We start from the raw sequence: 72,089 nt of genomic DNA, 5'->3' as shown, positions 1-72,089 counted from the left end.
TTCTCTCCCTCAGCCCCAACCAGTCCCAGCAGAAGACTGCCCCTCCCTGAGCCTGGTTCTGCTGGAGGTTTCTTCCTGTTAAAAGGGAGTTTTTCCTTCCCACTGTCGCCAAGTGCTTGCTCACAGGGGGTCGTTTTAACAGTTGGGGTTTTTCTGTAATTATTGTATGCTTTGCCTTGCAATAGGAAGCGCCTTGGGGCAACTGTTTGTTGTGATTTGGCGCTATATAAATGAAATTGATTTGATTTTGATTTGAAACTTACTTTTTTAGCTGAAAAGTTAACTCTGCAGACTTTCGATCCACCGTCGGCCATCTTTGTACTCCTCATAGAAGCTGTGTGATGATGTGCGGAATGTGAGTGTCCAATCGGAATTGGTTCACCGTCACATGGCTTTCCAAAATCCAATCGTAGGGCAGATTTACCTCACGTGAAAAGCCAAAGATCGTTTTCAGGAGTGATATCTTACTAGTTGCCCGTTTGAATAGCCCCCTAACTCCTCCAATGCACCCTGCGCCATTACGCACAACGAAAGTGAAAGCAGACGGAGAGCCTCGCATGACATGCTCAAACAAAGAGTGTGTAACTATCAGGATTGCTCCACTAATTTGCATTTGAATGTTACTGGATTATTCTGTGGCTCTCTCCCTCTGGCGTGAAGTACTGTTTACAATACCAGTGAGGTGAGGGAGAGGGGCCACTCCTCACGCTGGAGCATAAACGCATAGACCATTTTGTATATATTGTTCAAAATGTGCATTTGTGTTTATTGTTTGAACGTTTTTGTTGTACAGTCTTTCACAGAAGACCTCAAATTACCTTTATAAAGTGTCAAAACAGTTGTTTATTACAGTTTGCTGTGTGTATTGAATAAATGTGTGTAAAATTATTTTTTGCTTTACTTTTTCCTGTGTTATTTTTGATTGTAAACCTTTATTACACTTATAAAACACAACAAAAGCAAATATATTATGGAAGAACAAGTTGTCCTGAAAAAAGAGACATAAAACTTGATTGTGGGATGCAGGGAGAGCTGTTAACAGCAATAATAAAACATTTATGCCAGGTAAGTGAACTGTCCAAAAAATGCCCTTGGACCCCAGAAGATTAATTAACTACAGACAGTAGTTATTAATTACATTTTTAAATAAATGGTGGTGAACTAGCTGCTTTGAATTCTGGTCTCTCTGCATAGCAAAGAGACAAGATACATTCATGGACTCAGTAAGTGCTCAGATGGAGCAACTGCTAATTGCTGTAAAACATCAGGCCACAACCCGAACAGCTCCTGTAGCGACAGCTGTTCCACTGGCTCCCGTTTCTGTACCAGAGGTCTGCAATCAACTGTCACGACCAGAACATTTTTCGGGTGAGTCAGGGGATGTAAAACCCTTTATCACACAATGCGAGTTACACTTTAAGTTGATGGCACCAATGTTTCCGACCGATTGGTTGAAGATAGCATTCGTCATCACTCACCTCACCGGTCGGGCGGCAGTGTGGGCTACGGCTGAATGGAGCCGGGACTCGCCATCCTGCTCCTCCTTGGAAGCCTTTATCAAATCCCTGCAGCAGGTTTTTCAGCGCTCCTCTCCTGGACATGAGGCAGCACGGGAACTGTTGAAGTTGAAGCAAGGCCATTGCCGTGCAGCTGACTATGCGATCGACTTCCGCATTCTGGCCGCACAGAGTGAGTGGAACCCCGCCACTCTCCAAGACGTGTTTTTCCAGGGGTTAAATGATAACATCAGGATCCAGCTCATCACGACAGATCTGCCGAAGGACTTGGACGACCTAATTGCCTTGGCCATCCGCACCGATTGCCGTCTGTCGAAACACCATCGCCGGGACCACCATCATCTCGGGACCACGACGGACCGGCCGTCCAATTCCGGTCTCTCGAGTGCTCTCCCTTCCACTTCTGCCGAGGAACCCATGCAGGTGGGGAGGGCACGACTCACCAGCGAAGAGAAGGAGCGCCACCACACGGAGGGACTGTGCTATTACTGTGGTCAACCCGGTCAGGTACTCGTTCATTGCCCAGTCAGGGGTGCCCCGATGCGGCCAAGATCGGTAGTGCGGATGAGTCAGAGTTCAGTTCTCCCCTCATCTCAGAACACGTTAAATGCTGAGTATAAGTCCGATTCGTCCTCCTTAATCTGCCCTGTATTTATCGATTCTGGTGCTGATTCTAACCTCATGCAATCTTCTCTTGCCAGGTCCCTCGGTCTTAAGTGGTACCGACTCTCATGGCCTTTGACGGTCCATGCTGTGGATGGCAGCTCGCTAGGCCAAATAATTTTCCGAACACAGTCGGTTCATATGACCATACGAAATAACCATTCCGAAAGCATTAGTTTCCATATCTTCGACAAAATGACTCACCCGGTTATCCTGGGGCATCCCTGGCTGCAGCGCCACAAACCCCGCCTGGACTGGTTGCTCGGGAGGATAGAGTCCTGGGGACCAGCTTGTACTAATGTCTGTTTATCCAAACCTATTAAAACATCTGTAGTACATAACTCTGATTTGGAGGGAGTACCTACATGTTACCATGATCTCGCTGAGGTATTCAGCAAGTCAAAAGCTAAATCACTACCTCCTCATCATACGTATGATTGTGCGATAGATCTTCTCCCAGGGGCTGTACCCCCCCGGGGAAAGTTATTTTCACTCTCGGCTCCCGAACGTGAGGCCATGAACACTTATATCCAAGAATCACTAGCTGCAGGCTTAATACGTCCGTCGTCTTCGCCCGCTGGGGCTGGATTCTTCTTTGTAGAAAAAAAGGACAAAACACTCCGTCCGTGTATTGACTATCAAGACCTTAATGATGTCACTGTCAAGAATCCATACCCCTTACCGCTGATCTCAACAGCCTTTGAGCTTCTGGAGGGAGCCAAAATTTTCACTAAGTTGGACTTGCGGAATGCATATCATTTGGTTCGCATACGTGCTGGGGATGAATGGAAAACTGCCTTTAACACTCCCACGGGTCACTATGAGTATCTTGTCATGCCCTTTGGTCTCACTAATGCTCCTGCAGTATTTCAAAGTTTGGTGAATGATGTATTGCGTGAATTCCTCAATAGGTGTGTCTTTGTTTATCTTGATGATATATTAATTTTTTCCCCAGATCTAGAAACGCATGTCTGACAGGTAAGGTCCGTCCTAACGACCTTGTTACAGAATAACCTCTACGTCAAGGCAGAAAAATGTGAATTCCATTGCACCACTGTGGCATTCCTCGGTTTTGTGATTTCAGAAGGGCTCATACAGATGGACCCAGCGAAGGTTGCCGCAGTTCGCGATTGGGCGGTCCCAACAGATCGAAAGGCTGTTCAATGGTTTTTAGGCTTTGCTAACTTTTATCATAAGTTTATTTGTAATTTCAGTACAGTCGCAGCTCCGCTACATAATGTCACCTCCTCGCTTCGTCCGTTTGTATGGACTCCGGAGTGCGACGAGGCATTCCGGACCCTTAAGAATTGTTTCACAACGGCCCCCGTGTTACTCCTCCCTGACCCCGCCCGGCAGTTCGTGGTTGAGGTCGATGCTTCAGATGCCGGCATTGGAGCAGTTCTCTCTCAAGCCGGGCCCCGAGATAATAAGCTACACCCATGCGCCTTCTTATCAAAGAAACTCACTGCCGCTGAGCGCAATTACAGCATCGGCGATCCCAAACTGCTCGCTGTAAAAGTGGCCTTGGAGGAGTGGCGCCACTGGTTGGAGGGGGCACAGTTGCCTTTTTTAGTCTGGACAGATCATAAGAATCTTGCATATCTCCGCTCCACAAAACGTCTAAATGCATGCCAGGCTAGGTGGGCCATCTTTTTTAGCTGTTTCAATTTTCTTTTATCGTACCGTCCTGGATCTAAAAACAGCAAACCTGACGCACTCTCTCGGTTGGATGATTCCATCACCTCTATTGCAACTCCCGAGCCGATTCTGCCAGGCAAATGTTTTGTGTCAGCACTGACTTGGAGCATTGAAGCTAAGGTTAGGTCTGCCCTTGGTAATACTCCTGTCCCCCCGGAATGTCCTACCGGCAAGTTGTTCGTTCTGGCCACGCTACGGGGAGAGGTCATTCAGTCGGGGCATGATAGCCGTTTTTTGTGTCATCCTAGTGCTATAAGAACAAAGTATTTTCTTTCACAGCGGTTCTGGTGGCCTAAGATGTTAGCTGACATCAAGGAGTATGTAAACGCCTGTTCTGTTTGTGCCATGCACAAGACCTCAACATGTCCACCTGCAAGCGCTCTGTTGCCTTTGTCAATTCCGGTTAAGCCTTGGACTCATATTTCTGTGGACTTTGTAACTGGGTTACCTCCTTCTAAGGGCCATACCGTAATCATGACGGTTGTTGCTCGGTTGTCTAAAATGGTTCACTTTGTGCCACTGCCCAAACTTCTGTCTGCCAAGGAAACGGCTGAAGCCTTGTTACAGTATGTGTTCAAATTGCATGGGTTGCCTCATGATATAGTCTCAGACCGGGCCCTCAGTTTGTATCTCATTTCTGGATGGAATTCTGTCGGCTCCTCTGGGTCACATCGAGTCTCACTTCTGGTTACCACCCCCAGGCCAATGGTCAGGCAGAATGCCTTAATCAGGAATTGGAAAAGGGCCTGCGGATCTTGTCGTCTCAATTTCCTGCCTCCTGGTCCACCCAGCTGCCCTGGACTGAACTTGCTCACAACTGTCTGCCGTCGGCCTCCTCCGGCTTCTCTCCATTTCATGTTGTCTATGGTCATCAACCTTCTCTTTTTCCTTCCACGGATCTCCGTTCTCCTGTTCCTTCTGCACTCAGTCTGGTGATGCGGTGCCAGCGAACCTGGAGCCGTTGGAGCTGTTGCGGTCCTCTGTCCGCTATAAAGCAGCAGCAGACCGCAAACAGTCCGTTGCACCTCCTTACTCTTCTGGTCAACGGGTTTGGTTGTCCACGCATCATCTGCCCATATGGGGTGTTCCTCGTAAGTTGGCTCCCAAGTTCGTTGGCCCCTTTTCGATTGCTAAGGTCGTCAATCCTGTCTCTGTTTGTCTGTCTCTTCCCCGGTCTATGAGGGTCCATCCCACATTTCACGTCAGCCAGCTCAAGCCGGTCTGGTCCAGTCCGCTGTGCTCACCGGCCGTTCCCCCGCTGTCTGCCCGGTTCGTGGGCGGGGGTCCCGTCTTCTCTGTGCGTCGCCTTCTGGGTTCCCGGCGGCAGGGTCGTGGTCTGCAGTATTTGGTGGACTGGGAGGGTTATGGCCCCGAGGAGCAGTCTTGGGTTCCCTCCCGCTTTATTTTGGATCCCGGTCTTGTTCGCACCTTTCATGCTTCTCACCCTTCTGCTCCGGGGCCGTCGGGGGTTGGCCCTTGAGGAGGGGGTACTGTCAGGGTTGTGGGGTTGGTTTTGGGGCTTGGTCTGTCTTCTTTCTGCTTGGGTTTACTCTGTCCTGTTATCTCTTGTCTTTTTCTCTCTGTTCTTGGTGGTGGGTGTCTCCGTCTGTCTGGCCACGCCCCAGTTCTGGGTGTCACCCTACACACCTGTTCTGTGTTTCACTTAATCGCTTGGGTGCTTTATTAACGGCTCGGTTTGAATCTGTCCTTTGCCAGTTTGATGCGCCTTGTGCCTTCTTACCAGCTCTGTTCTCGTTTCCTTGCCTTGCTTTTTGTGCCTCTTCAGTTTATGACTACCTGCTTGACCTCCGACCACATATTTTGCCTGATGTTCTGGATCCTGTTGTTTTGTTTGGACTGCCTATTTGTGTAGGGACCCAAGCCTGCTTACTCAGTAAACGTTTCTCCTCTACAGAGCTGTGTACCTGCGTCGTGCATTTGTGTCCAGCCTGTCCTGCCTTTTCAGGCTGATACAGGCAGCAAATAGACGGTCACTTTGAGAATCACGACCCCCGCAGCATGTGGAGAGGAATTAAAACCCTGACTGACGATAAAAACAACACCACGCACATCAGTCAGGACAGAGATCTCCACAACACCCTGAACCTCTCTTCTTTGCTTACTTTGATAAGCAGCAGGGAAGAGCCCAGCATGCCGAAAGAATCCAACCTGAGGAGGAGCCGATACTCATCCTCCAACAGCACCAGGTGAAGTTCACCTTGAAACGGATCAACACCACCAACGCAGCTGGACCAGATGGGGTGACAGGCCGCCTACTGAAGACCTGCACTGACCAGCTGACTGGAGTGTTCATAGACATCTTTAACCTCTCCCTACAACAAGTTGCTGTACCCACCTGCCTCAAATGAACTACTATTGTTCCTGTGCCCAAAAAGCCTGTTGTCACAACCCTCAAAGACTATCACCCAGTTGCCCTCGCCCCAGTCAATATGAAGTGCTTTGAGAGTCTGGTGTTAGCACACATCAAGAACAGCATCTCTGCAGACCTGGACAGACATCAGTTCGCATACCGGGTGAACAGATCTGCAGATGTTGTCTCTATGGCACTTCATGGCTGCTCCCCACCTGGAGCAGCCAAACACATATGTCAGGAGGATGCTCTTTGCAGATTTTAGCAGTGCATTTAATACTGTCATTCCTCATAAACTGGTCCATAAACTCACCAACCTCTGACTCTCCACCTCACTCTGTTCATGGATTATGTATTTCCTGACCAACAGAGCTCAGAATATCAGGATGAGGAACCTGACATCTGGCACCTTAACCATGAACACAGGCACACCACAGGGGTGTGTGCTCAGTCCAGCACTCTTCACTCTTTTCACCCAGGACTGTGTCCCCACTCACTCCTCCAAAACCCTAATAAAGTTTGCTGACAACACTACGCTGGTAGGTCTTATCAGGGACAACAACGAGACCCGGTACAGGAAGGAGGTCAAACACCTGACAGAGTGGTGTGCAAACAACAACCTAGTCCTCAGTACCACAAAACCAAGGAGGTCATCATAGACTTCAGGAGGACCAGGAGCTTCTCACAGCCACATATCCACAACCTGGTGAAAAAAGCTCAGCAGGGGGTGTTCTTCCTGAGGAAGCTGAAGCAGGCTGGTTTGGCTCCACGGCTGCTCAAGAACTTCTACAGAAGCACCATCTAAAGTAACTGTGCCAGGACTGCACACTGTAGTACAGCAGCTGCCCTGCAGAGGACAGAAAAGATATATCCTGGGTGGCGAAGACAGCACATAGGAGCTGAGCTCCCAGAGTGAGACTCTGTGTATGTTGAACCCTTGGAGAACCATCTGGGCCATGTGCAAGGACAACAGCCACCTGGGACATTCCCTGTTTGCTCCTCAGTCATCAGGGAAGAGGTACTGGACTATAAGAAAATGAACTAATAGGCTAAGGAACAGCTTTTTCCCCAGAGCTGGAGCCTCCATCACCCCACCCCGTCCCCCTCCTACAGACACAAACACAGACATTCAGTAACAGAGACATGAGTCAACATGTACAATAAATAATAGTCTGTTACATATATAAATTTATCCTACTTTACTGATCATTAAGCACCTTAATAATTTATTAAGCACTTTTTTTGTATTTAAGGACGTCATGTCATCCTTGAAGCTGTTTGTTGTTTTTTTTTTTTAAGCTGCTGTTGTGTTGTTGTTTTTTTGTGTGTGTGCGTGTGTGCATGTGTGTGCATGTGTGTGTGTGTGTGTGTGTGTGTGTGTGTGTGTGTGTGTGTGTGTGTGTGTGTGTGTGTGTGTGTGTGTGTGTGTGTGTGTGTGTGTGTGTGTGTGTGTGTAGCTGTTTGGAAACTGCCACCAGAATTTCATTGCAGAAATGCAATGACAATAAACATCTATTCTATTCTATTATATTCTCCTGCATAAGTTCTGCCAGTAAGCCATACCCAACACCATCTCAGGGCAGCTCAGAAGTACCTATGCCAGAAGTAGTAACGTTATTCCTCCTGAGAAAAGGCTTTGAAAAATCACCTTTCTGGGGCAGTCCCTGCCGTGGAGACAAACGCATAGGTAACTCCATAAAATGACCCACAAGTTCCTGCAGTGAAAATACTCTGATACATTGCTTTTCACAAGAAAAGGCAATGGAGCACAAATCCCTGTCCCCATAAAAGCAAAAACATGAAAGGAAACAAAATCATGACCAACAATGGCATAATGTAGTCTGCATCCTCACACCGAGATGATGCTAAATCCTACACATTATTGCTTTAATTTAGGTGTTTGGTAACATTATAATAAATGAATGAAGCATGTTTGTTTTACCCCAAACGTGCATGATTAAAACCAAGTTAATAGCAGTAGATCATGAGTCAGGCTTCAATTCTGTATAATTTGAAGTTAGGCACTGCAAAAAATAAATTAATTAATCAATTAAAATCCATTGCAGCACTAATTGATGCAGCATCTCTCTTGCAGTGTGCTCTGCAATTTATTTATTTATATTTCAGTATAAGTACTGGAGGTTATAAATCACAATATGTTGACATGCGTGCGTGCATGTATGCGTGCATGCGAGTGCGCGTATGTGCGTGCATGATTTTATTTAGTAAGTTCAATGTAAGCACATAATATAATTGCAAATGTGTTAAAAATACATGGATGACACAACAAAGTGAAAACACTTATTTCCATTGTGGTCCATTTTAAAAATCAAATGGCAAAATAGAAGTAATATAATAAGAAGAAGAAGAAGAAGAAAAAGAAGAATATATAACAAGAACCTAAAAAAATTATAAATACATTAAGACAGTAAATTAACATGAAAAAATTATATAATTAATAGAAAAAAAGGCTTGAGTTCTTCCTCTAAAAACTGTTAAGGTCTAAGGTTTAGCGTTCTAAAAACATTCTGGACTCACATGCTAATTCCAAATCATTATAGAAATTTTGCATAATTTATTACCACCTTTGAAAAATGTCAGCTACCTATTTTATAAACACTACCCAATCTAGAGCCTGTGGATCCCCACAGGCAACACACTAATACAAATAATTATTTGTCGTTTTCTGCAGTTGTATTTCCTGTTCAGCCAGTTTTTAATCATGGCAGACACAGTGTTGCCAGCCTTGCAATACATTTTAAAATGTTAACTTGCAAACATTGTTTTCAATTAAGGACTCTCAGATTGGAATCTGGTGTGACAAATGCAACAAAAAATAAGAAATGCAACCAAAGTGCAGTTGACCAGAGGGAACAGTAATAATCAGAACATGTTAACCTTCACTAGCCTTTTTTTATGCACTGTCAGTGCACAAAAAATCCCTGGAAGAGATGTCATTTTGAATGCATTATCAGTTGCTCTAAAATCTCAGAGTACATTTTTGCATTAACGCTGCCATCACAGAAGTGTAAATTACCTTCACCATGGACACTGACACATCGTTATACCTTGACACACCCTGTCTTGTGGACACGTTACTGATAACAGTCTGTAACTCATAACATTTTTGTTCTGGAGCACAAGCTGTCCCATTTCTTTAAAAATTAAAAAGATCTGGAATACTGATTCCTCTGACAACAATACACATTTCCACTGCATGATGGTCCAATTCAGAGGCCTCCAAGCCTGGAGAAGTTGATGTTGTTGTTATGTGTCAGACGCAGGACGGAGAACCGACCAGCGTTTGAAGGACCCAGTATGAAATAAGCAGAGCACGGTACAAAGGATAACAAAATTTAATGACATAACAGTGTGTGATAAATACAACAAATGAGTGCGCGGTCTGGTGAGGTGATAATACGGTGTGCTCCCAGCTGCACAAACGGTCCGGAGCCAGAAACAGTTCAGACCCAAGGACCCCCCCCCCCAGGTGGCCGCGACAAACCGAGTCTGTGAAAGAAGAAATCATCACGTGAGCCCACACTCCACACACAGAGAGACCGCTCAAAGGTGAATATAAACAGCAAACACTTCCTGGCTTAATTACTAATCAGCTTCCCACCCTGCAGGCATGGAACACCCTGTTCACCTACTCAACTGCAGTGGAAGCTGATTAAACGACTAACATAACAGCTCAATATAATAAGGTGTGAGGGACACCACATTTACTGACTGTACTAATGTTAGTCACAAAACCTAACGTACCTCAGGAAGTGTGCTGACGAGCGTGAGACCTCACCCCCTCCTCTTTCACAGACCATGGCATCAAACCTGGACGTTCTCTGCATCCATAATGATGAGATGGCTCTCAAGACGACAATCTCACCCGTCTGGTCACAAGGTCGAGTCTCTGGCAAATACACACTGTGTACTCCAGACTTAAATGCCACCATGCTCCAATCCGTGTAGATGCACCACAGCTGTGAGTCCTGATGAGCTGCACATGATCAGCCTCAGGTGATCAGGATGAGGTCCTGATAACTCAGCCACACAGCCACTCAGTCCTAAACGCATACCACCTGGAAGGAAAAACAAAAGACAGAAACAGAAGACAGCCAGGCACCCCCAGCCTCACAACAGTTGTTTCTGGACAAGGTTAACATAAGGCTTACTTTTTACCCAGTACAGTTTTAAGTGGCATTTGTGAAGGTAAGTCTGTATTGTAGTGTTTCATAAAGGTTTCCCAAAGTAACCCTCAAATGGCACTGCCCATGTAGCTATATCAGCTATTGATGAATTACTGTTCTTAATACAGTGCCATTTGAGGGTTCTGCATGCACAGATGTTCAATGTAGGCTTGCAACATTGCCCTTTACTCACTGAAATTCCTTGAATCATTTAATGATATTGTGCTCTGTAGAGGGACAAATATACAGATCCCCTCCAATCATTTTCTCAGCAACATGATTTTTAAACATTTAATAATTTTGTCATGCATTTGTTGACAAACTGGAGATCCTCTGCCCATCTTGCCATAAAGGCTCATCCCCCAAATCATCAATACAACATCTGTTTGAAATAACATCATTATTTATTTACTTTACCTCATTACTAGCCCCAAATTAACCCCGTTCCAACTTTTTTGGAATGTGTTGCAGGCCAGAAATGCTTGAATGGATGTATATTAACCAATGAAATTAATTTGACCATGCAAAATATGAAATATCTTGGGTTCAATGAAGTAGAAGTCAAAGTAAAAGCAAGGATCACTGTGTTGCTGTTTGCTTTTGTTGTTTTTGTTTTGATGTTTTTGTGTTTTTTTGTTTTGTTTTGTTTTTTGTATTTTCAATATCGTCCGAACTTTTGCTGATTCATCGCTGGACAATAGTTTGTGTGGCTTTCAAGAGAATATGTGATATTTTTTACAAAGCAAATCAGCCATGGTGCTGTGGATTTAAATCAAAAATATGTTTATCTCCTTGTTGATTTTAGGCATTTTACGCTTCTGTTATAAGACAGTGATTGTAGTGCAGTGGTAAAGTTCCCATCTAGTAATCTGAGCTTTTGTAAATTGCAGGTTCGAATCCTGCAAGTGGCATTTATTTTTTTTATTTAACCAGGGTTATTTAACCGCAGGGTTCTGTATTGCGTCCCCTTTTATTTATTACTGATATCAACCCAGTGATTTTCACTAATTATACAGCTGGTTTTTATTTCATTTTTCTCCACATCAGCGGCAGGATGTGATGCAACACATTCCAGCTGCTCGCACTATGTGCATGCATGAGCACAAGCATGCACAAACTGCCGCCGATGTGTCGTGCACACCTGTGCGACCGTGTATCCCTCATGACAGCAGGTGGATGGTTCGCAGTTCCCCATTTCATGTTTGGTTCACGGATTTTCTTCCGGTTTCTGCATCTTTCGTGTTATGTGTGAAGGCGCCTTTAGCTCATTCAAATTTCACAGCAAATGTCCTTAATATAGTTTTGTTTTTAATCATGCTATAAATTTCACATCCCTGATCATGGCCCTGGTGTTTCTTTGTTCTGTTTTATCTTGTGTCTGAACTAGTTTCCTTATTGATTCCTTTATTCTCAGTGTCAGGTTCTTGGTTTAATAAATGTTTATTCCTTTGTGTTAATTTCTAGGTTTTATGATTCTGTTATATTTGTGTCACAGTTTGGTTTAATAATTCTGGTGAAGTTTTAGTGCTAATTTTGTTAATTTCAAGTGTGGTGTTTTTGGTTTGTTCTGTTATTTCTCATGTCTGGGTTTATGGTTTGATAATAAAGGATTATTAACCGACTGTGAGGTCTGTACGGGGAAATATCAGACTGACGTGTTGTCAGTACAGACCGAGTGACACAAGGTCCGTGAGAAAAACACGTTGGTCTGATATCCCCGTACAGACCGAGCAAGTGAGGTTAATAATTTGTTTATTATATGGCTATTATACGTATAAACACGCAAACTTACAGTATTGCCTGAATATGAAAGCTGCCGACGGCTCGGTATCCGACTTGTTCGCCTCACCTCCATGAAGAACTTGCTAACAGATGGTCCCGTCGTTAGCTGGTAAACTTTCAATCTGTGTGTTTTTTCAGATGCTGTTTAGATAATTATGGAGTACGTTGATGTCCGACTTGCTTTTTCTGATCGTGTTTTTAGCTTTCTGGTTTGTAAAGCAAATACATGTTTTGGACTGATTGTCATGGAAACCAGTCCAATATGGGAAAATATCCAACCAGTAATCAGCCAATCAGAGCGCATGTAGCGTCGCAGCCATATAATAATTCTGCTTTGGTTTTTTTTGTGTGTGTGTCACCATTTCAGTTTAACGTTTATTTTTTGGGTATTTTTGGTTCATTTCTTTGTGATATTTCTTATTAGTTATCTGTGATTAGTTCTGGTTCCCCCCCGACAGATTCTGGTTTTGCTTGACTTTTAGCAGGATAGCTCCAAAACTAATGAACAAATTTACATGAAATTTGGCAAAAATAATAATTCAGTTTTCGAGGTGATCCAGCGTATCTTCTGGAACTGAGATCCAGAAGAATGTTTGGCACATACAGTACTGTTCAGAATAATAGTAGTGCTATGTGACTAAAAAGATTAATCCAGGTTTTGAGTATATTCCTTATTGTTACATGGGAAACAAGGTACCAGTAGATTCAGTAGATTCTCACAAATCCAACAAGACCAAGCATTCAGACTTCAGACTTCAGACAACTTTATAGATCCCAAAAAAGGGTAATTATGTTTATATTCACAATTATTACTTGTTTACCGTAATAATGGCACACATCAAAATTAAAGACAACACATATACATTTGACATTGTTTATGTGCACTAAACTTGAAGCAGTCCGTCATCCGAAATGAGGTAAAGTGGGTGAAGGCTGCTGCAACTGGAGTCGCGCTGCCGCTAGCTTGGGGGGAACGGGGACCTGCCGCAGCTTAAAAACCATGCAGCCGCCGGAGGGGGAAGGGGTAGCATGAGCGGTGGCCGGGATGGGGTAAGTGATGGGGGAGCAGGAAGGGAGGTAAAGGGAAACATGGAGCATGCTTCAGTCTTGTCCATGTGTAAGTCTGTCAGTTTATTGTCTTTGTGGGTTGAGATAAGAAGGAGCCGAATAATCTCACCAGAACCTGAAGACATTCCTCTGGAGGAAAACATTAGGCAATTTGTCCTTGAGGCTAGATAAGCCTGGAGTGTTGTGGTTGAGCAGTGAAAAACACTTTTAACAGTTCCACTTGAACAACCAAATCCCAATTATGAATTAAGAATATTCCCAATTATGAAATAAGAATATTCACCGGCCTCCGAAACCTTCAACTTCAACTGCAAGGCACGCATCAGCTCCAAGATGTCATCCAATTTGCGTCTGAGTTCAAGAGTCAACGCAGTCTGAGAATGCACTGCCTTGCCAACCTTGTTAATCATGAAGGACATGCGAGGGGCTCTGGTTCTTGATGCCGCTGTCTTGCCAATTTTCCGGTAGATCAGGGCAGCATATAAACCAAAAAGTACCAGCCCTGCTACCATGAGACCAAAAATGAATAAATCCTCAACGCCAAGCATGCAAAATGCCAAGACCCCCAGGAGTCGAGGACATAACCCGCAGGTTATGTTCCATCTGGGCAGGTAGGATCCCCCGGTCCTGACCTTCTTGTAGAAAAAATGGTGTCAATAGCGTTCAGAGACCAGCTGATCAATTCCATGGTTAATCCAATAGTAGCCCAATAGATCCAGAATCCAATATAATTTGAGGAATTCACAGTCTGGTGAAGTAGGGACTTGAAGGTTAAAGGCAGAGAACAGAGAGAACAGAGATTTTTTCTCTCACAAATTCTTGAAAGGGTAGTTGTAAAACAGCTAACTGATCATCTGCAGAGGAATGGTCTATTTGAAGAGTTTCAGTCAGGTTTTAGAATTCATCATAGTACAGAAACAGCATTAGTGAAGGTTACAAATGATCTTCTTATGGCCTCAGACAGTCGACTCATCTCTGTGCTTGTTCTGTTAGACCTCAGTGCTGCTTTTGATACTGTTGACCATAAAGTTTTATTACAGAGATTAGAGCATGCCATAGGTATTAAAGGCACTGCGCTGCGGTGGTTTGAATCATATTTATCTAATAGATTACAATTTGTTCATGTAAATGGGGAATCTTCTTCACAGACTAAGGTTAATTATGGAGTTCCACAAGGTTCTGTGCTAGGACCAATTTTATTCACTTTATACATGCTTCCCTTAGGCAGTATTATTAGACGGCATTGCTTAAATTTTCATTGTTACGCAGATGATACCCAGCTTTATCTATCCATGAAGCCAGAGGACACACACCAATTAGCTAAACTGCAGGATTGTCTTACAGACATAAAGACATGGATGACCTCTAATTTCCTGCTTTTAAACTCAGATAAAACTGAAGTTATTGTACTTGGCCCCACAAATCTTAGAAACATGGTGTCTAACCAGATCCTTACTCTGGATGGCATTACCCTGACCTCTAGTAATACTGTGAGAAATCTTGGAGTCATTTTTGATCAGGATATGTCATTCAAAGGGCATATAAAACAAATATGTAGGACTGCTTTTTTGCATTTACGCAATATCTCTAAAATTAGAAAGGTCTTGTCTCAGAGTGATGCTGAAAAACTAATTCATGCATTTATTTCCTCTAGGCTGGACTATTGTAATTCATTATTATCAGGTTGTCCTAAAAGTTCCCTGAAAAGCCTTCAGTTAATTCAAAATGCTGCAGCTAGAGTACTAACGGGGACTAGAAGGAGAGAGCATATTTCACCCATATTGGCCTCTCTTCATTGGCTTCCTGTTAATTCTAGAATAGAATTTAAAATTCTTCTTCTTACTTATAAGGTTTTGAATAGTCAGGTCCCATCTTATCTTAGGGACCTCATAGTACCATATCACCCCAATAGAGCGCTTCGCTGTCAGACTGCAGGCTTACTTGTAGTTCCTAGGGTTTGTAAGAGTAGAATGGGAGGCAGAGCCTTCAGCTTTCAGGCTCCTCTCCTGTGGAACCAGCTCCCAATTCGGATCAGGGAGACAGACACCCTCTCTACTTTTAAGATTAGGCTTAAAACTTTCCTTTTTGCTAAAGACTGCCCCTCCCTGAGCCTGGTTCTGCTGGAGGTTTCTTCCTGTTAAAAGGGAGTTTTTCCTTCCCACTGTCGCCAAGTGCTTGCTCACAGGGGGTCGTTTTGACCATTGGGGTTTTTACGTAATTATTGTATGGCCTTGCCTTACAATATAAAGCGCCTTGGGGCAACTGTTTGTTGTGATTTGGCGCTATATAAATAAAATTGATTGATTGATTAATTGATTGGTTAGATGCGACCGCCCTTGTCGGAGTCCCAAGCTGAAAGTCAGCTTGGGACTCCGACGTATTCATGATATGCGCACTCATGCAGGGTATTCATGATATACACACTCTTAAGGCTATGAAATTGGGCTATTAATTAAAAAAAAGTAGAAAGGGGGTGTTCACAATAATAGCAGTGTGGCATTCAGTCAGTGAGTTCATCAATTTTGTGGAACAAACAGGTGTGAATCAGGTGTCCCCTATTTAAGGATGAAGCCAGCACCTGTTGAACATGCTTTTCTCTTTGAAAGCCTGAGGAAAATGGGACGTTAAAGACATTGTTCAGAAGAACAGCGTAGTTTGATTAAAAAGTTGATTGGAGAGGGGAAAATTTATACACAGGTGCAAAAAATTATAGGCTGTTCATCTACAACAGGGGTGGCCAAGTTTGGTCCTCGAGAGCCACATTCCTGACACTCTTAGTTGTCTCCCTGCTCCAACACACCTGAATCCAATGAAAGGCTCATTAAAAGTCTGCTAACAAGTCTTTCATTGGATTCAGGTGTGTTGGAGCAGGGAGACAACTAAGAGTGTCAGGAATGTGGCTCTCAAGGACCGAACTTGGCCACCCCTGATCTACAATGATCTCCAATGCTTTAAAATGGACAAAAAACAGAGACGCATTGAAGAAAATGGAAAACAACCATCAAAATGGATAGAAGAATAACCAGAATGGCAAACGCTCACCCATTGATCAGCTCCAGGATGATCAAAGACAGTCTGGCGTTACCTGTAAGTGCTGTGACAGTTAGAAGACGCCTGTGTGAAGCTAATTTATTTGCAAGAATCCCCCACAAAGTCCCTCTGTTAAATAAAAGACGTGCAGAAGAGGTTACAATTTGCCAAAGAACACATCAACTGGCCTAAAGAGAAATGGAGGAATATTTTATGGACTGATGAGAGTAAAATTGTTCTTTTTGGGTCCAAGGGCCGCAGACAGTTTGTGAGATGACCCCCAAACTCTGAATTCAAGCCACAGTTCACAGTGAAGACAGTGAAGCATGGTGGTGCAAGCATCATGATATGGGCATGTTTCTCCTACTATGGTGTTGGGCCTATATATCGCATACCAGGTATCATGGATCAGTTTGGATATGTCAAAATACTTGAAGAGGTGATGTTGCCTTATGCTGAAGAGGACATGCCCTTGAAATGGGTGTTTCAACAAGACAATGACCCCAAGCACACTAGTAAACGAGCAAAATCTTGGTTCCAAATCAACAAATTAATGCCTCGCAGATGTGAAGAAATCATGAAAAACTGTGGTTATACAACTAAATACTAGTTTAGTGATTCACAGGATTGCTAAAAAAGCAGTTTGAACATAATAGTTTTGAGTTTGTAGCGTTAACAGCAGATGCTACTATTATTGTGAACACCCCCTTTTCTACTTTTTTTTTTTTTTTTTTTTTACTAATAGCCCAATTTCATAGCCTTAAGAGTGTGCATATCATGAATGCTTGGTCTTGTTGGATTTGTGAGAATCTGCTGAATCTACTGGTACCTTGTTTCCCATGTAACAATAAGAAATATACTCAAAACCTGGATTAATCTTTTTAGTCACATAGCACTACTATTATTCTGAACACTACTGTAGCAACATTTAACCCAAAACACTGTGAGAGCATGTTGATTAAATTTGATGAGCAGATGGATAATGTCCTAGAAAATTCTGGATTTTATTTTGAAACCAATTTTTAATCCAGGATCCAGAAGACGTTTTAAGCAATATACAACCTTTGCAGAGTTCCACGCTCACGGACGTCCTTCTCGTTTTGGTTTCTTTTGCACAATGTTTAAGTTCTGGTTTAAGTGCTGAGTGTTTTGCTCCCCTTGTGTTAGTTCCCCTGTATTTAAGCTTTGATTTAGTTTCTCTGCATTTAAGCTTCTGCTTCATCACTAAGTTTAAGCTTTGATGTCATCACTTGGTGTTTTATTCTCGATTGCCTAAAGCGTGAGGGACCTTTGTGCTTGTCTTTGGAAACGGCCTCTGCCTGCTCCTTGGATTACAGCTGCCACACAGACTGATAACCTGAACTTTGACCTGTGGTCTGCTTTCTGGAAGTACTTTTGTTGAAACCGCACAGAAACTTTTGCATCATTGAGTCATCTCTGTGTATGACTTTGGTCTGTCCCTGGCTTTTGATGAAAGGAACTTTGTACTCAGCATTCTGCCTGTTCTCTGTGTTGGGATCATCAGAGTACCAAAATCATTGCAACCTCATGTATAAAACATATATTTCACATTGTTTGAGTGCACAACAACAACTCCAAATCCTACTTTTTAGATGTACTGGATTCTTGACAAAAAGAATGCCAAAGGGTAGAAAAGTAGGTTTTAGAGAGACTTTGTACTCAGCCAATATGAAGGTAAATTATTTACTTGAACAGTGATGAAAGTGTTGTTTTGGGTTTTTTTTTTTATAAAACAGGAGGAGGTCTTATTCCTGGACTTTAGTACCAAAAAATTTAAATACACCCCCAACCCCCTAAAAAAAGAAAATGTCTAAAAACGTGACCGTGCAGTTAAGTGTATTTCATAGCTGTTTTTGTATATGTGTGCCATTTTAATAGGTACATCAAGTAATACAACCCTGCAGAAAATCTCCCTTCCTGAAGAAGCTACAGAGCGCCCTCTTTAAAAATCAATACCACTAGTCCCCACTCATCCTCACCACATGCCCGAACCACCTCAACTGGCTCCTTTCAATGCAGAGAAACAACGCTTCTACTCACAGTCCCTCCCAGATATTTGAGATTCTCACCCTGTCTCTGAGACTAGGTACCTGATGATGATTTCATTACCCAAAGTTCATGACCACCAGGTGAAGTTAGGAGAGTAAATCAAGAGTCTCACCTTTGGCTCCGTTTAGAAGAATAAATGCAACTCCTAAACCATGGATTTCAGCATAATAAAAGTATCTGTATCAATATCGGCGATACTGGGCCTGTATTTACTTGGTATCGGATCAATACCAAAATTCCCGGTATTGCCCACCTCCACTGGGTGGAAAAAAATAGCTGTGTAGTTTGGAAACTACAACTGACACACTGTACTGTGTACTGATGTGTATCAGGTAAAAGACAGGATCAATGGGAGAAATGTATTTTTTTCATTACCCGAGGCCATCAAATATGGCCATCAGGTATTGTGGAGACTTTGCGTCCGTCTGTCCGTCTGTCTGTGCTCAGCATAATTCCAGTCCTGTTACTGCCAGAGTGTTCAAATTAACAGGAGACATTCTTGGGACACAAACCTTGGACAAGTTCAAAGATGGCTAACCTGGACTTATTTTAAGAGGTTAAAAAGTCACATTTTATTTCATCCTGTTCTGTTTTTTTTTTTTTTTTTTTTTTTTTTTTTTTTGAGGGGCAGGGGTGACAGCCAATCAGAGTACAGTGGCACCATGATGTCAGTGGCTGGTCTAGCAAGCTGTAAACTCTGTTCTGTTTGTAAATATAACCTCTTTTCATATAATACGTAAAAGCTAGCGAGAAATAAACACTCCTAAAACTGAAAACGTTGTTTTTGGAACCCGTTAACAGCTCTGAAGTGATTTACAAGACATTTCGCGAATGTTAGCACGGTGACATCACGGCCTGGTCTAGCTAGCTGTAAACTCCATTTCATTTGTGTGTCAATATAACCTCTTTGTCATATATTATGTAAAAGCTAGCAAGAAATAAACACTTCTAAAACTGAAAATGCTGTTTTTGGAACCTGATAACACCTCTAGATCTAGAGTAATTTACAAGAGATTTTGCGGACGTTAGTGTTGTGACGTCACAGGCTGGTCTACCTAGCTGCAAACTCCACTTTATTTGTGTGTAAATATAACCTCTTTGTCATATATATTTAAATGCTAGGGAGAAATAAACACTTCTAAAACTAAAAATGCTGCTTTGTAACCTGATAACACCTCTGGAGTGATTTACAAGACATTCCGTGGACGTCAGCATGCACGCTAACTTCCACTAACTCAAAACCAACTTCTGCTCTTGTCAAAAGCCCACACTCACTCTCTCCTGCAGACACGGTGAAAACATAAATATTGTTTACGATTGCTTAACTGATTGATTGAGGGGCTTTATTGAACAGGTAAAAATTGTACATAAGCCAATAGGATCTTAATAATTAATGTAAATAACAATAAATGTATACTTATACATATATAAGTATATGTGTATATGTGTGTGTGTACGTATATATATATATATATATATATATATATATATATATATATATACACTCAACAAAAATATAAACGCAACACTTTTGGTTTTGCTCCCATTTTGTATGAGATGAACTCAAAGATCTAAAACTTTTTCCACATACACAATATCACCATTTCCCTCAAATATTGTTCACAAACCAGTCTAAATCTGTGATAGTGAGCACTTCTCATTTGCTGAGATAATCCATCCCACCTCACAGGTGTGCCATATCAAGATGCTGATTAGACACCATGATTAGTGCACAGGTGTGCCTTAGACTACCCACAATAAAAGGCCACTCTGAAAGGTGCAGTTTTATCACACAGCACAATGCCACAGATGTCGCAAGATTTGAGGGAGCGTGCAGTTGGCATGCTGACAGCAGGAATGTCAACCAGAGCTGTTGCTCGTGTATTGAATGTTCATGTCTCTACCATAAGCTGTCTCCAAAGGCGTTTCAGAGAATTTGGCAGTACATCCAACCAGCCTCACAACCGCAGACCATGTGTAACCACACCAGCCCAGGACCTCCACATCCAGCATGATCACCTCCAAGATCGTCTGAGACCAGCCACTCGGACAGCTGCTGGAACAATCGGTTTGCATAACCAAAGAATTTCTGCACAAACTGTCAGAAACCGTCTCAGGGAAGCTCATCTGCATGCTCGTCGTCCTCATCGGGGTCTCGACCTGACTCCAGTTCGTCGTCGTAACTGACTTGAGTAGGCAAATGCTCACATTCGCTGGTGTTTGGCACGTTGGAGAGGTGTTCTCTTCACGGATGATGCGAAGGAGATGTGTTGCACTGCATGAGGCAAATGGTGGTCACACCAGATACTGACTGGTATCCCCCCCCAATAAAACAAAACTGCACCTTTCAGAGTGGCCTTTTATTGTGGACAGTCTAAGGCACACCTGTGCACTAATCATGGTGTCTAATCAGCATCTTGATATGGCACACCTGTGAGGTGGGATGGATTATCTCAGCAAAGGAGAAGTGCTCACTATCACAGATTTAGACTGGTTTGTGAACAATATTTGAGGGAAATGGTGATATTGTGTATGTGGAAAAAGTTTTAGATCTTTGAGTTCATCTCATACAAAATGGGAGCAAAACCAAAAGTGTTGCGTTTATATTTTTGTTGAGTATATATATATATATATATATATATATATATATATATATATATATATATATATATATATATATATACACACACACACACACACACTTTGCATTGGGATACCAATTAAACACGTGCAAATTATAAAGAAGACAATGCTTATACAGCTGAGGCTATTTTAGCATTCCGTTATATATTTATATTTGGTATTGTGGCAAAGATACCTGCATTGCCAAACACCATCATCCACTTCTTTCTAGCTCAAGGTCCGAGAAGTAAATGTCACTGCTGAGACCAGTGAATCTTTACAAGTTCAACACAAACAGATAAAACTCTGATGGCTGGGTCCCTAAAGTTATTGAAAGCCTGGATTTTAGTCTTAATCCAAGACAATCACAAACCCAGACACTCTAACATCTCACAGTTTCAAAGGTGGTGCAATCAGGATATCCATTGAGTCCACAAGCAAAGTTACTGGCACCCAAGTCAGTGCAATCCACAAGTTTACCCAACAGCCAGTCCATCTAATGAACAGAGTAGGACCCAGACCACATCCCTGACAAATGTAGATCATATAGTGTTAATATCCTGGTAACAACTTGCTGAAAAGATGTGTAATTTGACCTCTTTACACAAAACAATTTCTGCAGCACAAACATTATGAATGTATAAAATCATAACAACTTCCTCAAGGCTGAGAGGGCTGTGTGATTGATTTATTTCATTGTTCATCTAGAAGATGAGTATGTTCATACTATTTAGTGAAAATGACATTTGCAGCGAGCACTGGCTCCACTGACATCTCAACTCCCTTCATTTCCCCATTTAGTCTGAGGAGCTAAAATACCTACAGATACACATCACACCTTGTAAAAAGCCACAGTCTGGAAAGCATCTCAGACAGTGGAGCACTTTCATATACACACAGGCTCGGCTGTTCAGCACACCAGCTGCCCGACTCCAAAATATACAGATCAAAAACCCTCAAGCACAAGTTCATCTTGTCCACCTCGCAGAGTTGGTCGTCCAGAAATCCGGAAGTCCAGACCTGCTGCCACCGTGCACATAGACGACGGTTCTTCTTGCATTGCTAATGCTGATGAGTAACAATATTCAGTACGAGTCTGCAGCATGGAAACGTTGCATTGGACGGAGCGAAAAGTGATGCACAGTTTGTAATGCAGATTTTAAAATATCATGTCAATCTGTGAAAAGAACAACTGCAAACTAGTGGCAAAAAAGAACAAAAGGGCAGATGACACTGTAAATTCATTCTTTGTGATTCAGTGATACAATCATAACATACGACTCTGAGGTCTTGACATTTGATTAGTTCTGACTAAAATCAAACCACGTTATCCTCTGTTACTAACACAGAACCCTTCCTTTGTGTTTAATCCTTATTGGCACCAAACCTTCTGAATTAAACAGGTGTGACCTTGAGTTTGACCTTTCAAGGTCACCCAAGACCAAAGGCCATGTGGCCAATAAAAATGTGATATACGACTTCATATTAGTGTTTCACAGTAACTATATCTTTATGCAGTTACTCAGAATAGCCATTCTAAATATCCCCTATGTGTAATCATTGGGCCCAAAGTTTGACCTTGGCCTGTGAGCTTGACTTTTAAGTGATTTTGCTCAAAATCAAATCACTTTGGGTCCAGAACAAAATAGAATACATGCCTTCCGTGCATCACCTCTCTACCAAATCTGTTGAAAATGAACGCATGTGTTTTTCAGAGATATCCTAGGAGCAACCAAACAAACGGTGGTGCAAACATGACCTCCTTCAACAGAGGTAACAAATATAAATATAGCATAATAAATCTGTATGGATTGATGTTAGTGCATATTTTCCACATCGTGGTGTGGTGCATCTATGAGATAGATGCGTTCCAAAGAGAAGCTTCAGTAGACAGCGCAGAGTCCGGATGTGATAACATGATCACACGTCACCATCACAGTGCCACGCAGCTTTTTCCAACACATTAACGATCCATTTAGTGCTGCACCGTCTGCAGCAGCTGTGAAAGTGCCAGAAGGTCCCTTTGTTCCTCAGTAGAAGCTGACGTCCTTGCCAACTTCAGCACACTGAAATCTGATCACCTTGTGTTTATTATTAATCCCAAAAGGCATCTTTGTTTTGAATTTTCTTTGAAGTTTCACAAAGGGGTGGTGGTGGGGGGGCAGACAGTCCTTGTCTCACTCCTATCCAGCATTGAGAGGTCTAGAAACAGGCGGCAGCTGTCACACAAACAACAAATTCCTTCATCAGTGTTATCCTTCATGCAAGTGGAGGAGCCTCGGCACAAGTCTCATACAGCATCCGTGTGCAGCACCTCTGACGGCTCTGATAACGTTCTGTGCATCTCTCTGGTGTCCATCATGCTCCCCTTCTCTGTACCATTCACCGGCTCCTGCCTCTGTCTTCTCCTCCGTTTGCACCGTGCATACCTACGACTGAGAGGAAAACTACATCAGAGCCCGAAGGCGAAATACAAACTTAAACCCGCTATTTGTCTCCCACACGTGGACAAAGACTCACTGTGAACACATGCAGATGAGGACAATGATAAGAATGAGGGCAACCAGGAATGCCACCACACAGGCAATGATGATGTGTTTTTTGTCCCCTATTTGCCAGTCCAAGTCCACATATTCACATCTGGAACCAACATAACCGCGCTCGCACCTGTGGCAAGAAAACATGAGCTGTGCAAAGAATTTCCTTAAACAGTGGTTTGTTGAGGAGTGTAACTCATTGATCCCATTTCTCAGTATCACCCTCAAAACTCCCTGGTACCTGACATTCAATATTAGACAGGGAATAAGCATGTTATTTGGGTTTTTATTTTGTATTTTGTAACATAACTAATTTAACCAACCAAGGATTTTTTTTTTTTTTTTTATTTGGTGAAAACGTTGCACCCTGTCTTGTACTGCACATTTGGTTATAAATTCAGATAAAAGAACTGATTCAAGAAATAAACTTTTGTGTGTAAATCAAGAAATTTAGTAAAACGACAGATTAAGAACAAAAAAATTAGAATTTGTTAAACTTGCTGAAAATGTTGAGTCATAAAGTGTCGGTGAAAAAAAATGTAAATAAAATTTGAATATTTTAGAATATGAAATTTGAGTAATAAACATTTTTTTTTAAAATAATGTCACTTTTTAAAAAAAGTCATTTGGCAGTCCAAAACCTTTTTTTTAAATCCAGCAATTTTGTGATACAGCATTTAATAATACAGAGAATGTCATTACAATGAAATCCATTTATTTTTGGTGCCCAGGACAGGAGGGTCTCCTGTCCTGGGCACCAAACCTGACAATGAAATTTTAACATTTTTCAATACATTTCACTAATTCACATAATTTCTTAAGGTCTTATACACCTCTCTGCAGCTTCTCTCCCCCTGCCATCCCCTCATTACCCCATCCCCGTAGAGACGGTGCCTGCTCCCAGACCACCAATAACCAGTAAAAATCTATTTAAGCATAAAAATTCAAAAAGAAAAAATAATATAGCACCTTCAATTGCACCACAGACTAAAACAGTTAAATGTGGTCTATTAAACATTAGGTCTCTCTCTTCTAAGTCCCTGTTGGTAAATGATATAATAATTGATCAACGTATTGATTTATTCTGCCTAACAGAAACCTGGTTACAGCAGGATGAATATGTTAGTTTAAATGAGTCAACACCCCCGAGTCACACTAACTGTCAGAATGCTCGTAGCACGGGCCGTGGCGGAGGATTAGCAGCAATCTTCCATTCCAGCTTATTAATTAATCAAAAACCTAGACAGAGCTTTAATTCATTTGAAAGCTTGTCTCTTAGTCTTGTCCATCCAAATTGGAAGTCCCAAAAACCAGTTTTATTTGTTATTATCTATCGTCCACCTGGTCGTTACTGTGAGTTTCTCTGTGAATTTTCAGACCTTTTGTCTGACTTAGTGCTTAGCTCAGATAAGATAATTATAGTGGGCGATTTTAATATCCACACAGATGCTGAGAATGACAGCCTCAGCACTGCATTTGGTCTATTATTGGACTCTATCGGCTTTGCTCAAAAAGTAAATGAGTCCACCCACCACTTTAATCATATCTTAGATCTTGTTGTTTATGGTATGGGAATAGAAGATTTAACAGTATTCCCTGAAAACTCCCTTCTGTCTGATCATTTTTTAATAACATTTACATTTACCCTGATGGACTACCCAGCAGTGGGGAATAAGTTTCATTACACTAGAAGTTTTTCAGAAAGCGCTGTAACTAGGTTTAAGGATATGATTCCTTCGTTATGTTCTCTAATGTCATATACCAACACAGAGCAGAGTAGCTACCTAAACTCTGTAAGGGAGTTAGAGTATCTCGTCAATAGTTTTACATCCTCTTTGAAGACAACTTTGGATGCTGTAGCTCCTCTGAAAAAGAGAGCTTTAAATCAGAAGTGTCTGACTGCGTGGTATAACTCACAAACTCGTAGCTTAAAGCAGATAACCCGTAAGTTGGAGAGGAAATGGCGTCTCACTAACTTAGAAGATCTTCACTTAGCCTGGAAAAAGAGTTTGTTGCTCTATAAAAAAGCCCTCCGTAAAGCTAGGACATCTTTCTACTCATCACTAATTGAAGAAAATAAGAATAACCTCAGGTTTCTTTTCAGCACTGTAGCTAGGCTGACAAAGAGTCAGAGCTCTATTGAGCTGAGTATTCCATTAACTTTAACTAGTAATGACTTCATGACTTTCTTTGCTAACAAAATTTGACTATTAGAGAAAAAATTACTCATAACCATCCCAAAGATGTATCGTTATCTTTGGCTGCTTTCAGTGATGCCGGTATTTGGTTAGACTCTTTCTCTCTGGTTGTTCTGTCTGAGTTATTTTCATTGGTTGCTTCGTCCAAACCATCGGCATGTTTATTGGACCCCATTCCTGCCAGGCTGCTCAAGGAAGTCCTACCATTATTTAATGCTTCAATCTTAAATATGATCAATCTATCTTGTTAGTTGGTTATGTACCACAGGCCTTTAAGGTGGCAGTAATTAAACCATTACTTAAAAAGCCATCACTTGATCCAGCTATCTTAGCTAATTATAGGCCAATTTCCAACCTTCCTTTTCTCTCTCGAAGATTCTTGAGAGGGTAGTTGTAAAACAGTTAACTGATCACCTGCAGAGGAATGGTCTATTTGAAGAGTTTCAGTCAGGTTTTAGAATTCATCATAGTACAGAAACAGCATTAGTGAAGGTTACAAATGATCTTCTTATGGCTTCGGACAGTGGACTTATCTCTGTGCTTGTTCTGTTGGACCTCAGTGCTGCTTTTGATACTGTTGACCATAAAATTTTATTACAGAGATTAGAGCATGTCATAGGTATTAAAGGCACTGCGCTGCGGTGGTTTGAATCATATTTGTCTAATAGATTACAGTTTGTTCATGTAAATGGGGAATCTTCTCACAGACTAAAGTTAATTATGGAGTTCCACAAGGTTCTGTGCTAGGACCAATTTTATTCACTTTATACATGCTTCCCTTAGGCAGTATTATTAGACGGTATTGCTTAAATTTTCATTGTTACGCAGATGATACCCAGCTTTATCTATCCATGAAGCCTGAGGATACACACCAATTAGCTAAACTGCAGGATTGTCTTACAGACATAAAGACATGGGTGACCTCTAATTTCCTGCTTTTAAACTCAGATAAAACTGAAGTTATTGTACTTGGCCCCACAAATCTTAGAAGCATGGTGTCTAACCAGATCGTTACTCTGGATGGCATTTCCCTGATCTCTAGTAATACTGTGAGAAATCTTGGAGTCATTTTTGATCAGGATATGTCATTCAAAGCGCATATTAAACAAATATGTAGGACTGCCTTTTTGCATTTACGCAATATCTCTAAAATCAGAAAGGTCTTGTCTCAGAGTGATGCTGAAAAAACTAATTCATCCATTTATTTCCTCTAGGCTGGACTATTGTAATTCATTATTATCAGGTTGTCCTAAAAGTTCCCTAAAAAGCCTTCAGTTGGTTCAGAATGCTGCAGCTAGAGTACTGACGGGGACTAGCAGGAGAGAGCATATCTCACCCGTGTTGGCCTCTCTTCACTGTTAATTCTAGAATAGAATTTAAAATTCTTCTTCTTACTTATAAGGTTTTGAATAATCAGGTCCCATCTTATCTTAGGGACCTCGTAGTACCATATTACCCCATTAGAGCGCTTCGCTCTCAGACTGCGGGCTTACTTGTAGTTCCTAGGGTTTGTAAGAGTAGAATGGGAGGCAGAGCCTTCAGCTTTCAGGCTCCTCTCCTGTGGAACCAGCTCCCAATTCAGATCAGGGAGACAGATACCCTCTCTACTTTTAAGATTAGGCTTAAAACTTTCCTTTTCGCTAAGGCTTATAGTTAGGGCTGGATCGGGTGACCCTGGACCATCCCTTGGTTATGCTGCTTTAGACGTAGATTGTGGGGGGTTCCCATGATGCACTGTTTCTTTCTCTTTTGCTCCGTATGCATCACTCTGCATTTAATCATTAGTGATCGATCTCTGCCCCCCTTCACGGCATGTCTTTTTCCTGTTTTTTTCCCTCAGCCCCAACCAGTCTCAGCAGAAGACTGCCCCTCCCTGAGCCTGGTTCTGCTGGAGGTTTCTTCCTGTTAAAAGGGAGTTTTTCCTTCCCACTGTTGCCAAGTGCTTGCTCATAGGGGGACGTTTTGACCGTTGGGGTTTTTCATAATTATTGTATGGCCTTGCCTTACAATATGGAGCGCCTTGGGGCAACTGTTTGTTGTGATTTGGCGCTATATAAGAAAAAAGTTGATTGAGTTGATAATTTCATTAAAGGCTAGTGAAAACATTGCCTAATTAAAGGGCTGGTGCCAAAATAAATAAAAAAAAGTGAAATAGCCTTCATTGTATTCATGTCTAACCAAATTCTATTGAACACATCTGTTGTTGTTTTGTTTTGTTTTTTTTTGTTGTTGTTGTTTTGTTTTTTGTTTTTTTTGCTGCTTCTCACCTGCAAGAAGGTGCTTTCTGTTGTTGAATGTAACGACACGCACCATGGATGCAATAATGTTTCAGCTCCTTTGGACATACTGAGAAGTGGCCATTCCCTGTCTCTATTGTGTCTGCAGGAGATAAGAAATTACAACATTTATGAGGGCTGCACAAACCATAATTCATTCATCACATATCTTCTCTCACACACATGCATACATTTGCACACATATACATTCTGCACTGAAAGTAGCAAGATATGCATATGGTGTGTGTATGTGTATGTGCGTGTGCATGTGTGTGTCAGAAGGACTGTGTTGAAAAGCCAAAGTGTGGTGCACGAACAGTGTATCACCACCTGTTAAAGCTCATAGAGTATAAACTGATGAATGACTTCAGACTCATTTGCTCTGCCTCACGTTCTGTTGGCACACCTGTTAAGAATCTTTCCGTAACTTGCTGCCTCACACTCTGGTCTCTAAATAGACTCAGCAACATGATCAGGAGAGGATGATGGTCTGATGAGTCCACATTTCAAATTGTTTTTGGATATCATGGACCTCATGTCCTCCATTCCAAAGAGGAAAAAGACCATCCAGATTGTTACCAGCGCAAAGTTCAAAAGCCAGCATCTGTGATGGTATGGGGGTGTGTTAGTGCCCATGGCATGGGCAACTTACACATCTGTGATGGCACCATCAATGCTGAAAGGTACATCCAGGTTTTGGAGCAACACATGCTGCCATCCAAGCAACATCTTTTTCAGGGACATCTCTGCTTATTTCATCAAGACAATGCCAAGGCACATTCTGCACATGTTACAACTGTGTGGCTTCGTAGTAAAAGAGTGCGGGTACTAGACTGGCCTGCCTGCAGTCCAGACCTGTCGCCCATTGAAAATGTGTGGCGCATTATCAAGCGCAATTTCTAATAATCCCCCTTCACCTATCTCTAACCATCATCATAACATAAATGTCTCCCTTTGCCTAACCCTAACCATAATTCCCCCAAGACCCCCCCATGTCACCCTTCATTTCGCACCCCCGTCATGAAAAGCACCCCATTTTCATGATGGGGGCATGAAGGCATAGATGAATTTATTTATCGTAATACCATCATGAACTGCCATGAGATCAGGTTGCAAACAATACACTTTTCAGTCATGGTACTGGTGTTGCCAACCGAATAGTCCCCCTAAAAATCAGGCCGCCCTGCCTTCACTGCGCATGCATCATTAGCCACGGTTCACAGATCATCACCTCGTTTCTGCTTAAAACTGCACTCCAGTCATCATCTATCTGAGCATCTGATATCTGAAGCGTTTGTACAACAATCATGTCCACATAAATTCAGCATTATTTCATCATAAAAGACAGCGGAAGCGATCACAGAGCTGTGGCTACACGAGCTGTAAACTGATGCATTCACTGAGTGGCAGTCATTTCAAAGCGTCACCAAGTTTTGCCTCATTTCTGCTTAACACAGCCTTGTTTTGGCTTAAAACTAACTTTAGAATGATTTCAGAGGTTTTACCTTGTCACCTGATGGTTAATAATCATATTAATCCATTTGATCACTTTGGGTGAAGAGACTCTGTCAGCAGCTCAGCTTCCAAAATGACACATGCGCAGTGGAGGCAGGGCAGACAAAATTTTAGGGCAGACCGTTCGGTCTGCGACACCAGCAACATGAAACTTAACACCCTGATGGTAACGGTAACATGAGACTTAATTAAACTGACTAAATCAATTGAACTACAAAAACAAGATAAATCCATAACACTAACAACACTGTTTAACTAACATGAACCACAATAACAACATTTAAACTCCAAAACCCCAAACACCCATGGTGCACTGCAGCACAACATCCAGTGCTTACTGATTAGCTAAATTTGCTAATTTCTCCAAAAATATTTGTCCTATCAAGTTTCTGTTTTTGCAGTGCTCATCCTTGACCCATAATACATAAGCATACCAAACAGCAAATGTCAGCTCTCCCCAGTTTCTGCATGATTTAAACCATACACATGCACACATGCACACAGAGGCCGCTTGGCTATTATAATATTGATTATTGTGAAAGCTCTCTGGAATGGCAGTTATAGCGAGAACAGTCACATTCCATGAGTCAGTGGGAACACTGGTAATTCACTATTGCATTTTGTTAACATTGTGGAAAAATTGCTTAACTTTTGGAGAGGTTGGGAAACAGAAACCTGGCTAGTGGCTTTCAGTTTTGAATGACGTTGTGTTGCCTTGGTGTCTGCTCTGCACCCTCTCCCTTTCTGTGTCTCCAGGCACTGCATCATGGAACTGATCATCTCACCTGATTCCAATCAACACCACCTGTTATAAACCCCGGTCCTGCCTCTCTGCAATCACCAGAAACTCAGCTCTGCCTATGTGATACCTGGCCTCAGTCCTTCTCTGTGAATGACTCCTTTGATTATTTGTTGTGATTCTGTTTTTGACAACTCTCTTTCATGTGCGTTCCTGCCACCTGTCAGCTCCGTGGTGGCCACCTGGTCCTGGTCTTGCATTCACAAACCATCTGGTCTGGGAAATCTCTCCACCAATCATTCAGGTCAAGTCGGCGTCTCCCAGCTCTGGTGTTTCCTTCCATACAATTGCATAATATTCCATTACTCTGTTCACACAATAGATTGTTATTCGGCTTAATTTTGTCTCCCTGCATTTTGGTGTTAATCTTGTCTTTTTGTTCAACTATAACAGATTTGTTGAATGTAGAGAAGTGTATCTGGTGTTTTGCAAAAAGTGTGAGGCACAGAATGTGTGTATTGTGCAAATCTGGGTTGATATTCTGCTCCTTTTGGGTCAAGCTTCATGTTTTATGTTTTAATTTTAGTGTGTAATATTTCATTTAAAGAATAAAAAAAAACCCTGTAAAGTTTCTCCATTAATGTTGCATACAGTTGCAGTGTCGCAACGTTTTTACCTCTGTGACACTTGTTGTGCCTGAACTCGTGAGCACTTTCCTAATGATCTCACAGTGCTTTTCAAACCTCAGGCTATCACAGTGGTACCATGAGACTGTTGTTGAACGTGAGCTTGTAAAAATAATACTGCCTGTGTGTTGACATCAATGACAGCGCTTCATGTCTCAGCTGATATCTGAGGAAGTACACTTTTCTAGTGTTCACATTTTACTAATGCCCCCTTAAAAGTTTTTTTTTTTTTTTAATGAAAGAAAAATGTCTGTAAAAATGAGTGCCAAGGTTGACTTGACTTTGATATGATTTAGGTGCAGTCCAGTCAAGGTTATCAAACAATAAAGTCAAAGGTGCTACGTTAGACTTTTAGCGACGCAAGCCCTGGTGGTAGAAGTTAGGCTGCATTCAAGATAATGGAAAATTCTGTAAACCCAAGTTGGGAACATCCAAGTTCTGAAAAGCATGTTCATTTGATCACCTGGGAAAACGATGTGGATGCCCACAGTAATATATTTACATTTTATTGTTGCTTTTACATATAAGTAAATTAGAGCACTGCGCTCGTAGAGTGCAAACCTCCACTAACACCAGCTTCCAATTCCACAAACTTTTACCTTGGAAAAAAAATTTTAACGTCAAAGTCCTGTTAGAAGTGGCTTTTCATAAGATAAAATGTAATACAAAATATAGATCAAAAGGGCTTTTCAGTGTTAAAAAAAAAACCATCAAATATCTGCTAAATCCTTAGTCTATTCATTGAGAGTACCAGTTTGGACCTAACTGTCACAAATGAGAGTGTTTGAGTCACTTTTGTTGAGATATAATGCAACCAACATGTACATCAAATGGGCTTTTCAATATTAAATTCAAATGTATACACAAAATCCACAATCTGGATCAGATTTGGATTAAACTTTGTCAGGTGATAGTGAGTGTCAGTCTGCACCTCACTTTCAAATATGAGAGTAATTGGGACATGTTTGATTAAGATATAATGTAAAATATATGTTAAATGTGGTTTTCAATGTTAAATTTAAATTCGAGGTTTTGTGCGCCATCTGGCGGTCCGTGACTCACGCGAGGGGTCGGTTTCAGCAGAGTTCCGGTTCGGGGCACAATGTAAACACACCTCAAGAAGTATGGATAAGACAACATCGGGGCGTGGCAGAAGTTCACAGGTGCTACATCTCCTCTAGATAACCCTCTCAACTTGGGAGAACGTGTCATCATCATAATCGCCCGTGAACTCACTGAACTGCCGCTATCTACATCCTTGCTAGCCTTTGTTTACACAGCTTCGAAACGCCAGAACTCTGCTGTCGCCGCAGTGCATTCTAGGAAGCACAGGGGGGTTATGGGAAACGTTAAAGTACCCAATTGCCACAAAATCTGTAATCTGGATCAAACTTTGTCGGTTAATAAATGATACTATCCTACATAACGCTCTCAAATATGAAAGGGATTTGAGCTTTTTTTGACTGTGTCATGACTTTTTGAAAATGTTTAAGATGGGATTTTTCCAGTTTTCCAAGATTTTTCCTGCCGTTGCCTTTTGACCTATGACCTTGAAAATTTAATCGGTTCTTGCCGATCAGGATATGAATCTAACCCACAATATATGAAAAATTGTGGGTTACAGGCTGTTCACAAACAAACAAACAGGGGTGATAACATAACCTCCTCCAACTTTGTTGACAGAGGTAATTATTACAGCTACTAGCTGTGGTGAGAAAGATGGAAAATATCCCAGATGAGTGTATTTCTGTTTGTAGTCTGGACACAGTAACAGCATCAGTTATTGCAGACATCTTTGCAAAAGCTGTAAAACTGGCAGACTCACTAATAAATAAAGTCATGGTGGAGGATGCCATGATTGGTAGCTGCTATGATGTCCTCAGATAAATCAGAACACTGGATTTTTGCCTGAATTTCCAAGCAATATATCATTGAAATCCTATTGCCAGACTTCATAATTTATGATTTTACAACATCTCATGAGCATAGCATTGACCAACCTAACTGCTAAGTTATACTGCTTTTGATACACCTCCGAATTTACAGTTCAGAGCTTGGAACTTGGAATTACATGATTTTTACCAACCATATGTTCGATGCACAAAAAAAGCCATGGCTGCCACAGCTTGCTTCGTGACTTATGTGCTCAAATCAAACTCATTAACAATCATATATAGTTCTCTTAACTAAGAAAATAGAAGTATGAAATGCCAGAAGAAGAAGAAGAAAATTTTCAGTCTATGAATAGGAATAGCAAACAATGACCAAAGTGGCCTTCTCATGGTGCGAAAATGCTGTTTTGGACACAGGAGCCAAAACACTGCAATGAACTAGAGAAATTAGTTCAGATTTAGTGTATATAATTAAATGTACGTTCACACCAGGTGACTCCACCCTACAGATGCCTTTACAGTGTCAAATCTCGCACATAATCACGTTCTCGCTGGGGAGGCTGAGATTTCGTTGTCAGTGTAAATGAACGTTTGCGGCAACTTGTTTGCAACATTGCGTTGTTATGGAGGTGAGTTCAACCAAAATAAGCGTGTTGCTGTTTGGATTGCGTTTCGAGAACCGGTTGTTTTCGGGTATCCTTAAGAAATGATTCGATGCATCAACATCGATAGCCTTTTTGCTTAACGATTCCCTTATCGGTCCTTCAGAGTGGCCGTTGTTTTTGGGGGGTGTTTGTCAGGAAAATGATCATTTCTCTGCATTGATTACAGACCCTGCAGCGGGTCTGTATAATCAACCATTTTTGCAGCGCGGCTTTGCTTTGAACCTTGAACCAATGAAGCAGTGCTTTATCTTAATTTTCCCCGCTAAAACCCTAAACAGTATATGTCTGTGAGTAATAATTACCTTTTAATGTTAAACCGACCTGTTATGGTCTTCTGAAACAGTTGATAGCTATATTTTCTAACTTAAAAATGGGACCAATGCTAACGTGTTAGCATGTCTATGGCATTTTCAATGTTAAAGTTAGCATTAATCTGAGCCATTATCAAGCCTCCCTCCCCAGCGCACAAAGGATTCTGGGATACTCTAAAACTGTGAATGCACAAAGGGATTGATGCTGGTTTTACTGAAGAGTAATGCCGTTGTTGTGTCGCTACATATGTGCTCCCTTCTGAGCTGTATTACTAGTATGTACAGTATATTCCTTCACTCAGACTCCAGAGCCACCAAACTGTCCCAAGGACCACCTTACACAGAAAAAGCTTATATTCTTTGTGATTAACAAGGCAGGCGGTCCAGTCAGTGAGTGGGTCTGCAAAATATCCATTACTCTGTTACAAACTACTGCATGTTCAGCTTTGAAATATTGGATTCTGATAGATACAGGAGAGAACCAACAGCCCTCCTACTATGGGCAATGTTGGAATCTTGTTAGATCAGATTAGATAAAACTTTATTGATGCCTTGGGAAGACTCCCTCAGAGAAATTGTGGTTCCAGCAGCACACAGATTAAGAAGCACACAAAACTGAAAGTTTAAAAAAAGCAGACCATAATTTGCAGTTATTGTTGTATAAATTAGTTTTAAATATGATGTTGGCACAGTGGGACATGTCTGGGCTTGTTCACACTGCAAAAACTGATATCTAAGAAAGTAAAAAAAAATGACCCTTTTAAAGAGAATTTGACTTAGTTTTTGTCTAAATAGAAAAATAATCTTGTCAAGCATTTTTTTAACATAAGAAAAATGTCTTATTTTGAGAAAATGTATTTCACATTTTCTTAATAATTTTTTTTCAGCGAATACCAAGATGTATTTAACCAGTAACAAGGAAAGGCAATAAATTTCAAATCATCCAAGCAAAGGAAAAGATTGTTTTGCTTTAAGGCAGAGGCTTATCTTAAAATAAGAATTCTGTCTAGTTTTAAGGCACATTTTGATTATTCAGTGCCTAGACATTTTGCTACTTTTGAGAATTCTAACCAAGTATTTCTTTCTTACCCATTGACTTTTTTTTTTTTTTTTTTTTTTTTTTGCTTAATACAAGACAATCTGGCTAGATTTGGGATTATTTGTCTTATTCTGAGAGGGACAGTTTTCGCAGTGCAGGTAGTTTACATGTCATTAATAATGTCTTGTTGCTAATCGCAGGGTCCTGAGGGCCACCAAGATCGACGTGGCTTGTTTTGTAGAATCCCAGCTGTGATAAAGGCATTTTGGGATCAGAGCCTAAAAGAGAAAAGTAACGTTCCTTGGATAACACGTGTAGTTTGAGTTTAATGACCCCTGTGCTCTCTGGATTCAGTGGAATATGACTCCGACACCACGCTGGGCCGCATATTGGCCTCTTTATCTCTGATACTTTCTTTTTTTATTACACCTGGTGAGTTCATCTCTGTGTATGTGCACATCAGTTCTTTTCCATTCATCTGTAAAACCTTCACATTAAAACATCAAAGCAGCCGTTTATGACACCATGAGCCAACCGCCACGCCACGCCTGCCCCGTGCATATCTACCTGTGCAGTTGTCTGGGTTGCCATGGCGATGACAGGGGGACACAGTTCCTTTGGCAGACTCCTCGGTGACATTCCATCCTGCCAGGGAGTATTTGCATAAGGCCAGAACTGCAGCCAGAAACACAAAGAAACCTGATCACACTCACGCCAAACAAGTGTACGCACGTGTGCCAGCCCATCGACACATTCCATTTACAGAAACTGATGAGAAAAGCAGTGATCGTAAATTAAGTTATTTACAAAGTACTGCAGACTCCCAATGCCGGCAGCCTTATAGGGTATGAAGAGGAGCAAGCGGTGATTTCCGTGACTTTTTTAGTGCACACTTCTCTCTTATGCACGCTTAAAAACCCCAACACACAGTCACTTATTAGGCACTTTAATGACATAAATATTAGTCATAAAACCTATGTAACCTATGTACAGCTGCAGCATTCTGTCTTACCCAGAAATGTCATATTCCCTGTGGAAATGCATGTTTTGATTGTGATTAATGCACATGGAGGGGTTAGAGGTTTTCACTAGTAGCCATTATATAACATCAAAGTGCTGCAAGAAGAACATGAACTGCTTAATGCCCTGCCAGCACAGAAGGACTCTAGCATTGATAATTAATATATGCATATGAATGTGTGCATGCATATATATATATATATATATATATATATATATATATATATATATATATATATATATATATATATATATATATATATATACACTCAACAAAAATATAAACGCAACACTTTTGGTTTTGCTCCCATTTTGTATGAGATGAACTCAAAGATCTAAAACTTTTTCCACATACACAATATCACCATTTCCCTCAAATATTGTTCACAAACCAGTCTAAATCTGTGATAGTGAGCACTTCTCCTTTGCTGAGATAATCCATCCCACCTCACAGGTGTGCCATATCAAGATGCTGATTAGACACCATGATTAGTGCACAGGTGTGCCTTAGACTGCCCACAATAAAAGGCCACTCTGAAAGGTGCAGTTTTGTTTTATTGGGGGGGATACCAGTCAGTATCTGGTGTGACCACCATTTGCCTCATGCAGTGCAACACATCTTCTTCGCATAGAGTTGATCAGGTTGTCAATTGTGGCCTGTGGAATGTTGGTCCACTCCTCTTAAATGGCTGTGCGAAGTTGCTGGATATTGGCAGGAACTGGTACACGCTGTCGTATACGCCGGACCAGAGCATCCCAAACATGCTCAATGGGAAACATGTCCGGTGAGTATGCCGGCCATGCAAGAACTGGGACATTTTCAGCTTCCAAGAATTGTGTACAGATCCTTGCAACATGGGGCCGTGCATTATCCTGCTGCAACATGAGGTGATGTTCTTGGATGTATGGCACAACAATGGGCCTCAGGATCTCGTCACGGTATCTCTGTGCATTCAAAATGCCATCAATAAAATGCACCTGTGTTCTTCGTCCATAACAGACGCCTGCCCATACCATAACCCCACCGCCACCATGGGCCACTCGATCCACAACATTGACATCAGAAAACCGCTCACCCACACGACGCCACACACACTGTCTGCCATCTGCCCTGGACAGTGTGAACTGGGATTCATCCGTGAAGAGAACACCTCTCCAACGTGCCAAACGCCAGCGAATGTGAGCATTTGCCCACTCAAGTCGGTTACGACGACGAACTGGAGTCAGGTCGAGACCCCGATGAGGACGACGAGCATGCAGATGAGCTTCCCTGAGATGGTTTCTGACAGTTTGTGCAGAAATTCTTTGGTTATGCAAACCGATTGTTTCAGCAGCTGTCCGAGTGGCTGGTCTCAGACGCAGATGATACCCAGCTTTATCTATCCATGAAGCCAGAGGACACACACCAATTAGCTAAACTGCAGGATTGTCTTACAGACATAAAGACATGGATGACCTCTAATTTCCTGCTTTTAAACTCAGATAAAACTGAAGTTATTGTACTTGGCCCCACAAATCTTAGAAACATGGTGTCTAACCAGATCCTTACTCTGGATGGCATTACCCTGACCTCTAGTAATACTGTGAGAAATCTTGGAGTCATTTTGATCAGGATATGTCATTCAAAGCGCATATTAAACAAATATGTAGGACTGCTTTTTGCATTACGCAATATCTCTAAAATCAGAAAGGTCTTGTCTCAGAGTGATGCTGAAAAACTAATTCATGCATTTATTTCCTCTAGGCTGGACTACTGTAATTCATTATTATCAGGTTGTCCTAAAGTTCCCTAAAAAGCCTTCAGTTAATTCAAAATGCTGCAGCTAGAGTACTGACGGGGACTAGAAGGAGAGAGCATATCTCACCCATATTGGCCTCTCTTCATTGGCTTCCTGTTAATTCTAGAATAGAATTTAAAATTCTTCTTCTTACTTATAAGGTTTTGAATAATCAGGTCCCATCTTATCTTAGGGACCTCGTAGTACCATATCACCCCAATAGAGCGCTTCGCTCTCAGACTGCAGGCTTACTTGTAGTTCCTAGGGTTTGTAAGAGTAGAATGGGAGGCAGAGCCTTCAGCTTTCAGGCTCCTCTCCTGTGGAACCAGCTCCCAATTCAGATCAGGGAGACAGACACCCTCTCTACTTTTAAGATTAGGCTTAAAACTTTCCTTTTTGCTAAAGCTTATAGTTAGGGCTGGATCAGGTGACCCTGAACCATCCCTTAGTTATGCTGCTATAGACGTAGACTGCTGGGGGGTTCCCATGATGCACTGTTTCTTTCTCTTTTTGCTCTGTATGCACCACTCTGCATTTAATCATTAGTGATCGATCTCTGCTCCCCTCCACAGCATGTCTTTTTCCTGGTTCTCTCCCTCAGCCCCAACCAGTCCCAGCAGAAGACTGCCCCTCCCTGAGCCTGGTTCTGCTGGAGGTTTCTTCCTGTTAAAAGGGAGTTTTTCCTTCCCACTGTAGCCAAGTGCTTGCTCACAGGGGGTCGTTTTGACCGTTGGGGTTTTACATAATTATTGTATGGCCTTGCCTTACAATATAAAGCGCCTTGGGGCAACTGTTTGTTGTGATTTGGTGCTATATAAAAAAAATTGATTGATTGATTGATCTTGGAGGTGAACATGCTGGATGTGGAGGTCCTGGTATGTGGTTACACGTGGTCTGCGGTTGTGAGGCTGGTTGGATGTACTGCCAAATTCTCTGAAACGCCTTTGGAGACGGCTTATGGTAGAGAAATGAACATTCAATACACGAGCAACAGCTCTGGTTGACATTCCTGCTGTCACCATGCCAATTGCACGCTCCCTCAAATCTTGCGACATCTGTGGCATTGTGCTGTGTGATAAAACTGCACCTTTCAGAGTGGCCTTTTATTGTGGGCAGTCTAAGGCACACCTGTGCACTAATCATGGTGTCTAATCAGCATCTTGATATGGCACACCTGTGAGGTGGGATGGATTCTCTCAGCAAAGGAGAAGTGCTCACTATCACTGTTTTAGACTGGTTTGTGAACAATATTTGAGGGAAATGGTGATATTGTGTATGTGAAAAAAGAAGGAGAAGAGTGAGGAAAGCCATCAAGACACCCAGACAACCCAGAAGAAGTAATAGGCTTCTCTGCCTGTGACTGGAGAAATTGTGCACAGTGCATGTTTTGCCATTTGTATCTCCAGTTATACAGCTTCATGATGAAGTGGTACAGAGGAGGGTTTTACTAAAAAGAAGACCTGAAAGTTCAGCTACAATCTGCCAGAAGGTACATCTGAGATGCAAGCCTAGATTTAATGTTTTGGTGAAAGAAAACCCTCCTCTGTCCCACTTCATCATGAAGCTGTATAACTTTAGATACAAAATGCAAAACTTGCACTGTGTACAATTTCTCAGGTTGCGCATACACTTTGCTTGTACACACACACAATGAGAGTAAAGCAAAAACTAATAAAACAAAGAAAAAACAGAAAATTTTACTTTTCTGCTTCACTGTTTCACCTCAGGTAACTTTGGTGGCTGTTCTCTGCTTGTTTCTTTGATTTGCTGTGCTCAGGTTTGTTGACTTAACAGAACGTGTCCCACTTTATACCCTGTTCTCACTCTGATGAATATTCATCCCAGATAGCTCAGTGAGATAGGAACTGAGCTACCAATATGTAGACCTGGGTTTGATTTCCAGCTATGCATTCTGTCTGTGTCCTTGGATAAGACATGTCATTGTTTCAGTATCAGGGCCTATACAGGACTGAATGACAAACTGTCAGGTGAAGATCATGCTTGCCTACAAACGGGATCTAGGATGCAGCTGGATGATGTAATATGCTGGAATTATATAGTTGACATCTTGGCATGTCCATAGTTTAACGTCAGCACAACCGTGGCACTTCTGGAAAATCTCCCAGTGATGTTACAGCACAAATACATCCAACAGTGTTACGGGCTCCATGGAAATGCAACAGATTACCAAAGTACCAACCATTTTGAAGTAACAGATATTTATATCATTATTTAGATGCAAATTTATGCAGTAAAGAAAACCAAACTATAATCAGCTCATCTATGGTGTATGTAACAAGTGTCTGTCATGTATTGTTAATGAGTTACACCTTCGGACAGACACCAATGTGATAACATGATGTTTAGTGTACGCCAGATATTTTGGCAGGACTTGAAAATGTAGTTTGGTTAAGATAACAGTGTCTTTAAACTCAGATGGGCCATCATTGTTGTGTGTTGGGGGGGTGTGGCTGGACGTTTTGGTGTTCTTTTCTTTTCTTTGCTCTCCAGGTGGTATGCAAACTGATTTATTGTCTGTGGAGAAGGTGCTGGCAGAAGAGTCTTTCACCCTCATCAACATGATGAGCAGCACCTGTGGATGGTGCTCACGTGCAACCTTAAAGACTTTCAGCTGAAGCAGATAATCAGATGGCGTTCTGCATTTAAGTCAGGACATTTAAGGAGCGTGGACGCGAGAGAGGGCGGCCATCAGAACGTTTTTTTTTGTCTCGGGGCTTTCCCCGACACAGATCTGGGCTGCCTCTTCTTCGCCCCACTGAGGCTCCTCCGACGGGACCTCTGGCTCCTCTTGCAGATGAGCCCATGCAGCTCGGACGAGCTGAGGCCGCTGTATTGCCCCGACATATAAGCGTCAAGAAAAATAATGGTGACGTATCTCCAGGTGTTCTGGGACAGGTGAAATAATACACACACACACAAAAAAAAAAACTTCTATGGGCTAATGTTTTGTTTCTTTGAAAGGGGTTATAATTTGTTTGGGGAGTCAGAGGCGTGTCTGGTGGAGTGAACGATAGGCGGTTAGAAGCCCGTCTGGACTCACTTGATCGTTGTTTTTTTTTATGTGTCTTTAGGTATTTTTTGTTGGGTTCTGGGGTCGTTTTGTTTTGTTGTTTTTATTGTTTCCCTACTTCCCTAACCCCAACCTCACTCGCCCCAAGACCGTTCGTCTTGTGGGCGGTAGGGTGGTGCAGGTTGGTCACGCTGAGCGTTCTGGGGGGGGTTGTTAGGGGCGTTTTTTCTTGTTTAGTTAGGGCCCGGTTTCACTCCAGCCTCGGTGGGCCTTTGTACCATTTGTCATTGGTGTTGCCGGGGTGTGGTACAGCGGGAACATGCCTCAGTCGGAGGGGTGGGCCGATCTGTTGCCGTTTGCCATTTCAGTAGTTCCACCCCTCCCGATAGGCTGGGGTATGGTCGGGTTGAGACACCGGACGTATTTCCGGTTTTCCGCTGCGCCTTGGGATTGGGGCCGGGTTAGTTTTTCCTGTTCCCTTCCCCGGCTTGCTGTTTTGTGCCATTCGCCAAGATTGAGCCGCCGAGGGGCTCTGGGAAGGGCCTGGGGTCTTTCGGGGTGCCGGGGAAGGTAACAGGGCTTATCGGTTGTTTTATTTGCCCCCGGGGTTGTTTAAGGTAGTCCTCCGGGGGTTGGTCTTTGATGTTTTTTGTTTCCTTCCGGGTTCCACCTCCAGGGTTGATGGGACGGTCCTCTGGGGGGGACTTGGCTTGTGAGGCCGACTAGCCAAGTGTGGCCGGGTCTGGGGTTCCTGGGTTGTGGGGAGGGTGCCTCCTGGGGTTTGATGGTATGGTCCTCTGGGGGGCGCTGTTTGCTCCATGTGTACCTGGGGACCTTTGTGGGATTCCGGTTTTGGCTATTCCTCCTGGAACCGGCGGTAAAGGCCTTCTGGGGGGTGTTGGGCTCTGCAAGTCGTTCTGGGGGGGTTGTTTGTTATTTTTCTTTTATGCATTTATGTTTGTATTGTGTTTGTGGGGCTGTGTTGGGTTTTTGCATTTGGGAGTTTTTCTTTTCTTCCCGGGGTTGGATGGGACGGTCCCCTGGGGAGGTTTTGGGTGGGTTTTATGTTTTTCTTGTGTGTTGGGTTGTATTTGGGACTGTTTTGGGTTTTTTGTTGATGCCAGCCAGCCTTCCAGGTGCGGTGCCCTGTCCTGCTGTCTGTGGTGAACCTTGGGAGCGTTACGCTGTCTGCTTCCTGACATGGACCCCGGAGGGAGATGCTGTTCTCGGACCTGGTCTGTTCGGTCGCCGGGAGGCTTCCCATTAAAGGGGGGGTACTGTTGTGTGTTGGGGGGGTGTGGCTGGACGTTTTGGTGTTCTTTTCTTTTCTTTGCTCTCCAGGTGGTATGCAAACTGATTTATTGTCTGTGGAGAAGGTGCTGGCAGAAGAGTCCTTCACCCTCATCAACATGATGAGCAGCACCTGTGGATGGTGCTCATGTGCAACCTTAAAGACTTTCAGCTGAAGCAGATAATGAGATGGCGTTCTGCATTTAAGTCATGTGTGATTCAAGCAGAATTGCCGGGAACTCGACCTTGTGATGTTCGTTTGTGAGATGCTGAGGACCGCGCCTGGGTTTGACACATCGTGCCTGTGAAGGAGGAAGGGTGAGGGACACATGCTGTCAGCACACATCAGAGGTGATTAATTGTTTGACTAATTGTTAATAGTAACTTGGTATTTTGTTACGCAGTATATTTGAACTTTGATGAGAATTGTGCAGCTCGCTTCTCACTGCTGTGGCATGCGGACTGATGATCCTCCACCTGTTGTGAGAAGCTGCTCATTTACATAAAGCTTAAATACAGACCTGAATGTGTTGCTGATAGTGTGTGCCTTTTGAAGGATATTAGTTGTAGCTGCTGACTTACCTCACCTTTTCTATCCTTCGCAGAGAGTCGGTTTGTCGTGTCCACCTGGGGGGTGTTTGGCGGTAAACGTGGGTCCAGAAGCGCCGGGCTTCGATCCTTTTGGGCGCTGGAGAGCGTGCCATCCTTCACTCCGCCAGACTGACGCAGCTTTTGTTTGTACACGTTGTTATGCACCAAAGGGTGGAAAAATAAATTGTTTTGTTATTGGAACCGCTTTCTGGTTATTTTAGCGCTGGGTCAGACGCAGGTCCGCTCCTCAACCCGCGTCGACACATAACAGTCATTCGTCATTAACAATGGACGTCAAAGTGATCTGATAATCATAATATATAACATACGAGGTCTATTAGACAATAAACCGACCCTTTTATTTTTTTTTAACTATATGGATTTGAATGACGTGCGATTACACCAATCCTGCTTGAACCCTCGCGCGCATGCGTGAGTTTTTTCACGCGTGTCAGTGACATCATTTCCCTGTGGGCAGGCCTTGAGTGAGATGTGGTCCTGCCCTCTCGGCTGAATTCCTTTGTTTCACACGCTGCTCGAGACGGCGCGCATTGCTATATCAAAATTTTTTCTGGACCTGTGTGGAATATCCGAGTGGACACTATTCGAGAAATTAAGCTTGTTTTCAGTGAAAAGTTTAACGGCTGATGAGAGATTATGGGGTGTTTCTGTCGGTGTAAGGACTTCCCACGGAGTGGGACGTCCTGCAGCGCTTCCAGGCGCCACGTCGGCCTGTTTCAACCTGAAAACGTCCTAATTTAAGGCTTAATTCACCCAGGACGTTGTAAGAGAACAGAGAAGATTCAGAAGAGGCCGGCATGAGGACTTTATGCGGACATTCCACTGTTTAAGGACATTTTGTAATGAAAGACGTGCGCGCAAATTCGCCGAGTCGTTTCCGTGACGATTCGGCGAATCTGTGTGCGCCGCGACAGGAAAAACACCTCCGTGTTGAAAACCATTTGTAAAATTCAGGCGGCTTTTGATGGCTTTCAACAAGTGAGTAACTGAGAAATTGTTTAACAGCTTGGGCATGTTCCAACTTGCCCGTTAAGGTTTCCAACGGAGGTGTTTTTCCTGTCACGACCCCCCGCGGTCGGGTCCGGCCCGACATGCGACTCTGCCCGCACGTTCTTTCATTACAAAATGTCCGTTAACAATGGAATGTCCGAATAAACTCCTCATGCCGACTTCTTCTGAAAGTTCTCTGACGACTTCCTGGGTCAACAGAGGCTGAAATGTGGAAGTTTTCAACTTGAAACGGTGAGATGCTGCCGCCTCGAAGCGCAGATCGCCGTCAGGCGCCGTGGGCCGTCCTTAAAGCGACACTACCAGACCAAAATCTCTCATCAGCCGTTAAAATTTTTATCGAAAACCAGCTGAATTTATCGAATGGTGTCCACTCAGTTGTGCCTTACAGCTTTGAAAAAAATTTTATCAAACAAAGCAGCAGTCTCTGAGCCATTCCTAAACAATGAAAAAATCGACGAGAGGGTGCGCGACTCCTCACTCAAAGACTGCCCACAGGCGAATGACGTAACCGACAGGCATGAAAAAACTCTTGCATGCCCACGAGGGTTCAAGCATGTATGATGTAATCACACGTGATTCAAATCCATATGGTTTTTGAAAAAAATAATAAGGTTGGATACTTTTCTAATAGACCTCGTACATTCATAGTTGACTACAAAATAATAGATCTGTGAATATGTAGTATGTCCAGTGAATGTCAAAACCACATGTTCAACATCCAGAAACCCCTCTGGGGGTATCTTAGATAGAAACGTCATTCATTTCATCTATCATGTCTCCAAACACAAACAAGCCAGTTCAGAGGTGACGTAATGAGGCTAAAAATAGAAAGGGCTAAATCATACCTGTTGCTATTCCTACATAGACTCTGTACACGTTGGTCATTGCCTCACTTGATGATAGCATAGATCCAGTTTGTAAAAGTTAGAATCGCTGTCACTGGCAAACACACAAATCACAGCGGGACTGTTCCTTAGGTCAGAGGTCAGCCAGTGGGTCCATGTGTCCGATCTGGGGAAGATCCTGCAGTGATGACGGCTAAAAGCACACAGTTAGACGTAGGTGCCTTCCTTGGACTGTGACTGTGTTAGAACAGAGGGGAGTGGCAATGAAACCTAAGCCTGCTGGCTGCTCCACGCCCACAGCATTAAAGGAGTATACAGCCCCATTCAAGAATTCGAGTTATTCCTCAGTAAAGCACAACCACACCTTCATACCTGTTTGTCTGTCGCTCAAGAATGAAACGACATACACAGGACAATCCTGGGCATTTAACAACAGCAAATATTCTCTTATTGATCAGCACATGTTGTCCCTGGAACAGGGTGAAACCCTGCGGCTGGGAACAAATGTGAAGTTTGCAAAAGCAACGACAAAATCAATCACTTTCAACGAAGTAAAAGGTTTATTAAAATGAACAAAGATTATGAACAATGCACAGGTAGATTAGTATTTAACATGGCATTAATTGATTATTGATTGGGTCAGGTGCAATACCTCCGAACAAAAGTGTACAACTACAATTTAGAACTTCACTTGCTCAACCAGATCTCCAGTGTTATCAAAATAATCTTTGGCATTTTCTGCATATTCATTCATTTTCTTTACACACTCACAACAGTTGAGGGCCATGGGTGAGCTGGAGCCTATCCCAGCAGTCATTGGGTGAGAAGCGAGGTACACCCTGGACAGGCCGCCAATCTATCGTAGAGCCACCACATATACACTTCAGTTTAAATTTCAATTTATTTTCATATATATAGCACCAAATCACAACAAAATTGCCCCAAGGTGCTTCACATGAGTAAGGTCTAACCTTAACAACCCCTAGAACAAGCACACAGGCAACAGTGGTAAGGAAAACTCCCTCTGATGATTTGAGGAAGAAACCTCAAGCAGACCAGACTCAACGGGGTGGCCCTCTGCTTGGGTCATGCTACTGACACAACAGACAATACAGGAAATTTTGGGAGTCCGTGCTGGTGCACAAGATGGAGGCCTGCAGAGGAAAACACCCACTCCCATCTCTTGATGGAGCCGCACCTTAAACAGAGAGAAAAACCAGAATCAGGGTGCAGAAAGACAACAAATACAGTATAATTTATCATCATTAAGCAAGAAGACAAACACAAGAAATAATAAGGTAATCGCCGGCCACTAACCGTCAATTTTAGAGTCAGCAGTTCATGTAACCCACATGTCTTTAGAAGTGGGATGAAGGCTGAGTACCCAGAGGGAATCCACACAAACACCATATAGAACGGACCAGATGGGAAGCAATCCCACAACCTTCTCGCAGTGAGGTGATATTACTAACCATAATCACAATCAGAATCAAATTTATTGCCAAGTAAGTTCTCACATACAAGGAATTTGATCTGGTGTCACTGGTGCATAAACAACAATAAAAAGAAAAGGAAAAAAAATAGACAAAATGGGCAAAACTATGTTCACTGTCAAATAAATATAACATAGTGGAATGGGGCTGTGCAAGGCATGCAGATGTACCTTTCAGTACAGGGATGATCAGTCTGTACGTTGTGGGACTTGGGGGGCTGGAGGCAGGGTGAGTGGGGGTCTCTAAAATCTCTAAAGTCACTGTGCTGCCCATTTTCCACATATGATTGATTGGATTTCCTCAACTTCTTTGTAGCTGAGAAACATTCATTACTCTTAATGATATAACACCAAATGTTATTCGTTGTCCTATTTCTTCTTTTGTTAATAAAATACAGGAATGCAGATCCCAGACTACTGTAGGGATCGCTTAAAATTTATTATCTTTATTTATGTATATTTATGCACCCACCAGCAAACATTGCATTATACTTTAGTCGCCTTTCTTTAATGCAATTTTTTTTTCTTTTCTTTACTACTGTACAACTCTTGCTGCTGCAACAACTGATTTTCCCCACTTTGGGATCAATAAAGTTTATCTTATCTTATCTTGTTTCCAATCATCCTCCGTGTCTTACAACAAATTTGATTAAACATTGCAATGTAAGTTAACTTAAAGCAAACAATAGTTGGAGGAGCATGGTAACATCTGCATTTCTGAATTCATGCAACAGATGGCAGCATTTTTCACTTTCTCTTCCCTAGTTACAAATGCACTGCTCATATTTGTGCATGTAAACGTGCACTGTGGAAACAACACACGTTGTAACATGAATGGAAAATCATGTCATTGCTTCTTGAATTTTTTTCCTGCTTTATTTCATTCTATTTTTACTGTTTTATTCTTGTCCCCTGAGTTATAATGACTGTTTTCCTTTTGGTTGTACATTTCTGTGGTCAACCTTTGTCGTTTTAAATTGTGCATTAAACTAAATTACCTTTCGTTCTGGTCCAGGCTTTCTCTGTGGTTTTATATACTTATGAAAATGTCAAAACATAATGTAAAAAGAAAGCAAATATTTGCATGCTTTAGAAAGAAAGAAGAGGACAATGAAGGTCCATGTCTTTAGGGTTCTGGTACTGCCTGTCTGGACTGGAACACTAACTGGTCACCTATAGGGTAACGACTGGATGTATTTGGTTGTAAGTGTCTTTTGAGGATCGTTGAATATGGCTGGAATGACTTTGTGTCACACAAATGTTCCTTCAGGAGGCTCAGATAAGTAATATCAGCTATGGCATTATGACCATATGGCACGTTTCTCTGTGCATGATCCAGCACACAGGTGTCTCGGTGTTGTGGAGCCCAGTAACTGAAGACGCCAAGGAGATGCCCACATTTCTCATGGCTGCTGTAGATACACATTGTGTATGGCATATACTAAATGTACAAAATGGCACAGCCATATGAAAGAATATTTTAACATGTATATTTTAGAATCACAATCAGATTTGAATTTATTGCCAAGTAAGTTCTCACATACAAGGAATTTGCTCTGGTGTCATTGGTGCATAAACAACAATAAAAGAAAAAGAAAGAAAAAACAAAACAAAAAAATATTTCTGTAAGACGTAATTGGTGCATCAATAAAAAAAAGTTAAAAATACTTCTCTAAGAAGTAAAGCAGTCAAATAGACAAATGGGCATGGGGCTGTGCAGGCATGCAGATGTACAGTACCTTTCAGTCTGTGCTTTTGTGGAAATGGGAGGGGGAGGCAGGGTAAATGGGGGTCTCTGGCATTATTTATAAGTCTAGCTGCAGATGGAAAGAAGCTGTTTTGGTCCTGATGGACCTCAGACATCTGCCACAGGGGAGGGTGACTAAATGTTTGTGTCCTGTTCCTGTGTGAGAGGGATCGGCCGCTATCTTCCTTGCTCGCCTCAGGGCCCTGGAGGTGTACATGTAGGATTGAATAGCTTTAAAGCCCCGGTCACAACCCACCATGCGTTTTTTTTTTTCGCCGTACATTTTCTGCGGATGCCACGGCCACTACGCTTTTATGAAAACGTACGGAGGCAGTAGCAAGAGGAGGGAGGGAGGGAGGGAGTACGTTCAACGCACATCTCTAGGAGTGTAACGATAACGAGAGTTGACAATAAAGCAGTGTGTGTGTGTGGGGTCGCTTTTCTTTTTTATGAGCGGGACCGGAGCGGCAGGTGTTTTTTGGCGTCGGCGATGCATGAGCATGTCCAGCCTGCAGCGGTCAGTTGTACGAGTGTTTACTTGCCTTGAAAAGTTACAGCTAGTTAACAGACTGAAGCTGTGGAGTGTCTGTGTTGCTGATGTTTGGAAATAAAGTCCAAGTTCAAGTGAGAAGCTGCGTTGTGCATGCAAGTCTGTCGGCCTCCATAGTATGTGGTGAGTGCCGTAATCCGTACTGCCTACGTACGAATTTGGTTAATTCAATAATAATTGAATGAAAATGTGCTGCTTTGAATCCATACTGAGGCAGTACTCACAACGTGCGTCATCTGTACTGCTGGTGAATCCGCAGCCTGACCGCAGCAAAAGTTCTGCATGCACTAAAACCTCTACAGCGTGTCTGCGTGCTCCTAAATTCGTACTGAGGCAGTACTTATGACGTACGGATCTCCAAATTTAGCCCACGTTTTTGCAAGTAGACTGCACGCACGTGCAAGTACGGCGAGTTGTGACCACGGCTTAATGAGTTAGTGTACACTATACCTGTCAAACATATGGACACATAGTCCCATTCAATGTTTGACTGGTAAAGTGAATGGGAAAAGTGCATAAGTGAATGGGTAGCATATGTCCAATTAAATTCCAATATACACATTAAAATTACACAGAAATACAATCACATGCTATATTGTTTACTTTTTATTTTTTTTTAATTATACTTAAATAAAATTCACTGCTTCACCAGCTGTCAGTATCACTAAATTTCTGTGTAAACATGCTGGTTTACAATAATATTTAAATAAAAAAAATAATATGTTTAAAAAACTGATTTTAACAGGCTGCAAAATTTTAAATGTACCTTAATGGGGAGTTGGAATTTCTCACTCTGACTAACAAACACAGTAATTGCATCAAATATGTCATATTACACAGAAAATAGGCTTTGTTTATGACATTTTATTATTACTATTATTACTTTATTAGTAGTAGTAGTGGAGCACTGATAATAGTCATATTATAAGATGCAGCACAATAACCGTACACCAAAAACTGTGTAGTACTCTGTATGTTTTTCATCCGGCTGCTCCCAGTTTTTGGTCTCACATTGTTCATAAGCTTCTGCGTGAATGAGCCATTCATTTTTGAACAAAGACATGAGACACATCCTACATTTTCAGAGCTACTTTCTTGATGGAAGCTCAGGAAACTGATCAAAATGATCTATTTTCAATATAATAATGATTCTTGGTTTAATAATTCTGTTTATTTCTTTATGTACCTTCCTCAGTTTTATCATTCTGTTCTGTGTCATAGTTTGGTTTAATAATTCTTAGTAAAAATAATAATTCTGTTCATTCCTCATGCAGTTGCTCTGCTTAATAATTCTGTTCACCATGTCTTCTTTTTGGGTGGTTTGTTTATTCAGCTCTTCTGTCTGTGTTTTGTTTTGATCATTTCCCATGTCAGGATTACAGTTTGGTTATTTCCACGTGTTACTTTTGGTCTTACAATTCTGGTTTATTTCCAAGTGTTTGCCTTTCTGTCTTGTTCCTTAATGTCAATATTAATTGAGTTTGTTCTTGTGTTAAATTCATTTGTTTGATGATTTCTCAGTATTCATAATTTCCTTCTATTCATATTTCACAATTCCTAATTATTTTTTGGTTATTCCCCATTTTATTTTCCCTGTCTATTCTCTCCCTTAGTTGATATTTCTTATAGTATTTATAGTTTGTCTTGTGTTTAGTTCCCAGTGTAATGCCCTTATGTAAGTTTTATTTCATTTTTATTACCTTGTCTCTTTTCATTTTCTGAACTTCCTGTTTTAGGTGCACATGTTTGTCATTGTAGTGATTATTTCCTTCATGTATCTTCTGTGTTCCTCAGTGCTGATATGTCTGTTGTTACAACATTGTGTGTTCTAACTGTTTCTAATCTCTGAATTTGAGTCCTGTGTTCTTCGGGTTGAGCCTGCTGTTTATTAGGCTTCCTAGTTGGTGTGATTGATCTCTGTGTTTTGACCTCCTGCCCGATTCCACGATTAATCTACCTGCCCTCACAGACACCTGTGCTGTTTCCTGATCTCCTGTGTACGACCTTCGACTGCCTCTTTTTGATATTAAAGAACTTTGAACCTTACCTTCCTACCTGTCCTCTGTTTTGGAGTCATGCCAGTACTCGAACCGTGATACTCATTTGGAAACATTTTAAGTATCCTCACCTTGCAGAGATGTTTGGAAATGAAGAAATCAACACTGCATGCACAATCTGTATTCTTGAAGATTAATATTATTGTAGAATAAATACAGCTAATCCAACTTATTAAAAGCAGAATTATTATGCAGAAAAATGAAAAACTAAAATTTTTCCATCACACTTTTTTATTTTGATTTATTCAAGTCACTACAACAAATAAATAACTCAAAATTAACTAACACTTTTCCATCCATCCATTTTCTATACCTGCTTACTCCAGTTAAGGGTCACGGGGGACAACCACTTTTGGAATTTCAAAAAATTTTCAGTGAACAATATAGTCACCATTGTTTTTGAGTATCAACCTTCTATCCATGGTGACTGTCAGCATTTTGATCTGCTGACGATCAGCTTATTGAGTAGAGCCTCCCAAATGCTGCTCAAAAGGTGTATTGTTTTCTCTCACCGTTAAGTGATGACGGACCCACAAGTGCTCAATAAATAGTAAATGGACTGCATTTATATAGCGCTTTTCCATCTGCATCAGACGCTCAAAGCGCTTTACAAATAATGCCATTATTCTGTCACCTTTGAGGCCTTTGCTGGCCAGGCAATGAAGTACTTGGATGGAGCATTGTCCTGCATAAAAATCATGGACTTCTTGAATGTTGCAGACATTTTCCTTTAGCACAGTTTGAAAAAAAAGTAGTAGATTTGGGAGTTGATTTCAAGTCCATCTTCAACCTCATCCTTAATAATAACAGCCCATACTGGTACCCCTCCTCCACCTTGCTGGTGTCGGGCTTGAAGTGGTGCTGTGTGTAGATGAGTGATCCAAACACAGGCCCATTACATTCATCTGGTCCATCAAGTCAGTCTCACTTCATCTGTCCACAAAACCTTTGAAAAATCTGTGTTCGGATATTTCTTGACCCAGACTTGTGAATCTCCCTTCCTTACCTATAGGCTAAGGAAGGTTGCAGTTGCGATAGGTTGCGGCTCTGGAATATGGTGACACTGAAGGATAAAGGGTTCCTGGTGGTGTCATGTTAATGTTTAAATCTTCCAAAGTCTTTTGCAATTAATTTGCATCGTTTCTCCTCCACATTTCCTTTGACCCTGTTGACTAATTGCAATAAAATTTTAGACTGTTTGGTGATCATGCCTCAATAGCTATTTCAAGAGTATTGCATCCCTCTGAAAGGCATTTTACATTTTTTGACATTTCATGTTAAATCTCTTTTTTTTTCCTCATTTTGCTTGAGGTAAAGAAGCTTTCTAATAATTATGTATACCTTGATATATGTTGTTAATTTCTTTAGACCACACACACTCCCTCATTAAACAAATACATATCACCAGAGAATGCTTAAATCTAATAAGCATTCAGGTTTATATAGCTTGGAGGTGGGAAATATGCTCAGAAATGATAACGGCAGAATATTCACTTACCTCATGTGCACACAGTGGATTTTCTAAAATTGGTGCATGACAGAAAACGGAAATGACCAAGCAGGAATTTGTACCATGACTTGCTCATCTATATTTCTGATGAAATTCTAAATTCTAAAACTTGACTTAAAAAAATAGTAGTTTCTAGCTAAAGTGACTTCATATCTTGCATGTTTTCATCAAGTTAATATAAGTCAACTTGGTTCTTAAAATACAATTTTGAAAGTGTAAATCTGGGATTTTTCAAACTGGCATTATTTTTAGGGGTTTATCTATTTATTCAATTTTTAACTGGATAAAACAATGCGGGCAGCACAGTGGCTTAGTGGTTAGCACTGCTGCCTCTCAGCAAGAAGGTTGTGGGTTCGCTTCCCACCTGTGGCCTTTCTGTGGGGAGTTTGCATGTTCTCCCCATGCTTGTGTGGGTTCTCTCCGGGTGCCCCGGCTTCCTCCCACATCCAAAGACATACAGGTTAGGTAAACTGAAAAGTTAAAACTGACCCTAGGTGTGTGTGTGCAGGTGTGAATGTGTTTGTCTATCTATATGTGGCCCTACGATAGACTGGTGTCCGGTCCAGGGTGTACCCCGCCTCACCCCATGACTGCTGGGATAGGCTCCAGTCCCCCGTGACCCTTTAATGGAGTAAGCGAGTATAAAAACTGGATTGATGAATAAAAACAATGCTAATCAGTCCACTACTGAGTTAGAAACCTACTACTGTCAAGGGTTAAACAAGTCTATGGGGCAAGCTAAAAACCTTAAAGGAAACTGCATTTTGTCACCAATGAACAGGCAAAAATTTCATTAGACATGTCTTCTAGCATGGAGAGGATCCCTATGGACGCACATGTGCACGTTTACCCCAGTAAATGTACAGAACCATTTAAAAATGACTACTATATGGGCAGGGACTTACCTTAGCCTTCTTTCTGTTTGGTAAGAGCAATTTCTAATTTATTTTCATTTATATAGTGCCAAATCACAACAGAGTTGCCTCAAGGCACTTCACACAAGTAAGGTCTAACCTTACCAACCACCAAAGCAACAGTAGTAAGGAAAAACTCCCTCTGAGGAAGAAACCTCAAGCAGACCAGACTCAAAGGGGTGACCCTCTGCTTGGGCCATGCTACAGACACAAATTACAGAACAATTCACAAAACAAATATACAGGAAATGCTGTTGGTGCACAGGACAGGAGGGTCTCCAGCACAAATACCACACCCATCTCTGGATGGAGCTACACCTTAAACAGAGAGAAAAAACAGAATCAGGCATCGGAAAGATAACAAATACAGTATAATTTGTCAGCATTAAACAACAAGAAAACAGAAAATACTAAGATGAGCACTGGCCACTAACCCTAAGCTTCACTAAAAGACCCAGAATGAGGCTGCAGCACGCTCTGTTTCCTAATAAAATTAATTTAAAAAGTAAAAAGCGTTGAACTATACTATGCCAGTATGCTAGCCATACGAAAGGGAAAATAGGTGCGTCTTAAGTCTGGACTTGAAAGTCTCCACAGAATCTGACGCAGGGAGATCATTCCACAGAACAGGGGGACGATAAGAGAAAGCTCTGTGACCCGCAGACTTCTTATTCACCCTGGGGACACAAAGTAATCCTGCACCGTGAGAATGCAAAACCCGGGCCGGTACGTAAGGTTAATTAGATCAGCTAGGTAGGGAGGTGCCAGCTGTGAACAATTTTATAGACTAGTAGCAGAACCTTAAAATCTGATCTCGCTGGGACAGGAAGCCAGTGAAGAGATGCCAAATGTGTGTAATGTGGTTGAACTTTCTGCTTCATGTCAAAAGTCTGGCTAGAACATTATGAACCAATTGGAGACCCCTAATGCTAGACTGCGGTAAACCAGAAAATAGAACATTGCAGTAGTCCAATCTAGAAGAGATAAATGCATGGATCAGGGTCTCAGCATCAGCCATAGACAGCATGGGATGAATCTTTGCTATATTTCGCAGGTGGAAGAAAGCAGTCCTCGTAATATAATATGGAGGTCAAAGGACAATATAGGATCAAAAATTACCCCAAGGTTCCTCACTTGGAACACAAAGTTCATACAAGTCATTGATCAACAAGGGGTTCATTTCTACTGTTTAACAATGAAGCATTTTGTCTCAAGTGAAAAAGTTTAATGGAAAAACTTCAGAAAATATGGCCCAGGTTAATAAAACCTCATCATTCCTCTTTATGCTTGGAGCCATAAATATCTCATTGACACAGAGGGGATGCATCCTAAAAAGCAGACAACAAAAACCTTTTCAACAAGCTACATGTAACTTCAACCACACCTGCATTTAATTTCGATCATGCATATGATAAGATTATTCCATACAACAATCTCAAAACATCCAAGCGGCAGACAGGTGCATGGTACTGCCTCAAAATCAAAAAAATTTTAACCAATTTGTTGAGAGACTTACAAGATGATAGTGTATATATCTCCATCCAGCTATTGTCTATACGTGAGTTAGGGGTCACGGGGGTTGGAGCCTATCCCAGCAACAAGGGACGCCGCCAGGGATTTTGGGCCCCATGAAAGGAAATCTTATTGGGCCACCCCCATATTATTTTGTCAGTATTATAATTACATTAGGGGCCTCTCTGGGCCCCTGTCAATAATAGACCCCTAAAATCTTTCTCCTTATTCTCCCCTTTTTGGCACCCCTGCCCAGCAGTCATAGATACTGTGAGAAATCTTGGAGTCATTTTTGATCAGGATATGTCCTTCAATGCGCATATTAAGCAAATATGTAGGACTGCTTTTTTACATTTGCGCAATATCTTTAAAATTAGAAAGGTCTTGTCTCAGAGTGATGCTGAAAAACTAATTCATGCATTTATTTCCTCTAGGCTGGACTATTGTAATTCATTATTATCAGGTTGTCCTAAAAGTTCCCTGAAAAGCCTTCAGTTAATTCAAAATACTGCAGCTAGAGTACTGACGGGGACTAGAAGGAGAGAGCATATCTCACCCATATTGGATTCTCTTCATTGGCTTCCTGTTAATTCTAGAATAAAATTTAAAATTCTTCCTCCTACTTATAAGGTTTTGAATAATCAGGTCCCATCTTATCTTAGGGACCTCATAGTACCATATCACCCCAATAGAGCGCTTCGCTCTCAGACTGCAGGCTTACTTGTAGTTCCTAGGGTTTTTAAGTGTTGTGTGGGCCGCTGAAGAGGAGGTACTGCTGGCCCACCACCACCAGAGGGCGCCCTGCCTGGAGTGCGGGCTCCAGGCACCAGAGGGCGCCGCCGCCTCACGGGAGCAGCTAGGTGACAGCTGTCACCCATCACCTGAGACAGCTGACGGCAATCATCAGTGGGGTATATCAGCAGGACGGCACCTCCACCTCATTGCCGAGATATCGTTTCTACCGGAGAGGTAACGTATCGAAGCTAACGGAGTGTATCTTTTTGGATTGTGCTAGTTTGTGGATTACTGTTCCAACGAGAGGTGGAGGTAACTTCCCTGCTGTTCGGAGTCCTGGGTGCAAACGCGCCCCTATCTAACTGTCCTTTGTTCCTCGCCAGCAGTACCAGGTCCGACACGTGGAGGCAGTGGCCACCTGGGAGTTCGGGACTTGGCCTGCTCCAGTATTCCCGGGGTCCTGTGGCGGAGGAAGCCGTGTGGTTCCGGTCTTACCTTGGAGAGGCGTCTCCTATCTTCGAGCCTGCCCACACGACACTTTTGTGAATTGACTGTTGTTCATTTCCGTGATTGGTTGTATTCGTTGTGCACATTCACAACAGTAAAGCGTTGTTATTTTGACTTACTCCATTGTCCGTTCATTTGCGCCCCCTGTTGTGGGTCCGTGTTCCTACACTTTCACAACATTAAGAGTAGAATGGGAGGCAGAGCCTTTAGCTTTCAGGCTCCTCTCCTGTGGAACCAGCTCCCAATTCGGATCAGGGAGACAGACACCCTCTCTACTTTTAAGATTAGGCTTAAAACTTTCCTTTTTGCTAAAGCTTATAGTTAGGGCTGGATCAGGTGACCCTGAACCATCCCTTAGTTATGCTGCTATAGACTTAGACTGCTGGGGGGTTCCCATGATGCACTGAGTGTTTCTTTCTCTTTTTGCTCTTTATGCACCACTCTGCATTTAATCATTAGTGATTGATCTCTGCTCCCCTCCACAGCATGTCTTTTTCCTGATTCTCTCCCCTCAGCCCCAACCAGTCCCAGCAAAAGACTGCCCCTCCCTGAGCCTGGTTCTGCTGGAGGTTTCTTCCTGTTAAAAGGGAGTTTTTCCTTCCCACTGTCGCCAAGTGCTTGCTCACAGGGGTCGTTTTGACCGTTGGGGTTTTTCTGTAATTATTGTATGGCTTTTGCCTTACAGTATAAAGCGCCTTGGGGCAACTGTTTATTGTGATTTGGTGCTATATAAATAAAATTGATTTGATTTGATTTGATAGATGTGGGGTGCGCCCTGTCGCAAGTCCAGATACAGACAAATAAACACATCTACTCCTGCACGCTCGCTTACGTTCACTTTAAAGTTTCCAATCCACCTAACCTACGTGTCTTTCAATGTGGGAGGAAAGAAGGAGAGAACCCACGCAAACACGGGGAGAACATGCAAACTCAACAAAGAAAGGCAAAAAGGGAGGAAGCGACCCCACAACCTTTTGTGTGGGCGTGTCTCATAGGGGTAGGATCAGCTCAGTGGGCGTGTTTCACAGAGGAAGCAGGAGTCAAGATATGGATTTATGTGCCATACATCACGAAGCCCCAATGAGGTGTTTCAGGAGTAAATTTTGTGTAAGATAGGGTAGTTTCTACATACAGAAACAAAGAATTGTGGGGCTCTGAGGTAATTTTACACAAATTGTCAACTTTATTTTAGCATAAATGTAGATAAAAGCAGATTTCAGATGATATGATCCCTTGAACACACCACGTGTTTGGTTATATATCCCACAGTGATTCATACAGAATAAATGTGTATGTTAACATCTTTATACACTGACAGCACAATGTGTCGGTGTTAGTGAAACACTCTGCTGCGTGTTTTGTAATTTAGAACAGGAAGCTCCCCGTTTCCTCTGTCTGGCTCTGTTCCTTCAGCTCATCTGGAAGCTCAAACATGTTAAGATTCCAAGAGGTAATTTAGAGTGAGTCTGTAAACATCCACTTTGAGTAATTTATAGATGGAGTACGGAAGCATATTGCATTCACTTAAAGACAGGACAATCTCCCAGTGTCTTAAAACTCAGATCAAAGTAAAACTTGATTAAATGGAACAATGTCGTGTTTGTTACCAAACTGAGCTCTCAATTAATGAATGCATCTACAAATGCTCTCTAAACTCAGAAAAAAAAATTGGTCAGAAAAACAGAAGAAAAAAAATATTCAGAAAATCAGGAAAAGAATTACTCTGAAAAACCAACCATAAAAATAAATTACTCTGAAAAACCAACCATAAAAATAAATTACTCTGAAAAACAGAAAAACTCAAAAAACATAAATAATTATTCCCAAAAACAGACAAAAAATAAATTACTTAGAAAAATACAAATAATTACTCCGCAAAACAAACCAAAAAAATAAATTCATCAAGTGAATTCAATATGCTTCCGTAGTAAAGAGATCACACCTTCACAAACAGAGCTTTCTAAAAAGAACGAAAATACAGAGCAGGCTTAGAAGATTCTTTAATGTCATTTTAAAGCCACGAATGAAACAATAGCTGTACAGCAGCGTTGAAGCAAACAGGTTTCAAATTTTCTACATAATCTTAACCCCTTAATGCCTGAATTTATATAGCTGTATATAAAAAAAATGTTTTGTGTGTGTTTTTGCCTTTAAGTAGATGGTAAATAATGTTGAGATTATTAATTTCACTTTTGCACAAAAACTACATAGTAATTTTGGTATTTTGGTAATGACTTTATGTTATAATGTTATAATAATAATAATGGTATGCTGCATATTTGCGACAACAGGCATACTGGTCAATTTGGTATGTTGCATATTTGAGTCAAATATTGTAGCGTATATGCGATGATAGGCATTAAGGGGTTAAAACCACATTATTAAAATAGCCACAATAAAACATTCTATCTGTGCGATGCCACAGTTGTTTCTGTTGACCCCTCCTGTGAAAAAGAGCACATCCAGTTAATGTATTGTGTCACATCCTCTCGGTCTGAAGGTGTTACACTGTGGAAGCTGTTAGATACCGTTCGAGGTGACTGTGGAGGTGACTTTCACACCACAGCACAGGAGCGAGGTTCTCTGAAGGGGTTGCTGCCTGTGGGCACTCCAACCAGCAGGGCGTCTTTGCCCGCATTCTGCAAGCAGTACTGTTGGAGCTCTGCAGCGGCCTGGGACACCTGAGATTACTGAAGTACTTCAATAAAAATGGACAATATAGTAACATGGCAACAGTGGTTTGCTGAGTTATTAAATTTAAAAATTAGTAGTAGTAGTAGTAGTAGTAATAATAGTAGTAGTCATAGTAGTAGTATTGCACTCACATCTAAATTCCAAATCCTTTTCCATGTTTGCCTGTCACTTCAATAAAAAATGATATCATCTGTAAACTGGGTATATGTGCTATTTATTGCAGGAAACAAAAGCCAAAAAATGTAACAAAAATCTTCAAATGGTCACACTTTTTCACAAAGCTACACAGTAGGTCACCATGGGCCCTATCTTGATGAGTTATGGCATGTTTTTATATAGCTTTTCCCATTTGCACAGCACATAATCCGAGAGGTGTTTGTCGATGCTGATGTCTTTGCAGGAGCACAAAGGTCCAAACCTTTGGGGTCCTGGTGTTTCCTGTCTTACTGTATGGTTGTGAGAACTATATGCTAACCTGCAACCTAAGGCGACAACGAGATGTCTTTGAAACTAGATCTGTTTGGAGGATCCTTGGAATGACTTTGTATCGAAGGAGTGGTTACTCAGATGATGAGTATGCAGGGTGAGGAAGCATCAGCTACGACATTTTGGACATGTGGCACGTTTGTGTGTACATGATCTAGCGTGCAGTTGCATCAGCGTTGAGGACACAAGTGGATGGAGAAGGCTAAGGGTACACCCATGGTTCACCTGGCTGCAGCCTATAAATGGTTAAATTTAAGAGGTGGGGATGGACCTAGTGTCGACTGTACAGGGGGTACTTTTTAAAATAACTCATTAGTTTAGCTATTTGAAGCCATAAAGTTATAAATTATTTATGGGCGTGGTTGCTTTGAGCTACAGCTGTGTGCTGGAGGTTCTTGCTAGTAGCAGTCGTTAGCTAGCTACTGTCAACTCCCTCCAGCCAATTTGACTGTTTGTGGATTATTTATACAGTTAACTGCGGTTAATTGTATTAGCGGATCATAAAATAAGTTGGTGTTTTAGTATTTCTGCTGGCTAGAATTTTAAGTATTATTTAATTAGTGTTGCCACAGTTAGCACCATATTAGCACTAATTAGCAGCTAGCTTTCTAACATTGCACCAGTGACGGTGCAATATGTCAATCATAGGTTTTAAAAGCCTATACCCAACCACTGCTCCGTCCACAAAAATATACCTGAGCCAATATTAGCCTGTTAGCCTTAGATTAGCATTGCTTGTTGGTAACTGCAAGATGGGGCATGTTTGGGCTTCATTCACCCACACTGCACTACTTTTTGCCCATTTAGGGGTTGGCTGGGAGGTAGGCGGAGGCAGGCACTGCCAAGATGGTGACGTGAGCTTCAAACCTTCTCCTGAGAAACCTAACGGTGATGTTACAAAGGATATTGGGGGGGGGGGCATGACCACCCCAGACCACCCCTCAAGACACCTCAAGAAAAAGCACAGCAAAAGCCTGAGTAAATTATCAAATTTCTTAAATATAACACTCAACTTTTAAAATCTTAAACCAGTATTTTCCTCATTTGTGCTCACTTGACCTCTCTGCTGTAGACCGTCTCCTTACCTTAATTCTTTCCACGCTGGCCTCAAGCTTGAGTTGTTCAACCAGCCTTCGCATGTTGGGTAAGTTGGAATTCGAAGACATGCTGGTAAATTGTTCTGTTAAAGTTCCGTTTTTCCACACAGGTGGAACTGGCGCCTTGAGACTGACTGAGTTTTTTCCGCCCAACACAAAGTAGTTCACTACACAACTGCAGTTTAGGAAAGTAGGAACACTTGAAGACACCTTTAACACTACTAGTACAAAAAAAGTCCCCTCAAAAAGGTTGATTTCTTTGCTGTGCAGTGAGATGAGATATAAAATGGTAACCTGCCTTCATGCTGCAGCACAGACTTCCCCTTCAACATGCCACAAGTGCTGCTACTATTTTCATTCTTCCTTCCACTGGACACCTCCTCTCTGAAACAATCTGCACAAATCTGCAGCTTGTGACGCAGTCCAACCAAGTGCTTTCAGTAATACAGTCGTTATAGCATTTTTTGAAAATATACGCTTTTTAAATAATAATCTTGTGAGGATTTATCACTACTCCTTTTCAAACATATATAAAAACTGACCCACACATTTTTAAACTCTATATTTCTTTGCTCAAAGTGATCCATCCTTTTTGACGGTCACAGTTTGATTTAAATAGAGAATCCTGTAAAATGTTTTGTGATTTCTGTGAATGGGTCTTTATCTGGGGTAGTATGATTGTATAACTTGTGTAGAAAAAAAAAAATCACCAAAACATTAGATGTGTAGGTACATTTTCATTTCGGAATAATTCTTATTGGAGTTGAACAACTTGATATAACACTTTGATAACACTAAATCAAATCAAATCAAATCAATTCAATTTTATTTATATAGCGCCAAATCACAACAAACAGTTGCCCCAAGGCGCTTTATATTGTAAGGCAAGGCCATACAATAATTACGGAAAATCCCCAACGGTCAAAACAACCCCCTGTGAGCAAGCACTTGGCGACACTGGGAAGGAAAACCTCCCTTTTAACAGGAAGAAACCTCCAGCAGAACCAGGCTCAGGGAGGGGCAGTCTTCTGCTGGGACTGGTTGGGGCTGAGGGAGAGAACCAGGAAAAAGACATGCTGTGGAGGGGAGCAGAGATCAATCACTAATGATTAAATGCAGAGTGGTGCATACAGAGCAAAAAGAGAAAGAAACACTCAGTGCATCATGGGAACCCCCCAGCAGTCTAAGTCTATAGCAGCATAACTAAGGGATGGTTCAGGGTCACCTGATCCAGCCCTAACTATAAGCTTTAGCAAAAAGGAAAGTTTTAAGCCTAATCTTAAAAGTAGAGAGGGTGTCTGTCTCCCTGATCTGAATTGGGAGCTGGTTCCACAGGAGAGGAGCCTGAAAGCTGAAGGCTCTGCCTCCCATTCTACTCTTACAAACCCTAGGAACTACAAGTAAGCCTGCAGTCTGAGAGCGAAGCGCTCTATTGGGGTGATATGGTACTATGAGGTCCCTAAGATAAGATGGGACCTGATTATTCAAAACCTTATAAGTAAGAAGAAGAATTTTAAATTCTATTCTAGAATTAACAGGAAGCCAATGAAGAGAGGCCAATATGGGTGAGATATGCTCTCTCCTTCTAGTCCCTGTTAGCACTCTAGCTGCAGCATTTTGAATTAACTGAAGGCTTTTCAGGGAACTTTTAGGACAACCTGATAATAATGAATTACAATAGTCCAGCCTAGAGGAAATAAATGCATGAATTAGTTTTTCAGCATCACTCTGAGACAAGACCTTTCTAATTTTAGAGATACTGCACAAATGCAAAAAAAAGCAGTCCTACATATGTGTTTAATATGCGCATTGAATGACATATCCTGATCAAAAATGACTCCAAGATTTCTCACAGTATTACTAGAGGTCAGGGTAATGCCATCTAGAGTAAGGATCTGGTTAGACACCATGTTTCTAAGATTTGTGGGGCCAAGTACAATAACTTCAGTTTTATCTGAGTTTAAAAGCAGGAAATTAGAGGTCATCCATGTCTTTATGTCTGTAAGACAATCCTGCAGTTTAGCTAATTGGTGTGTGTCCTCTGGCTTCATGGATAGATAAAGCTGGGTATCATCTGCGTAACAATGAAAATTTAAGCAATGCCATCTAATAATGCCTAAGGGAAACATGTATAAAGTGAATAAAATTGGTCCTAGCACAGAACCTTGTGGAACTCCATAATTAACCTTAGTCTGTGAAGAAGATTCCCCATTTACACTCTACTGGTGGTTGGCTCTCACTGCGGTATTGTATCACTTCCTGTTCCGGAGCACAGCGCTGTTTTGCTGTATCTGTTAGCTGTTTAATCTGCGCAGTTAGATTGATCTAGTTACCTAGATAATGATTTGTTTCACAGTGTAATCTTCACGTGCCTTAACTAAAGCACTCCCTCTGCTGAATCACCTCTAAATTATTTACACATTATTCACTTTGTGTGTTTTTAGGAATCCGCTAGCTTAGCGCAGCTACTAGCTCTTAGCCGGTTTACCATGGCGGCTTCTCCTGTCTCTCCTGCACTTTTCTGCTCTGGGTGTGAAATGTTTAGTTTTTCCTTGGCCTCCTTTAGCAGTAATGGTACTTGTAATAAGTGTAGCTTATTCGTAGCTTTGAAGGCCAGGCTGGGCGAATTGGAGGCTCGGCTCCGCACCGTGGAAAATTCTACAGCTAGCCAGGCCCCTGTAGTCGGTACAGACCAAGGTAGCGTAGCCGCCATTAGTTTCCCTCTGGCAGATCCCGAGCAGCCAGGAAAGCGTGCCGACTGGGTGACTGTGAGAAGGAAGCGTAGTTCTAAACAGAAGCCCCGTGTACACTGCCAACCCGTTCACATCTCTAACCGTTTTTCCCCACTCGACGACACACCCACCGAGGATCAAACTCTGGTTATTGGCGACTCTGTTTTGAGAAATGTGAAGTTAGCGACACCAGCAACCATAGTCAATTGTCTTCCGGGGGCCAGAGCAGGCGACACTGAAGGAAATTTGAAACTGCTGGCTAAGGCTAAGCGTAAATTTGGTAAGATTGTAATTCACGTCGGCAGTATGACACCCGGTTACGCCAATCGGAGGTCACTAAAATTAGCATTAAATCGGTGTGTAACTTTGCAAAAACAATGTCAGCCTAGTTTTCTCTTGGCCCCTCCCCAATCGGACCGGGAGTGTTGTGGCTGGGGTGCCTGGCGTGCCTGGCTGGCTTTTGTTTGTCTTCTGTTTTCTGTCTTCTGTTTTTCCTTCCAGGTGGCATGCGTTCAGAACTGAGTGGCTGTGTGGCTGAGTTATTAGGACCTCACCCTGATCACCTGAGGCTGGTCATGTGCAGCTCGTCAGGACTCACAGCTGTGCTGCATCTATATGGATTGGGGCATGGTTGCATTTAAGTCTGGGGTACACAGTGTGTATTTGCCAGAGACTCGACCTTGTGACCAGACGGGTGAGATTGACGTCTAAAGAACCATCTCATCATCATGGACGCAGAGACCGTACCAGGTTTGATGCCATGGTCTGTGAAAGAGGAGGGGGTGAGGTCTCACGCTCGTCAGCACACTTCCTGAGGTACTTTAGGTTTTGTGACTAACATGAGTACAGTCAGTAGATGTGGTGTCCCTCACACCTTATTATATTGAGCTGTTATGTTAGTCGTTTAATCAGCTTCCACTGCAGTGGAGAATTGAACTGGGTGTTCCATGCCTGCAGGGTGGGAAGCTGATTGGTGATTAAGCCAGGAAGTGTTTGCTGTTTATGTACACCTTTGAGTGGTCTCTCTGTGTGTGGAGTGGTGGACTCACATGATGGTTTCTTCTTTCACAGACTCGGTTGGTCGCGGCCACCTGGGGGGGTGTCGGCGGGGTCCTTGGGTCCGAACTGTTCTGGCTCCGGACCGTTTGTGCTGCTGGGAGCGCACCGTTCTTCCACCTCGCCAGACCGCGCACTTATTTTGTTATTAATAAGCACTCACTGTTATGTCATTAAATTCTGTTATCCTTTGAACCGTGCTCTGCTTATTTTATACTGGGTCCTAATGTCAAACGCTGGTCGGTTCTCCGCCCGCATCCGACACATAACGGGGAGTGACATGTTTAGCCGCATGTTCTCCTTGAATTGCTGGCTGTCTGAGTGGTGTCCAAAAAATGAGGTGGGCTTCATAGATAATTGGCAAAGCTTCTGGGGAAAACCTGGTCTTGTTAGGAGAGACGGCATCCATCCCATTTTGGATGGAGCAGCTCTCATTTCTAGAAATCTGGCCAATTTTCTTAAATCCTCCAAACCGTGACTATCCAGGGTTGGGACCAGGAAGCAGAGTTGTAGTCTTACACACCTCTCTGCAGCTTCTCTCCCCCTGCCATCCCCTCATTACCCCATCCCCGTAGAGACGGTGTCTGCTCCCAGACCACCAATAACCAGCAAAAATCTATTTAAGCATAAAAATTCAAAAATAAAAAATAATATAGCACCTTCAATTGTACCACAGACTAAAACAGTTAAATGTGGTCTATTAAACATTAGGTCTCTCTCTTCTAAGTCCCTGTTAGTAAATGATATAATAATTGATCAACATATTGATTTATTCTGCCTTACAGAAACCTGGTTACAGCAGGATGAATATGTTAGTTTAAATGAGTCAACACCCCCGAGTCACATTAACTGCCAGAACGCTCGTAGCATGGGCCGAGGCGGAGGATCAATCAATCAATCAATCAACTTGTTTCTTATATAGCGCCAAATCACAACAAACAGTTGCCCCAAGGTGCTCCACATTGCAAGGCAAGGCCATACAATAATTATGAAAAACCCCAACGGTCAAAACGACCCCCTATGAGCAAGCACTTGGCCACAGTGGGAAGGAAAAACTCCCTTTTAACAGGAAGAAACCTCCAGCAGAACCAGGCTCAGGGAGGGGCAGTCTTCTGCTGAGACTGGTTGGGGCTGAGGGAAAGAACCAGGAAAAAGAGATCGATCACTAATGATTAAATGCAGAGTGATGCATACGGAGCAAAAAGAGAAAGAAACAGTGCATCATGGGAACCCCCCCACAGTCTACGTCTAAAGCAACATAACCAAGGGATGGTCCAGGGTCACCCGATCCAGCCCTAACTATAAGCCTTAGCGAAAAGGAAAGTTTTAAGCCTAATCTTAAAAGTAGAGAGGGTATCTGTCTCCCTGATCTGAATTGGGAGCTGGTTCCACAGGAGAGGAGCCTGAAAGCTGAAGGCTCTGCCTCCCATTCTACTCTTACAAACCCTAGGAACTACAAGTAAGCCCGCAGTCTGAGAGCGAAGCGCTCTAATGGGGTAATATGGTACTACGAGGTCCCTAAGATAAGATGGGACCTGATTATTCAAAACCTTATAAGTAAGAAGAAGAATTTTAAATTCTATTCTAGCATTAACAGGAAGCCAATGAAGGGAGGCCAACACGGGTGAGATATGCTCTCTCCTGCTAGTCCCCGTCAGTACTCTAGCTGCAGCATTCTGAACCAACTGAAGGCTTTTTAGGGAACTTTTAGGACAACCTGATAATAATGAATTACAATAGTCCAGCCTAGAGGAAATAAATGCATGAATTAGTTTTTCAGCATCACTCTGAGACAAGACCTTTCTGATTTTAGAGATATTGCGTAAATGCAAAAAGGCAGTCCTACATATTTGTTTAATATGCGCTTTGAATGACATATCCTGATCAAAAATAACTCCAAGATTTCTCACAGTATTACCAGAGATCAGGGAAATGCCATCCAGAGTAACGATCTGGTTAGACACCATGCTTCTAAGATTTGTGGGGCCAAGTACAATAACTTCAGTTTTATCTGAGTTTAAAAGCAGGAAATTAGAGGTCATCCATGTCTTTATGTCTGTAAGACATCCTGCAGTTTAGCTAATTGGTGGTGTATCCTCTGGCTTCATGGATAGATAAAGCTGGGTATCATCTGTGTAACAATGAAAATTTAAGCAATACCGTCTATAATACTGCCCAAGGGAAGCATGTATAAAGTGAATAAAATTGGTCCTAGCACAGAACCTTGTGGAACTCCATAATTAACTTTAGTCTGTGAAGAAGATTCCCCATTTACATGAACAAACTGTAATCTATTAGACAAATATGATTCAACCACCGCAGCGCAATGCCTTTAATACCTATGACATGCTCTAATCTCTGTAATAAAATTTTATGGTCAACAGTATCAAAAGCAGCACTGAGGTCCAACAGAACAAGCACAGAGATAAGTCCACTGTCCGAAGCCATAAGAAGATCATTTGTAACCTTCACTAAGGCTGTTTCTGTACTATGATGAATTCTAAAACCTGACTGAAACTCTTCAAATAGACCATTCCTCTGCAGGTGATCAGTTAGCTGTTTTACAACTACCCTCTCAAGAATCTTTGAGAGAAAAGGAAGGTTGGGAGATTGGCCCTATAATTAGCTAAGATAGCTGGTCAAGTGATTGGCTTTTAAGTAATGGTTTAATTACTGCCACCTTAAAGGCCTGTGGTACATAACCAACTAACAAAGATAGATTGATCATATTTAAGATTGAAGCATTAAATAATGGTAGGACTTCCTTGAGCAGCCTGGCAGGAATGGGGTCTAATAAGCATGTTGATGGGTTGGATGAAGTAACTAATGAAAAGAAACTCAGACAGAACAATCGGAGAGAAAGAGTCTAACCAAATACCGGCATCACTGAAAGCAGCCAAAGAGAACGATACATCTTTGGGATGGTTATGAGTATTTTTTCTCTAATAGTCCAAAATTTTGTTAGCAAAGAAAGTCATGAAGTCATTACTAGTTAAAGTTAATGGAATACTCAGCTCAATAGAGCTCTGACTCTTTGTCAGCCTGGCTACAGTGCTGAAAAGAAACCTGGGGGTTGTTCTTATTTTTCTTCAATTAGTGATGAGTAGAAAGATGTCCTAGCTTCACGAAGGGCTTTCTATAGAGCAACAAACTCTTTTTCCAGGCTAAGAGAAGATCTTCTAAATTAGTGAGACGCCATTTCCTCTCCAACTTACGGGTTATCTGCTTAAGCTACGAGTTTGTGAGTTATACCACGGAGTCAGACACCTTCTGATTTAAAGCTCTCTTTTTCAGAGGAGCTACAGCATCCAAAGTTGTCTTCAATGAGGATGTAAAACTATTGACAAGATACTCTAACTCCCTTACAGAGTTTAGGTAGCTACTCTGCTCTGTGTTGGTATATGGACATTAGAGAACATAAAGAAGGAATCATATCCTTAAACCTAGTTACAGCGCTTTCTGAAAGACTTCTAGTGTAATGAAACTTATTCCCCACTGCAGGGTAGTCCATCAGGGTAAAATGTAAATGGTTATTAAAAAATGATCAGACAAAAGGGAGTTTTCAGGGAATACTGTTAGTCTTCTATTTCCATACCATAAGTCAGAACAAGATCTAAAATATGATTAAAGTGGTGGGTGGACTCATTTACTTTTTGAGAACAGCCGATAGAGTCTAATAATAGATTAAATGCAGTGTTGAGGCTGTCATTCTCAGCATCTGTGTGGATGTTAAAATCGCCCACTATAATTATCTTATCTGAGCTAAGCACTAAGTCAGACAAAAGGTCTGAAAATTCACAGAGAAACTCACAGTAACGACCAGGTGGACGATAGATAATAACAAATAAAACTGGTTTTTGGGACTTCCAATTTGGATGGACAAGACTAAGAGACAAGCTTTCAAAATGAATTAAAGCTCTGTCTAGGTTTTTGATTAATTAATAAGCTGGAATGGCAAGATTGCTGCTAATCCTCCGCCCCGGCCCGGCTACGAGCATTCTGACAGTTAGTGTGACTCGGGGGTGTTGACTCATTTAAACTAACATATTCATCCTGCTGTAACCAAGTTTCTGTTAGGCAGAATAAATTAATACGTTAGATCAATTATTATATCATTTACCAACAGGGACTTAGAGAAAGGACCTAATGTTAATTAGCAGCAGCAATCTTCCATTCTAGCTATTAATTAATCAAAACCCCAGACAGAGCTTTAATTCATTGAAAGCTTGACTCTTAGTCTTGTCCATTCCCAAATTGTAAGTCCCAAAAACCAGTTTTATTTGTTATTATCTATCGTCCACCTGGTCGTTACTGGTTGAGTTTCTCTGTGAATTTTCAGACCTTGTTGTCTGACTTAGTGCTTAGCTCAGATAAGATAATTATAGTGGGCGATTTTACAATCCACACAGATGCTGAGAATGACAGCCTCAACACTGCATTTAATCTATTGTTAGACTCCATTGGCTTTGCTCACAATGTAAATGAGTCCACCCACCACTTTAATCATATCTTAGATCTTGTTCTGACTTATGGTATGGAAAATTGAAGACTTAACAGTATTCCCTGAAAACTCCCTTCTGTCTGATCATTTCTTAATAACATTTACATTTACTCTGATGGACTACCCAGCAGTGGGGAATAAGTTTCATTACACTAGAAGTCTTTCAGAAAGCGCTGTAACTAGGTTTAAGGATATGATTCCTTCTTTATGTTCTCTAATGCCATATACCAACACAGTGCAGAGTAGCTACCTAAACTCTGAATGAGATAGAGTATCTCGTCAATAGTTTTACATCCTCATTGAAGACAACTTTGGATGCTGTAGCTCCTCTGAAAAAGAGAGCTTTAAATCAGAAGTGCCTGACTCCGTGGTATAACTCACAAACTCACATCTTAAAGCAGATAACCCGTAAGTTGGAGAGGAAATGGCATTTCACTAATTTAGAAGATCTTCACTTAGTCTGGAAAAAGAGTCTGTTGCTTTATAAAAAAAAAAGCCCTCCATAAAGCTAGGACATCTTACTACTCATCACTAATTGAAGAAAATAAGAACAACCCCAGGTTTCTTTTCAGCACTGTAGCCAGGCTGACAAAGAGTCAGAGCTCTATTGAGCCGAGTATTCCTTTAACTTTAATTAGTAATGACTTCATGACTTTCTTTGCTAATAAAATTTTAACTATTAGAGAAAAATTACTCATAACCATCCCAAAGACGTATCGTTCTCTTGGCTGCTTTCAGTGATGCCGGTATTTGGTTAGACTCTTTCTCTCCGATTGTTCTGTCTGAGTTATTTTCATTAGTTACTTCCTCCACACCATCAACATGTCTATTAGACCCCATTCCTACCAGGCTGCTCAAGGAGCCCTACCATTAATTAATGCTTCGATCTTAAATAGGATCAATCTATCTTTATTAGTTGGCTATGTACCACAGGCTTTTAAGGTGGCAGTAATTAAACCATTACTTAAAAAGCCATCACTTGACCCAGCGCTATCTAGCTAATTATAGGCCAATCTCCAACCTTCCTTTTCTCATCAAAAATTCTTGAAAGGGTAGTTGTAAAACAGCTAACTGATCATCTGCAGAGGAATGGTCTATTTGAAGAGTTTCAGTCAGGTTTTAGAATTCATCATAGTACAGAAACAGCATTAGTGAAGGTTACAAATGATCTTCTTATGGCCTCAGACAGTGGACTCATCTCTGTGCTTGTTCTGTTAGACCTCAGTGCTGCTTTTGATACTGTTGACCATAAAATTTTATTACAGAGATTAGAGCATACCATAGGTATTAAAGGCACTGCGCTGCGGTGGTTTGAATCATATTTATCTAATAGATTGCAATTTGCTCATGTAAATCAATCAATCAATCAATTTTATTTATATAGCGCCAAATCACAACAAACAGTTGCCCCAAGGTGCTTTATATTGTAAGGCAAGGCCATACAATAATTACGTAAAAACCCCAGCGGTCAAAACGACCCCCTGTGAGCAAGCACTTGGCGACAGTGGGAAGGAAAAACTCCCTTTTAACAGGAAGAAACCTCCAGCAGAACCAGGCTCAGGGAGGGGCAGTCTTCTGCTGGGACTGGTTGGGGCTGAGGGAGAGAACCAGGAAAAAGACATGCTGTGGAGGGGAGCAGAGATCAATCACTAATGATTAAATGCAGAGTGGTGCATACAGAGCAAAAAGGAGAAGAAACACTCAGTGCATCATGGGACCCCCCAGCAGTCTAAGTCTATAGCAGCATAACTAAGGGATGGTTCAGGGTCACCTGATCCAGCCCTAACTATAAGCTTTAGCAAAAAGGAAAGTTTTAAGCCTAATCTTAAAAGTAGAGAGGGTGTCTGTCTCCCTGATCTGAATTGGGAGCTGGTTCCACAGGAGAGGAGCCTGAAAGCTGAAGGCTCTGCCTCTCATTCTACTCTTACAAACCCTAGGAACTACAAGTAAGCCTGCAGTCTGAGACTGAAGCGCTCTATTGGGGTGATATGATACTATGAGGAGGAGGAAAAGCAGGAAATTAGAGGTCATCCATGTCTTTATGTCTGTAAGACAATCCTGCAGTTTAGCTAATTGGTGTGCGTCCTCTGGCTTCATGGATAGATAAAGCTGGGTATCACCTGCGTAACAATGAAAATTTAAGCAATACCGTCTAATAATACTGCCTAAGGGAAGCATGTATAAGTGAATAAAATGGTCCTAGCACAGAACCTTGTGGAACTCCATAATTAACCTTAGTCTGTGAAGAAGATTCCCATTTACATGAACAAATTGTAATCTATTAGATAAATATGATTCAAACCACCGCAGCGCAGTGCCTTTAATACCTATGGCATGCTCTAATCTGTGTAATAAAATTTTATGGTCAACAGTATAAAAAGCAGCACTGAGGTCTAACAGAACAAGCACAGAGATGAGTCGACTGTCTGAGGCCATAAGAAGATCATTTGTAACCTTCACTAATGCTGTTTCTGTACTATGATGAATTCTAAAACCTGACTGAAACTCTTCAAATAGACCATTCCTCTGCAGATGATCAGTTAGCTGTTTTACAACTACCCTTTCAAGAATTTTTGAGAGAAAAGGAAGGTTGGAGATTGGCCTATAATTAGCTAAGATAGCTGGGTCAAGTGATGGCTTTTTAAGTAATGGTTTAATTACTGCCACCTTAAAAGCCTGTGGTACATAGCCAACTAATAAAGATAGATTGATCATATTTAAGATCGAAGCATTAATTAATGGTAGGGCTTCCTTGAGCAGCCTGGTAGGAATGGGGTCTAATAGACATGTTGATGGTGTGGAGGAAGTAACTAATGAAATAACTCAGACAGAACAATCAGAGAGAAAGAGTCTAACCAAATACCGGCATCACTGAAAGCAGCCAAAGATAACGATACGTCTTTGGGATGGTTATGAGTAATTTTTTCTCTAATAGTTAAAATTTTGTTAGCAAAGAAAGTCATGAAGTCATTACTAGATAAAGTTAAAGGAATACTCGGCTCAATAGAGCTCTGACTCTTTGTCAGCCTGGCTACAGTGTTGAAAAGAAACCTGGGGTTGTTCTTATTTTCTTCAATTAGTGATGAGTAGTAAGATGTCCTAGCTTTACGGAGGGCTTTTTTATAGAGCAATAGACTCTTTTTCCAGGCTAAGTGAAGATCTTCTAAATTAGTGAGACGCCATTTCCTCTCCAACTTACGGGTTATCTGCTTTAAGCTGCGAGTTTGTGAGTTATACCACGGAGTCAGGCACTTCTGATTTAAAGCTCTCTTTTTCAGAGGAGCTACAGCATCCAAAGTTGTCTTGAATGAGTAGGTAGCTACTCTGCACTGTGTTGGTATATGGCATTAGAGAACATAAAGAAGGAATCATATCCTTAAACCTAGTTACAGCGCTTTCTGAAAGACTTCTAGTGTAATGAAACTTATTCCCCACTGCTGGGTAGTCCATCAGAGTAAATGTAAATGTTATTAAGAAATGATCAGACAGAAGGGAGTTTTCAGGGAATACTGTTAAGTCTTCAATTTCCATACCATAAGTCAGAACAAGATCTAAGATATGATTAAAGTGGTGGGTGGACTCATTTACATTTTGAGCAAAGCCAATTGAGTCTAATAATAGATTAAATGCAGTGTTGAGGCTGTCATTCTCAGCATCTGTGTGGATGTTAAAATCGCCCATTTTAATTATCTTATCTAAGCTATGTTGGGGAAGTGTCGTGACACGGACCCACAACAGGGGGCATTAATGAAGGGACAATGGAATAGCCAAAAAGTAACAATTTAATGTTGTGAAAGTGCACAATGTGATACAGACAGATACAAATGTGTTATATTAATCCAACAAAAGGTGACGTGTGGCAGGCTCGAAGATAGGAGACGTCCGGTGAGAGAGAAGCCGGAACCCACACAAGCCTCACCACCAACGGACCTGAAGAACACCGGAGCCACCAAGCCCTGCGCCCCAGGTGGCCACTGTCTTCAGCAGTCAGACCCGGTACTGCTGGCAGAAAACAGAAACAGTTCTGGATGAGTGTGAGTTCGCAC

General features: G+C 41.8%; 2 protein-coding genes across 2 annotated transcripts; both read right to left on the bottom strand.

Annotated features, from left to right (window-relative positions):
- Positions 1 to 21,099: 21,099 nt before the first annotated feature.
- btc (betacellulin, epidermal growth factor family member) lies at positions 21,100 to 44,743 on the bottom strand. Its single transcript, XM_034192704.1, has 5 exons — positions 44,454 to 44,743; positions 35,434 to 35,541; positions 28,011 to 28,122; positions 23,529 to 23,675; positions 21,100 to 23,443 (listed from the first exon to the last, which is right to left on the bottom strand). Exons 1-5 carry the CDS (start codon positions 44,512 to 44,514, stop codon positions 23,299 to 23,301), a joined length of 573 nt encoding a protein of 190 aa, XP_034048595.1. The 5' UTR covers positions 44,515 to 44,743; the 3' UTR covers positions 21,100 to 23,298.
- Positions 44,744 to 57,806: 13,063 nt separating this feature from the next.
- gng10 (guanine nucleotide binding protein (G protein), gamma 10) lies at positions 57,807 to 60,146 on the bottom strand. Its single transcript, XM_034192239.1, has 3 exons — positions 59,743 to 60,146; positions 58,006 to 58,158; positions 57,807 to 57,921 (listed from the first exon to the last, which is right to left on the bottom strand). Exons 1-2 carry the CDS (start codon positions 59,821 to 59,823, stop codon positions 58,033 to 58,035), a joined length of 207 nt encoding a protein of 68 aa, XP_034048130.1. The 5' UTR covers positions 59,824 to 60,146; the 3' UTR covers positions 57,807 to 57,921; positions 58,006 to 58,032.
- Positions 60,147 to 72,089: the final 11,943 nt, after the last annotated feature.

Source organism: Thalassophryne amazonica, chromosome 17 (genome assembly GCF_902500255.1).
Source record: "Thalassophryne amazonica chromosome 17, fThaAma1.1, whole genome shotgun sequence".
Classification (NCBI taxonomy): Eukaryota; Metazoa; Chordata; class Actinopteri; order Batrachoidiformes; family Batrachoididae; genus Thalassophryne; species Thalassophryne amazonica.
This window is presented reverse-complemented; position numbering and strand designations above follow the sequence as displayed.

Excerpts from the sequence above, each read along its gene's own strand:
- btc (XM_034192704.1), bottom strand. The coding sequence starts at position 44,514 with ATGCTATCATCAAGTGAGGCAATGACCAACGTGTACAGAGTCTATGTA. Across the intron at positions 28,123-35,433 it reads CAACCCAGACAACTGCACAG|ACACAATAGAGACAGGGAAT; the intron begins GTAGATATGCAC and ends TATCTCCTGCAG. Across the intron at positions 23,444-23,528 it reads CTCATCTGCATGTGTTCACA|TCGTAGGTATGCACGGTGCA; the intron begins GTGAGTCTTTGT and ends TTTTCCTCTCAG.
- gng10 (XM_034192239.1), bottom strand. The coding sequence starts at position 59,823 with ATGTCTTCGAATTCCAACTTACCCAACATGCGAAGGCTGGTTGAACAA. Across the intron at positions 58,159-59,742 it reads CCAGCGTGGAAAGAATTAAG|GTGTCCCAGGCCGCTGCAGA; the intron begins GTAAGGAGACGG and ends CAGTAATCTCAG.